Source organism: Dreissena polymorpha, chromosome 2 (assembly GCF_020536995.1).
Source record: "Dreissena polymorpha isolate Duluth1 chromosome 2, UMN_Dpol_1.0, whole genome shotgun sequence".
NCBI lineage: Eukaryota > Metazoa > Mollusca > Bivalvia > Myida > Dreissenidae > Dreissena > Dreissena polymorpha.
In genome coordinates, this window is record NC_068356.1 from 152,051,729 (window position 1) to 152,123,817 (window position 72,089).

At 35.9% G+C, this 72,089-nt stretch overlaps 2 protein-coding genes and 1 long non-coding RNA gene across 3 annotated transcripts; 2 read left to right on the forward strand and 1 right to left on the reverse strand.

Annotated features, from left to right (window-relative positions):
- Positions 1 to 4,784: 4,784 nt before the first annotated feature.
- On the forward strand, positions 4,785 to 23,718 carry LOC127869476 (acidic leucine-rich nuclear phosphoprotein 32 family member A-like). Its single transcript, XM_052412092.1, has 8 exons — positions 4,785 to 4,971; positions 6,897 to 7,040; positions 9,043 to 9,162; positions 10,723 to 10,879; positions 14,695 to 14,745; positions 15,146 to 15,312; positions 16,382 to 16,463; positions 21,173 to 23,718. The coding sequence occupies exons 1-8, from the start codon at positions 4,918 to 4,920 to the stop codon at positions 21,223 to 21,225; spliced, it is 828 nt and encodes a 275-aa protein (XP_052268052.1). The 5' UTR covers positions 4,785 to 4,917; the 3' UTR covers positions 21,226 to 23,718.
- Positions 23,719 to 28,658: 4,940 nt separating this feature from the next.
- Positions 28,659 to 57,964, reverse strand: LOC127869479 (ras-related protein Rab-11B). Its single transcript, XM_052412096.1, has 6 exons — positions 57,701 to 57,964; positions 48,912 to 49,023; positions 41,591 to 41,674; positions 37,115 to 37,308; positions 34,333 to 34,413; positions 28,659 to 31,729 (listed from the first exon to the last, which is right to left on the reverse strand). The coding sequence occupies exons 1-6, from the start codon at positions 57,738 to 57,740 to the stop codon at positions 31,590 to 31,592; spliced, it is 651 nt and encodes a 216-aa protein (XP_052268056.1). The 5' UTR covers positions 57,741 to 57,964; the 3' UTR covers positions 28,659 to 31,589.
- Positions 57,965 to 67,664: 9,700 nt separating this feature from the next.
- Positions 67,665 to 72,074, forward strand: LOC127869490 (uncharacterized). The gene is made up of 5 exons (XR_008044590.1): positions 67,665 to 67,802; positions 68,543 to 68,644; positions 69,699 to 70,344; positions 71,159 to 71,239; positions 71,653 to 72,074. It is a non-coding gene; the product is annotated as an uncharacterized LOC127869490 (long non-coding RNA).
- Positions 72,075 to 72,089: the final 15 nt, after the last annotated feature.

Here is a 72,089-nt window from a genome sequence, read left to right on the forward strand (position 1 = left end):
GAGTCGCGCTTTGGGATAACTGGGCCTATTGCATGTGCGTAAAGTGTCTTCCCAGATTAGCTTGTGCAATGCGTTTTAAGCAACTATATTAAGCCCAGTTTTCCCAAAACACGGCTCAACTAAATGTGTCATTTTGAAGATCTGTGAACAGGTCATTAAAACGAGCTATACTTATTAAAAATACCAACAACAACAACAACACATTATATAACCTTACTAATAAAGTCTGTTATTATCTGTAGCTGTAGGGATATTGTCCGGTTAGCGCAGTGGTTGATACTCGGATTTCTCACCTAGGCGATCCGGGTTCAATCGCCGTTTCCAGAAGCATGTACGTTTGGATAGTGGACACCATATCGGACAGGTGGGGATACCTCCACCCGCTCCCACCCCCCCCCCCCCCCCCCCTACCAATACACACACAATACAGTGCTCCAGCTAGGATTCGAAAAGGGCAGGGGGGGGGGCTTTTTTGTCAAAAGGGCACTTTGGACGCGCAGTATTTTGTCAAACGGGCACTTTTGAGCGCGCGGGCGTTTCTGGAATGCTTCCCCTTGCATGTTTATTTATAAGTTATTTATAATTGTAAGAATATATTATTCCCATTATTATTAAACAATTCAAATACTAGTATCATGTCTTCAGTGAGGAATACACTAATTGCAATGTATTGTAATAAGGTAATAAGGGATTTATTCATCATCATATGTAAAAAAAAAATAAGGGCAGGGGGGTCCTAGGAAGGGCAGGGCGGATGTTCGGGAGGGCAGGGCGGGGCGGGGCGCCCTTCAATTTAGGCCTAGCTGGAGCACTGCAATACAAAACCATATCAAAATTCAAAAATCTATCATCAGCGACAACATAATTGCAGGAAAGTGAAGCTGTACTTCCCTAACTGTCGTTAGTCTAGAAAGCAAATTACGTAAGAGTGCTATAAACCAGTCCGGGTCCTCACATAAAGAAGCCTTAGGCGTGGAAAAACCTCATAAACTTCCAAATAAACACACACAGCTGATTAATTGTGAATGGCGGCGTGTGTGTGAGTACTGGAGAGTATCCCAGCATTCCTAACTTGACTTAAGTGTGTTTTTTCCGAAATATATTCAACTGGGATGAGGTTTTGTGTTGTAGGGGTGGGGGGGGGGGGCGAAGTTCGCTTGAGGATCCGGAGATACTTATATGTTCTGTATGGTGACCACAAACCAAACTCACGTGCACCGAAAACGTTGAGTGAATCCGGGTCGTCGAGTTGAGAACGGAGTGTACCAAACACTTCCATTACTGGACAACCTTTCGCGAATGTTTGTATGCACTATTTCAATATTTCGCTACCACTGCAGCAGCGTAATGGTCTCAGCTGGGACCTGCCCCAGTACTCTTACCATAGAAGAATTTCAATACATAACAGCGAAAATATTGGGAAGGGCATGCTCAGCATTTAGCGGTTTGTGGGCCAAATATATAAGCCGCGCTCTTCGTAACTGTGGCAAAATGCATCCATGACGACATGTTCCTCAGAAACTGGATTTTCGTTCAGCAGAGACTTCCTAAGCAAGAAAATTTCCATAAAGGCTAAAAGTGTTGTCCCTGATTAGCCTGTGTGAACTGCTCAGGCTAATATGGGACGACACTTTATGCACATGCTTCAAGCCCCACAGCGCGGCATATATACAGTAATGTATCACACACTACTGCATATATGTCGCGCTGTGACGCTTACTATGTCGCCAGGTGGTGAAAAGTGTGCCGCCAGTATGGGACGCGAACCCGGGAACTCCCGCTTACAAGGCGATTTCTCCACCGAGTTAGCTTAACGGACGCTTATACAGCTAATCACCAATCGCGCATAAGTTCGGTACCGTGACATTCTCTCAAGCCGAGTAGGAATTCGAGTCACATGGAACAGTGTATAACTGATCACAGTGAAACTCCTGCCGTCCTGGATCGCGATGAACCAACGGTTCTAATGAGAACTGCAAGTGCCACATCATCCGTTAGGCGCCATTGTCGCCGGGTGGTGAAAAGAGTGCAGCCAATCCGAAACTCGAACCTCGTGAGTTAACCTGGCCGCTTACACAGCTATTCACCAATCCCGCTTAAGTTCGGTACCGTGACATGTACCACTATATATTCACGGTGTTGCGTGCCTTATCAGCTGAGATCAATACCTTGCTGCAGAGGTAGCGATCAATAAAAACATTCATTGCCGAATGGACGTGTGTGTGTGTGTATTTCAGAGTTTATTTACAGGTCCTACTGGCCTCTTCACGAGGTTATAGTAGCCCGACCTGCCCCTGTGACCTTTCAGGGGAGAAAGATTAATTTAGAGCCAAAGTAGGTCAAATTTACCCCGGCTTCCCGGGTATTCACCAAAGAAATAATTTAGATCCAAATAGACCAGTGCACGGTGGCCAATGAGACCTTAATGTGCACTGGTAGTAAGACAATCTCAAAAGACAAATTCATGTCTGAACGCAGCACCGCTGCAGCACACAGCTCCGCCTTTATGGCCCACTTGTTGTCATCAGCCGTCGTCTTCATCCCCGAGACAGTTTCCCCAGTGCGTTGAGCGTACTGAGTACCGCTGTCCCGGGGTCCCTCTCTAAAGCCACCCCCTCGATGTTCTGGGTGTATGTCGCCCCAGGTCCGTCCCGTATGTCCCCCACACTGGTGGTCTCGCTGTCCCGCCGTCCCCGGCCCTCTTCAGACGGGACCTCTGGCAGGTCCGGGCCGGCGAACTCTCGACGATAAACAGCGGGTGACAAGTCCGCTGCATCTTGGAGAAGACAGCAATCCCAGCAGTGTGGAAGACGTCCGGCTCGAGGGTGGCGGACTCTGCTGGATTAGCAGAGCCACCCGCAGAAGTTCCCCTCTATAAGGAAATATGTACAGGTGAGAAAATCTTCTGCGGGCGACTCTCGCCTCGGTCGCGACGCGCACGCCGAATGGACATCTCGCCAACTGTCAATCATAGTCTTATCTAAATATCGATCGACCAATCAGCGATCGATAAATCGTGCGCGCCGTTTGCTTACGACATGTGTGCCATTTTATAGACAAGCCGAATGCTTAATTCTCATTTATTCAACGAGTTTCGTGTATTTTCTTCGAAAAAAAAATAAATTGAATTATAAACAAAAGTTGTAAATAAGGTTTATGTCCAGGCGAGATGTACTTACAGGCGTTAGGCCACAGTCTGACATACCTATGGAGAGCCTATACATTCCATAGTGAACAAGATATGTGTTTGTTAGAAACATAATGCCCCCTATTGCGCCGCTTTGAAGCCATATATTTGACCTTTGACCTTGAAGGATGACCTTGACCTTTCACCACTCAAAATGTGCAGCTCCATGAGATACATATGCATGCCAAATATCAAGTTGCTATCTTCAATAATGCAAAAGTTATTGCAAAACTTTAACCAAGGACACACACAATGAATGAATGACAGACAGACAGGCCAAAAACAATATGCCCCCGATATTTCGATCCGGGGGCATACAAATCACGAAATAGTAAGTCTCTCTTCACGCTAGATTGGTCATGTTCCGCTCGGGTACTACTTAAATGTACCCTTGGTACTCTTGAGTATACTTAAGTGTACCCCGGGTACGGAAAATATACTAGAATGTACTCGGGAATTTTAACGCTACATTGGTTGTTTTTTTCCAAATTTAATTATGTTCACATATATGTCAATATTTTGTTAAATGGTCGCTACATTATCGAAACTTATACTCAAACAAATGTTGAGGCAGGTTTGTTCGTATTCCATAGCGCGTTTTACGACATCGGATTTTGGGCGGGAATAAAACTCAGGTACAGTCTAAATTGTTCGGTTACGTTTAAGTATATTTACCTTACCTGGGTAACGTTAAAGTACATGTGTATACTTACGAGTACATGGGTACATTTCAGTACAACCCGAGCCGACAATGACCAATCGAGCCACACTGACAGCGCAGCTTTAAACAAAAACAGACGAATACGCTTGTTCAATAGAATGGTTTACAGTCGTTAACGCTTAAATATTTTGATAAATCATGTGCTCGATCATGAGGATCGGAATGCGCACTATGTTAAATCAGCAAATGTGTTTTATATCAACCTTTAATTTTGCAGTTATAGTCTATTTAATTTAATCTCATATGAAATGTAATTGAATTCTTTAAAATCAACCTGCGCTAATTGGTTGATCCAATAACAGGGTTAACGTTTTATTATATTAATAGAATTATAAATAAAATGTGTGTCCGTTAAACCTTTTATAACAAATGTATTGATTGAAATTCGAAATTAACACATCGTTTACAAAAAAATAATCAACGACGAATTGTGCATGCAACTTTGTTACTCATATCACTTCCTATAATTGATCTAATAACTGAAATCGGTTCCCTTCAATTAATTTTTAAATGTAATACTAATTAAGAACGACATACTTTATTATAATTTATATTGAAATAATTTCAACTTAATGTCAATCAAATCCTTTTATTATATTACACAATATATTTCATCCCGTGTTTGCGTTGCTTTAAAGAAAACCATCGCGTTGATAACTTGTGGTCATAAAGCGTTGTGTCATTTTACGCTGGTTTACTCTACGCGTAAAACCTCAACACGTTTATTCATAACATTACCACGTGCTCTGCAGTGTTTACAATCGAAAATTGGAATGCCCGCGCGCATCGATTCTGTGCGCTGATTGGCTGTTGGCAACCGGTGCTCATGAATATTCAAAATAGCTTTCAAGATCATGCTGCGTTTTGATTGGTCAACTGCTTTACACAGCAATCTGCCCGCGCGGAGAGACGATTTTGCCTTTCGTTAGACTAGATTGTACACACAGGTTCAAAGTGACCTAGGATCAGATTTTTGCCTGGAAAGTTGTTATAATTATAAGTTTCTAAAATGGAAATGGAAAAGAGAATCCAGCTGGAGCGAAGGGGACGCAAGGAGAGCGAGGTAAGCAATGATCTTTGTATCGTTTGTTGTTCGTTTGGCATGGGACTGAAGTAGGCCATCTTGACTTCAGGAGGCATGTGTATGGCCATTGTGATTATCTTAAAAATGTTGTTTGTTCTTTAATTCGACAATGCGAGGTTTATTTTCTTGCTTAAATTACGTACATTTTTGGCAAGTGTACCATTCATTATGATTTCTGAGGATATTGCTGTATAATGAGTTCTAGATCAAATTATTAAAATTTTGAATGTTTAAGTCTTTTCTAATAATTTCACATTTGTAAAATGCTTACTCCCATGTATATCACCTCAGAATCATGATGGTAGTTTATATGGTTACAAAGGTAAATACAATGACACATGAACATGTTTGACTTTTTGACATTGTATTGTTGTCAATCTTAATTGACAAGATTATTATATTATAACATAAAATGTACATTTAAAGGTATCAAACAATACTAAAATGTTGTTAAATTCATATATATTTGTGTATTAACCACAAATCAGTGGTACAGTTCATGTAGAACACTGTAAATCTTGACATCATCGCCGGCTTCTGGAAATTGTACATGAAGATGGTGGCCATTTTCGCCATGTCTGAATTCCTTGTTTTCACGCATTTCCTCTTATGCGATTCAAAATTCACCGATATAAATCCTGATTTGACATTTTCACTCTCCGAAGATGAAATGTTATGCGTTGTAAACGAGTTTATCCCTTTCAATCACTTGTTTTCAGCATGGGCCATTTTCAGTGCTTCATGAAAACAACAGATTCGACGCCATGTTTGTTAGAAATATTTTATGAACGTTTACATTAAAATTGGTTGGTATAATTTGTCAATATGGCTTTTGTATGGTGTCATTATAAATTTCCTTTGGTTATGGTAAGCCAGAAACCGAAAATAAGGTCTTAGATGCGAGGATTTTGTGAATGAGCGTTACACGTTTTTGCGTCATTTGACCTAGTTAGACTCTGTGGGCAGAACGCGCAAGCATGACAACAGATTTTTGTCGCCGGTCAATACAAGTTTACAGTTCAGCAGCTGATTATCGAGCGAAATTGATAAATTATAATATATATAATTGTTTTAAAGGCTTATTGGGTAGGCAATTGATGCGATTTTGCAGAAATTCAAAATTAATTCGAAAACGCGATTTCGAATCTTCCGATCACTGCCATCTTGGATTTCGATGACGAAATCACTCATGCGAAACGCTTAGTAATTTTCTACAAATTCCAAGATTTATTTCAATGTATCATCTTCGAGACCGATTTAAAATGCACGCGAATATTTTTCTTTAGTGCTTACCATAACCAATTACGAAGTTTTTATGCCCGTATAGATGAAATAAGCGAATATTGTGCACTGAAAATGGCGAACAGTCCGTTATGGCGGCCAGATTCGTTCTTTACTGGTGAAAATCATTACGTTGTAACCCATTTGCGTAGAAATACAATCATGTGATAGACCGCCAATTATTTTGCAAAAAATATACTTAAAATATAACATGGCATTTCAAAGGACGTACATTTGGTTGATTTCATGACTTAATATACATTTATCACGTTAAATTCCAGGGACTATTTATTTAGCGGAATAAATTATCGACATGAACACTTTGGTTTAAATATGCAAATGAGTTATTGACGTCAAGGATAAAGAAATGAAAGTAGAAAATAATTGAGGATAATTGCCTTGGATGTCACTGACAGTATTACGTGCTGTATGCAAATGCTTAATTTTTACTTGTGGATGTGAATGACTTCTGAAAAAGGCAAAGACATTTGCATAACTTACAAAAAGCTTGTTACCTACTTATTCTGTAGAAAAGGCTGTTAAAATCTCCCCAAAACACATGCTCAAACAGCTTATTTCAATCACAGTGTGACATGCTTATTTTTGCCAATTATTTTGTTTAGATTGCCGAGTTGAACCTGGACAACTGCCGCTCCCAGCAGATTGAGGGTCTGTCTGAGGCGTACTGCAACCTCGAGTCTCTCAGCATTATCAATGTCGGCCTCACCACACTGAAGGGCTTCCCAAAGCTGCCAAACCTTAGAAAGGTACAGAATCTCTTGCTGTGTAGGCAGGTTACTTATCTTAACAACTTAACAAGTTAACTTACAACGTGACATGTATGGTGAACAAAAAGGTGGGTGTCTGAATTACTGAACTTAGACTTTTGCCATGACTTTGATTTGCCTGTTTTGTAAAGTGGGTATGTTTGTCTCAGTTAGACTACAATCCTGAGTTTGAGAGGATTTTGTTTTTAGTCCAGTGAATAAACACTGATTTTTGAATATAGTAGATTTCTAAAGCGTAAAAAATAAAATAAACATGCCAGAAATAATGCCCTCAATAAATAGAATAAGCCAGTGCTCCAGCTAGCAATAAATAGAGGGGCGCTGCGCCCCTCTAAAATTTGCCCCCTTAAAAAGCGCCCCTCTATTTTTCTGTCAAATGCCCTTTTGGTCTCTAAATTCCTGTTTTCCGGCCATATAAATCGCCGGCAGAAACATCGACATGAATACACAGATAACACCCTTACCGGTACATGACTGCCTGGGCGTAATAAGTCAACATATTGTGAACAAACAAGCCCGAAGGGCATGGTTTGTTATCAGATCATTAATTAGCCTTTTGTTGCAGACGATAGTAACATGCTGTGAAAGATTATCTCTGAGGTCACGCTTGGTTAGGCACAATCACACTCGAATGAAATCAAACTCAGCACTATTGATTTTTTTAAACTTCTGAATTCTTTGGCTATGATTTTTTGTTTGCCAAAATAGTGATTTTTAATTCAAAACACCTATTAAAATTTGAAAATTAATCATCTTTTTTTAATGTTGAATATGCGGTTAATTTTAAGTCCGAAATTACGGCATTGAAAAACATATTTGTGTTTGGATTTTATTTCTGAACTTTAAAACACTGTCTGTCCTCAATCATGATGAATTTTAACATGGATAGGGGCAGACAGTTGTTATTTCAACAAATAAAGAGCTTGTTTGGATGGAGGATTTATCACTCTGCAAGTAAAATGTAATTTTGATAATGTAATATATTTTCGCGACCTAACAAAACTGTCAACGTTGTTGACATTAGTTGAAATAAAGTGTTGTAAAATAAATATATCAATGTTTCATTTTTAATCTCCAGACTGGATGCTACTTCATTGTGACATTGATCATTGTTCAGACTTTAAATTTGTCAATATAGATTATTGTTTTAATTAATATTATTATTGTGGAAAAACATTGGCTCACAGTTATTCAAAGTAACAAATTTAGTGGTGACTGTCACAACATTTATTTGACCCAGTGAAACCCCTGAATTTATTTCATGTTTTCTTCATTTCTTCTACAAGGCCACTGATGCTTAAACTGGAACCTGAAAGATTAGCATGCAGTTCAATGATGATAGATGATAAAAAACATCAAAATCCCTCCCCCCACACACACACCGGAAAGAAATATGATATCTACATATCTCTAATGCGTGTAGTCGGATGCTATCCCAAGTTGGTTATGAAATTGGCTACGAAGTTGTTTTCCTTAGCGCCAATGTAGATAGTAATATATTTATTATAATTTCATTACACAAAATGAGGAACAGCATACAATTGGTGAAAACATCCAATGCACTAATGTTTACAATTCATAAGTATATAGTATAAGCAAAGTATATACTTAAGTATATCTATAACCAAATGCCCTATTTTCCAAAATTACGCGTGAAATTTGCCCCTTTTGGGGAATCTCCCCTCTATTTTGAAAAGCTGGCTGGAGCACTGTAAGCTGTATGCAGATGTTCACAAAAATGATAAATTTTAAGAAGTCTAGAATATTTATTATGTGATGACATTAGAAACATATATTTTCCCATTTTCCTACACTTGTTTATTCAGTATGTAATGTACAGAAAACATGTGCGTTTTATCAGAAAATCCAGGTGCTGATTATAATTTAAATTAGATTAGACAAAACATATAAAAAGGTGATACTCGGGAAAGGGTGTTTTTACAAGACTTTCTCAGTTCAGGTCTTATTTTCTATGTTTTAGTTGGAGCTGAGTGACAACCGTATCTCCAGCGGCCTCAACAACCTGTCTGGCTGCCCCAACCTCACACACCTCAGTCTCAGTGGCAACAAGATCAAGGACTTTGAGCCCCTCGAAGCATTAGTGAGTTACCATTGAATTGTTTCCTTCTTTTTAAAGTGCTCGTAAAAGTTTTTTTCTCAATGTAGGAATTTTTTTATGACTTCTCAACTGCAGTCCGATAAAATTTCAAAAAGGTATGAAAGTTATGTCAATTTCATCCAAAAGGGTATTATCTGCAAGGCAGCAAATAATATGAGTACTGAAACTGAACAATTCAGCAAAAAAGAATGTAAAATAAGTTTTGGATTTTTGTGCAATGAAGTACCCTGCTGTTTAAAAGACCCATAAATACAAATGTGAAGATTTCATGACATGATTGAATTTTCCAGATTTCATGGTTTTGTGGTTTCATCAATTATCCCCATTGGTATGATCGAGATTTGGTTCCATAGATAGTGTGCAATTGAAGTTTATTTTCGGAAATAAGACTGACCTTTGTGGATTATTCTGTTTATTTATTTGATTTATATAACCAACATACATGTATGTATTTAAGTGAAATTATATTGTGATATTTAATGGAAATAAAGCCTTTTTGTCCCCTAACCATTTCACCGGAGAGGACTAATTGTTTGTGCTCTGTGCGTCTATGTGAGTCTGTCTTTCACACTTTTCTGGATCCTGCAATAACATTAAAAGTTCTTCATAATTGTTCATGAAACTTGAAACATGGTCAGATGGCAAAATGGAGATTATGCATGTCTTTTCATTTTGTTCCTACGTCAAGAATTCTGGTTGCTATGGCAACAACAATGGTGGAGTCGGTAGGGGACATATATTGCTTGGCGTTAGTCTTGTTTGTAGCATGATACTTTATGGTAACCAAATGCATGCTCAGTTCGTGTTTAAAACAAGCAGAGGCTAAAGTTACAATTTGTGTGTGTAGGATTATTTAAAAGAAATGAAATGACACTTAAATGCATCCCCCCAGTTAAGTACTATTCCACGTAGGAATCATGACAGGGCTCCATTCCCTTCCCCCTCCTATGAGAACATGCCCTGTGAAACCATATTCTTTTGCACAGGCAATAGCCGGGGCTTACAAATCATGAAATGTATCAATGGCTGTTTTTGTATTTCAAAGTTTATGAGGTCCTACACTTTCTGAGGCAGTATTATGGGAGGACTTGAGTTTGTTTCCGCACTCCAACTAAATTATCTTACCAGACTCATCAAAGTTGGGATACATTTTGAATCAAAGTTGTTATTTCCAGCTATTTAGTTTCTATATTTGAAACTTAATGAATTTTGGTGTGATCTTGTGGGGAGTTCCCGGACAAAACCGCCATCTGTCCTGTATTGTTACCAACAATCTAGACGACATGCACCGGGAGGATTTAACCCTGGTTGCTTTTGTGATCTAGTGTCGGGGCCTTTTTTCTTGATTTGGGTAAAGGGCCTGGCCTTCCATTTTGGGGGAAAAATTGTGGACAAAACTGATAAAGTGCAAGAAATTTCTGAAAGTTGGCTTGAAATTTGGGGAAAATTGCACCATTTTAAATTAATTACCTTAGGGGAACTTGAACGGGCCTTTATAAGGCACTTGCTAAAGCTTCTATAACTTAATTTTCTGTCCAACAGAAGGACCTCCCCAACCTGAAGAGCCTGGACTTGTTCAATTGTGAGGTAACAAATGCGGATGAATACCGAGAGAAAGTGTTTGAGTTGCTTAGCAACCTCAAGTACCTCGATGGCTACGATCAGGACGACCAGGAGGCTGAGGATGACGAGGAGGAAGGTGAGGGATTGTCTACTTTGTAAAACACAAATTACAAACCTTAACCTCTCAAAGTAAAAAAAGTCACAAATTTCAATATACTTAATGATTTCCTTAAAGGGGCCTTTTTACAGACTTTGGCATGTATTGAAATTTTTCATTAAATGCTATATATTGATAGATGTAAACATTCGATATAAAAAGCTCTAGTAAAATACAACGATAACTTTAAAGAAAGAAAAAAAAGTAATCCTCAACTAGGCTTGAACCACTGACCTCTGGAGTAAAAGTCTATCGCGTAGACCACTCGGCAATCCGTGCGCATACTATGATGAATGTATTTTATATATGCAATCCTCATAGTGTAACAAAATTTAACGACAACAACAAAGCTCTCCAAATTATTCAATCGTTTCGCGTTGCAACGCTTTATAATTTTACGTTTCTGAAAGCGAATTGTCAAAAGATGCATATAATGGATATTTTAGCGCATGGTACATGTTCATTAATTCTGTTTCCTCACAAATATCATAATTACAAGGAAAATGTGAGAATCTGAAACATTTTTAGCTCGACTTTTATATATGAAATATATAGTGGATCTATCCTTACCTCGGCGTGAGCGTGCAAATGTTTAAGTTTTCGTACCACCCCAAATATTTCCTATGTCCCTTGACATATTGCTTTAATATTTTGCATACTTCTTTACCAACATGACCCCCAACCTATAAACAAGAGTAGACAACTGTATCAAGCATTTTGTAAGAATTATGGCCCTTTTTCCACTTAGATTTATCAATTCTATGTTGAAGTTTGCGTACCACTTCAAATATTTTCAATGTTCCTTGAAACTGTATCAAGCATTTTGTAAGAATTATGGCCCTTTTTCCATTTACAATATGCATATTACTTTAGTAACATTGCCACAACTTCTTTAATAAAAATAAATTATGATCAGATTTTATTAATACTTTGACAATACAACACTTACCTGAATACCACAATGGATTCCACCCAAACAATACCCCACGCCCCAACTCAGCTGACCTGCCGCCCCTCCCCCCCTCCTTTTTTATTTTTGATGGCTTACGTTATACTGTCTTGAAAAGTGCTTGAAAATGAGTCCTAGGCTTGAAAAGCCCTTGAACAAAGGTTGGCCTTGAAAAAGTGCTTGAAAAGTGCTTATTTCATGTAAAAAAGCCTTGAAAATGTCTATTTCTGCTCAAAATTACTTTTATCATCGCTTTTATCATTAACTCAAATCGTTCTTAAGGGAAATATTATGAAAATTTATCATAAATTCCTTCGCGCAAAAAGTTGAGTACGAAATAAAAGCTTCGTACACTATTGAGTACGAAATGTTATGTGTACACGTCACAGATTATGTGTACCACGTCAGAGGTTATTCGTTGTGATCAATTTTCGCGAGTGAAAACGCAGCGATGGGGAAGTGTTGTTTCAAACCAGGGTGGTTAACTGAATATTCCTGGGTACAGAAAACAAATGACATTCGAAAAGCACATTGTCGAGAATGTATGAAGACTATTGATGTCGGGGGGATGGGGGAAAGCGCTTTGAAAAGCCACAAGAAAACATAAAATTGAAAATCAATGTGTTTGTTTGTAATAACTTAAAAAAGTAAATACATATGTGAGACTCATTGAGTTAAGGATGGATATTAAAACATGTATTTGTATGTAATTAAATAACATGTATGAGTTAATATAGAATAAGTTTAATGAGTTTGAGCAATTAAATGACATTTACTGTGTTAATCTGGTTTGAAAATGCATTTTTTTAAAGGAAACTAACGTACTGTTCTTGGCCTTAAAAATGAAAATTTGGCCTTAAAAAGTCCTTGAAAAGTGCTTGAATTTAGGTTTGCAATTTCTGTTTGAACCATGGTCAAGCACTCGAATAGTCGAGCGCGCTGTCCTCTGACAGCTCATGTTAGTCCCCTACCAGTTTCACCGGAGGGGACTTCTGGTTTTGTATCCGTCCATCCGTCCGTCACACTTTTCTGTATCCTGCAATAACTTTAAAAGTACTAAAAAAATTCATGAAACTTGAAATATGGATAGATGGCAATATGAACATTATGCACGTCATTTCATTTTGTTCCTACGTCAAAAATTCTGGTTGCTATGGCAACAAATAGACTAGAAATACTGCTGAAAATGGTGTTTTTTTCTGGATCCTGCAATAACTTAAACAGTTTTTAATATTTTTTCATGAAACTTGAAACATGGATAGATGGCAATATGGACATTATGCACCCCATTTCATTTTGTTCATACATCAAAAATTCTGGTTGCTATGGCAACAAATAAAAAAAATATTCTGACAATGGTGGAGCCGGTAGGGGACTTTAATTGCTTGGCAATAGTCTTGTTTTTAATTTTGTCAATTTACCAAAACGTGAAAAGGTCCCTTTTACAAATTCAATGTAAAAGAAATAAGTTTAACCACTTCTGGAACAGCATTCCAGGGGGAATTGATTTAAACAATTAAAAAAGTTCACTGTTTTTCATCCATCTTTTTACCGGCTACTCTCGTTGATGAAGGTACAGTACAGCTGTAGAGGTATCATGTAGTCTCCAACCTCCAAGCAAAGCTGGCAGTTATAGTACACAATAATATTTAGTTTCTTACCACATGTACATAGGAATATTCACAAATGAAGTCATGGCAAGTGCCCCTGCAGAAAATGTGTCTTCAAATAAATGGTAATCTTATAATATTGTGGTTATCTCCGCTGTCCGTCATGGCCACTTTTTCCTCCTACACTATTAGCACTTAAACCTTGAAACTTACACTCATGGTAGCTATGAGCATATGTGCGACCCTGCACTATGTGGAATTTTGATCTGACCCCTGGGTCAAAAGTTATGGGGGTTGGGGTGGGGCTGGGTCAGAGGTTTTCACTCATTTCTTTAGGTTATTTTACTTAAACTTCTTTATTTCTGCACCGATTTACTTCAAATTGATACTGAACCTCTCTTATGACAAAGCGTTCAATCTCAACTATGCATGGCCCCATTTCCAACACTGGGGCACCCCGCTCACATAGACCCACTCAAAATTGCCTTTTACTATAATTACTTCATTTTTACACCGATTCACTTCAAATTGATACTGAACCTCTCTTATGACAATACGGTCAATCTTAACTATGCATTGCTCCATTACCAACCCTGGGGCGCCCCGCCCACATAGACCACACCCACCAAAAATTGCCTTTTACTATAGTTTCTTCATTTCTACACCGATTCACTTCAAATTGATACTAAACCTCTCTTATGACAATATGGTCAATCTTACTATGCATGGCCCCATTACCAACCAAAATTGCCTTTTACTATACTTTCTTCATTTCTACACCGATTCGCTTCTAATTGATACTGAACTTCTCTTTTGACAATGCAGTCAATCTCATCTATGAATGGCCCCATTACCAAACCTGGGGCGCCTGCCAACATAGACCACACCCACCCAAAGTTGCCTTTTACTATAACTTCTTCATTTCTCCACCAATTCACTTCTAATTGATACTGAACTTCTCTTATGACAATACGGTCAATCTCAACTATGCATGGCCCCATTACCAACTCTGGGGCGCCCCTGGGTCAACAATGCAGCGTGAGGATACGCGTCGGTCTCTGCTGCGCCATTTCTAGTTTTACTTGCAAGTTAATTGGAATGTTGTGCCAGTGATGGTTACAAGTTAACCATACCTTGTGGCCTGACATTATTTGTAGACTTTCCTACCGACTGCATTTGTTAAATAGTGACATTCTGCTCTGACTGTACTCACAATGTGTGTGTGTTGGTTTCAGACGGTGTTGACGAAGACTTTGATGGGGAAGACGGTGAAGAAAATGAGGAAGGTAAAATAAATTTCCATTAATTTAACTACTGGGTGTATGGAGAGATCTTAGGTAAACTTGCATGGTTCTCAGGACTCGGCCTAAGATCAAATGTGAGAGTGAAGTGACTTCTCGCTCAGCTGAAATTAGGGAGAAGAGAGGCAAATTAAAGGAGAAGTTGTTTCTGTTCAGCATTTAATAATCTCTTCAATAATCAATTATTTCGTTCCCTTCATGACACCACATCCATCATCATTACGATTAATCAGAAACAACTCGCATTTGGCAGCTTAGGGCGAAACCTTAACAAATTTAACCAATCATACTTAATGTAACTGTTGTGTTATGAATTAAGAATTGTTTGGTGAATGCAGGCCCTGTTTGAGGCACATTTTGAACACCTTGAGTTGCTGTTTGTTAGGTGAAGATGATGGCGGAGATGATGATGAAGAAGAGGAGGAAGCAGGAGCTGAAGATGATGATGACGACGACGATGATGATGAAGAAGACGTCGATGATGAGGAGGAGGATGAGGAAGAAGATGAGGGATCAAATCTGCAGTTGTTAAACCAGTCAGGAGACCTCGAGGTATGGGCATCATGTCCCCTCGAGGTATGGGCATCATTTGAGCTCTGTTCTGGGAAACCTTGCTTAGCACAGGCTAATCAGGGACCAGTCTTTATGGATGTTTTTGTTTAAAAGAAGTCCTTTCAAAATAAAAAAAGTGAAGTCAGAAAGTCACAAATTTTATCTCTGAAAAACCGGTATGGACTGCAGTGGCGGTGCAAGAATCAGTTTTTGTTAATGGCCTAAAAATCCTGAAAATTGTTAGATTTGTTATCTTTTAATTGTTATACAGTTCATGTAAACCAGTTGCCTTGTTAGGAAAGCTTCTCCCATTTTTAAAATCGCGAAATTAAATCTGCTTGTCATAGGAATCGTGCAAGTCACTTAAGCAAAGACTGTATATAGCTCTAAATTAAAAAAAAACACTTTCAGGGAACTAAAGACCTTAAAATCATCATCATAAAAAATGTCAAAAATGGTTAAACTCTTTCCTGCTGGAAAGCAAAATAAATGCCTATATTGAACCAGCAAGAACCTTGAAGTCTGTTCAGGTTGTATGCCTTTATTCAACCAGCAAGTACCTTGAAGTCTGTTCAGGTTGTATGCCTATATTGAACCAGCAAGAACCTTGAAGTCTGTTCAGGTTGTATGCCTTTATTCAACCAGCAAGAACCTTGAAGTCCGTTCAGGTTGTATGCCTATATTCAACCAGCAAGTACCTTGAAGTCTGGTCAGGTTGTATGCCTATATTCAACCAGCAAGTACCTTGAAGTCTGGTCAGGTTGTATGCCTATATTCAACCAGCAAAAACCTTAAAGTGTGTTCAGGTTGTATGCCTATATTCAACCAGCAAGTACCTTGAAGTCTGTTCAGGTTGTATGCTGGGCATCAGTATCTCAGTGATGGAAATGAAGCCTTTAACTTTTGAATCTGTAAGAAATGTCTTTAATTGAAAATTGATTTTTGTAAGGAACTACACAGCCATCAAATTTGTAAATGGTTTTATGCAGTATTTTATAGTTCACTGCTGCTATGAATTGTTCCCAGTGCTCAACATGCTGAAGTTTCACACGTTTTGTTTGTGCTGCAGGATGAGGAAGATGATGAAGATTTTAATGCTGATGGTGCAGAGGAGGATGAGGAGGAAGCAGGGGAGGAGGAGGAAGAGGATGGTGAGTCACACAGTGATTTGGGGCTGCTATACAACCCCATTCCCAATATAAAAAAAAGTTAAATATTTTTCCAACATAAAATTCCCAATTGAAGGTTTCAGTAAAAAATTATTTGAATAAATCGCAGCGTTTGGTTTATTTCCGTTCAATTATAAGTATTTGTTAGCAAAAAAACTCACCATTTTCCCAATTCGTCTAAATTAGGATATTTTCGCCTATCTTAAGTGCCCTGTTGACATACCCAAAATGGTAAGGAAAAATAGCTGGGTTGGAACCACTACAGGTTTTTGGAGACTAAGTCAATTGTTCTGGTGCTGCCCAACACCAAATTGGTAACAAGTATGAATATTTGACCAGGTTCGAATCTTGACAAGAATACAAAAACATGAATGTTGGTCAGACCCTTATGAGGTTTTGAAGAGAGTACTATAATGTCATAAAGCCACATTACATTGTGAGCCCTGGAGTCTTATTGCAACCTCTGAAAATACCTGTGACCGTTTGTATTATTGTCAGTTAAGTTGGAATATGAGTAACCAAAGTATATTTTAGTGACCAAAAAAAATAAGAACTAGGATATTTACAGTGTTATTTTTCGTTAAAAATCGGGTCCAGTATTCGGCCCCATTCCCAATTGACAAAAGTGTTTATTTTTTCCAAATGAGAACTAAAAATTCCCTTTTGAAGGTTTCCAAGATTTTTTTTTAAATATATATATCATTATTTTGTTCATCTCCCATCCAGCCATATCAGTTCAATCTTATATAAAATAATACTGAACAACACTTCTTTCATAATTTGAATCGTTTTTTTAGCAAAGAGCAAAAAACACTTATTTCCCAATGTTAGTCAAAGGCCACGAATGTTCCCAAGTCAAAGGCCACGAATGTTCCCAAGTCAAAGGCCACGAATGTTCCAAAGTCAAAGGCCACAAATGTTCCCAAGTCAAAGGCCACGAATGTTCCCAAGTCAAAGGGACTCTGCCCCATTCCTAAAACACTGATTAAAAGTTAACTGTTCACATACCCTGGATACCCCATGTAATCCTATGTAAATGAATAATACAAATTTCCAAAATTAAGTCAAAATGACGCAAATTTTCCCAGTGCAAAGGGACCAGGCCCAATTCCCAAAATGGGGAAAAAACAAAACAAAAACAGTTTCTACACCAATAAAATCACCTTCTCTGAAGAGGTGTGTTTTTTATTAGTAATCAACAGGACAGGACACATTTACCAGATTGGAGAGAATTTCAGTTTTAAAAGAGAAAATTCGCTCCGAGAGTTACAACTGTGGTTATTAGACATAAAATCTCAAATTTGCCACATCTTTATAGGATAGAGGCTACCTTTAGTCAAGACTGTAATTGTTTGATTTGCATGCATGTATTTTATTTTTGTTCTAACTTTAATGTGTATTTATGGGAAATTTGGTGTATTTAACAGGAAAAAACAAAATTCTGATTATGTTATTTAAGTATTACTCTTACACCCATTAATTCAGGGCTCGACATTAAAGGTAGTCCGACTGTCCGGGACAACCAAATTGTTAGTCCGGACAAGTAAATAAAGAATTTGCTAGTCCGACGGGACAAGTGGTCATTATATAGAGGATATTTGTTGGATTCGGTGGATTATCGATTTTAATTCACGAGTGATCATAGAAAACAATATTTTCGCCACGAGTGAAAATATATATTTTCTATGGTCACGAGTGAATTAAAATCGATATTCCACCGAATCCAACACATTTTCTTTTTATTTTATGCTTTTTTTTCACAGTTTATATTCATTGTTAAAGAGTTTAACTTAATAATTTCTAGTGCTGCAACAATATACCGGTATATCGGTATATATCGCAATACGCAATCCGCATATTGTATTGCGATATGATTTTCATCATACCGGTACAAAATTTTTACAAAAATTCATTCACATTTCGTCCAGAAAAGCCATCCGAAATAATGATAAAAAGGTAAACAAAACAAAGCAGGGTAAATTATTTTTTACAAAAAAAGCATTCTAAAAAGTGTATTATACGGAGTAGCGTTGTTACATGGGAGCATTCATTCGATGCTTTTGAACAGATTATCGTTGAATTAATTGCGCACAGCTGTAAATGTTTCGTTCGATTCTGATTTGAGCATTATTTGTAATCCGAATTTCGGAAATACGCTTCCAAATTTGAATGCTAACGCGACAATAAAAAATTCTAGCGTCAAATAAAAAGTGCTTTATCCTTTGTCTCAAAATAGCGCGCGAAAATTATACAGACATGTAGAACGTCGCATGGAAAGTATGGGTGTATTTTGTGTTGTATAAAAACGGGAACATCACGTCAGCTGAATTACGCGTGTTCAGTGGGAAAAACGCCCCGGTTGGACGTTATTTCATCACATCTTTAAATAGTAACAATTGCAAAAATGTATTTGATGCTTAAGAAAATTTGCAAATGTTTGTGTTTCTTATTATTCTTGAGCACATTTATAGTAAATATTTACCAGAATTTGCTTTAAAATTGGAATTTATGGGATTATTGGGTAATTGGCAAGTTATAATTTTGGTACAAGTTAGCAATATATTGCGATATATTGCAATACGGGTTTTTGAACTGACAATATATTGCAATACAGTTTTTGGCGTATTGTTGCAGCACTAATAATTTCGCTAGGATGACGTCATTTCGTCAAAAAATGACGTCATTTCACAGTAAATAATGAAAATTATCGATAATTTTCACTGATAATTTTCACTGTTTGAAACAGTGAAATTATCACTTTTAATTCACTGATATTTTTCTATAAACCACCGGAAAGCATAAAATAAAATTGTATAACTTAGAAAGAATGCCTTTTAAGCCATTATTTCTGTGGAGATATCACTCAACTTTTCGAGTATATTTTGTATACTTTTTATCGTCGAAACCTGAGATATTCCGATAGTTCCATGTGATACATGTACTACACTGTTCTGTTCACAAGGGAAGCAACCCTTAACATTTTTTTCTTTGCCAAGATAACAAGATTATTCTCCCTTGTAAAGAATATGCATTTTACGACACCGGTACACACCGATCTTTCAGACAATTAACGTCGTGATGTCCTCTCTATGTATAGAATGATTTTGTTTTTTTAAATATCAGTTAAGTACTGTACATATACATCACTTTTAACATTTTCTGTTTGATGTTGGCAACACACAAGTTTTTGTCAGGTATTATGGCTTTGTATAATGTTTAAAAATCAATAATCTTGAGTTTTCCTGTTTTTCTAGCCAGTTCTTTTTGTATTGAAATTGCCTTCAATTATGTTAACATGTATTTTGAACGATTCAAGTCTTTATGATTTGAGCATTTTGTATTATTTTATTATTTTGCAAAGCACTGAGCAGAATAAGATATAATGGTCAGGACAAGTTGCTTTTTGGTCAGGACAAGTGAAATTATGGTCTACTTGTCGGACTAGACAAGGGGCTTCAAAAGTTAATGTCGAGCCCTGTAATTACTAAAAAACTATGAATTTGCCTTACCTTATAAATACTAATAATAGTAACAGTAATGAGTTTAACCAAATCATTTGAGCCTTGTACTGGGAAAACTAAGCTTAATGCTTTTATTGAATTCTTGTTTGAAGGGAGTCTTTTCTAAGTGAAAATCCAGTTAATGCAGAAAGTGTCATCCCTTATTAATTTTTGTGGACTGCACTGGCTTATCTGGAATGTCACTTTACCCACACTTTACCCACACTACCCACACTTTACCCACACTTTACCCACACTTTACCCACACGTAACCCACACTACCAACACTTTACCCAAGTGTATAAACCCTTTCCCTCTCAAAAGCAAAGTTTAAATGGCTATGTGCAAACAGCATAAAACCAGAACAGCCTGCGAATGACTCGCAGTCTGATCAGGTTTTATGCTGTTTGCTTCTCATCAGTATCTACAGGTTGGAATTGTAGCCTTTAAAACTTCAATCTAGTAAGAAGGGTCTTTAATTAAATGCAACTTTCTTAGGGACTACAAATATGTACAAATACGTATCTTAGTGGTAAATGGTTAACCCTTTCAGTGCTGGAACCGAATTGTGAAGGCCTTTGCAAACAGTTTGGATCCAGATGAGACGCCACAAAACGTGGCGTCTCATCTGGATCCAAACTGTTTGCTATTCTGATTCTTTGAAAAAAAAATGAAGAAAATGCTTATTTTACAAATTCAGCAGACAACATTTTAGCAGACGACAAATTTCCCAGCATGCAAAGGGTTAAGCCCTGTTTCCTCAGAGCAAGGCTGGTATCACAGTGTGGTGTACAATGCTATTGTGTCTTAAACAGAGACTCGGTGTTCTCCGTAGACACAGGCAGCCTTTGATTTCACCGCTTACTAACAGTCTCAGCGCTGGCTTTTTCCCTCAAAATATCAATTAAAAAAACTCCCTGATTAGTTCTTAGTTGCTGGCTACTTTGAAAATATAACTGGCTAATCAAATTTTTATGGAGAACTGTGCTGAGACTGCTTTCATGACTACTGGATTGTTAACTCCAGGAGCTGTTCTCACTGGATTGTTAACTCCAGGAGCTGTTCTGACTGGATTGTTAACTCCAGGAGATGTTCTCACTTTACTGGATTGTTAACTCCAGAAGCTGTTCTCACTTGACTGGATTCTAAACTCCAGGAGCTGTTCTCAATTCGCTGGTTTTCATTTTTCAGATGATGATCAGAGAGGCACCAAAAGGAAACATGAAGATGAGGAGGATTCATGAACATGTTAGCTCTCATTTCATTGGACAATAACGCAACTATTGACATTTTCTCATCAGAACTATCCAATCATGGATCACCTTTCATTTTCATCCTCATGACTATGAGGTCTATAGTGCACATTACAGTGATGTCATCGACTTACAGAAGGAGTTTTTACATTGGTCGCAAGCCGTTCAAAACCAGGTCTTCGTCTCTGTAGAAAATACAGAGTTACAGCAGATTTCTTGTATATTGTTATTCACTTGTCCAATGGTTTGCTGCTATGTTATATTGATTTTTCAAACTGTTATGTCATTCATGTCATTTGATGTAAAGTTATGAATTGGGTCCCAGTAAAAAAATATACATGCATGTTTTATTTAACTTTAATGGCAGATTATGATTGTAACTTAAAATATTTGATTATGAAAACATAAATGTTGAGAAAAACTAAGTAACACATTCACAAATAAGTCCATTTACATTCCAAAGACAAAAAATAAATAGAAAACAATCTTTTTAAAAAATAAACGTAGTTGCCTTATTTCATATGAAACGAAACATGTTCTTCTCTGCTTTTCGCTTAACAAGTTGTATGTATTATTTCGGTTATTGTACATAAATACATTTTATGAAGTCTATTGCCTTACATTTTTACCGTATGTCGGGTTGATTAAGAAAAACAGATTTCCTACAATTTAAAAAATAGGTGATGTAATTTACATTGGTCCTGTTAAACTAGTGTTAAGACACTCCTTGTAATAAACTTACAACCAGTGCTATGTATTAAAGACGTGACTAGCATATAAGGGTAAATAAAGCTCAATAAGAGATCAGAGGTTTGTATTAGGGGTTAAATTTGTAGCACATTGAACATATTCGTTATGCAAATGTTTGAATGTAAATATTTGTGTTTTGCTGCAGTAACATAAAACAGCAAAATTCGACTGAAAACAATGGACATTATATGTATAGATTTTCCTTTAATATTCCTTCATACACGTATGTATTCACAATTGTGGAGCATGTCATATGGCCTTGGTTTAAACTTCACCAATCTTATACTTTGGCAACTAATTTGTGATAGATTTTCATAAGGTATAGTGTTAAAAAACAGTGGTATTTTTCAGAAAAGTAAGTTTTAATATGCAAACAAGCTACTTGTAAATACTATTATTGAAATGAATTTCACAAGAACTATTTAAGCTGATATGAATAGTATGGCTTATATTTTTAAACATAGAAAATAAACTTATACCATTTGTTTTCCCCCTAGCCATCATAATCAAAAGTATATATTATTAATTGACTTCTTGATTTCCCCATTACTGAAACACTTGTAACATCCAAATTTGCATAGATGCTTATACTGTACTTCTGTTTAACTTTGGCTGTTAGTGACATAAACTTTTTTTGGCATATGATCTCAAATGACTATGTATTTATATCTGCATTTTGAAAAGTTGATAAATGCAATTATTTGAAACGAATGCCATAAGCACATGTACCATTTATCAGAGAACGATATTCACATTTGTTAAGGCCATAGATATTTTGCTAAGTATTTGAGATATTTGCTGCAAATTTCATACTTTCAAAGTATTTGATTAAGTCGAGGGTTTGAAGTTCATAGTAATCAATGTATTTGGGGAGAATAAACGTCAACAAACTTAAATTGGTGGAAAAAAAAGTTTTTATGGGTAAAAAAGGACTGTTACGGGCCATTAGAACCTTGTTTTGAGAACAACTGGGCTTAAAGCGAGTGCAAAATGTCCGGGCAGGCTAATCAGGGACAACAATTTCCGCCTTATCTGGATTTCGTTTAGAAGAGACCTTTTAAACGAAAAATTCCAAAAAAGCGGAATGTGTCTTCTCTGAATCGCTCATCTCTGGGATGACACTTTGCGTACATGCTTTAAGCCCGTTTTACCAAAATTGCGACTTAAATTCATGGGACACTAGACAGTCTGGTGGCAGCATGGTTTTTGTACTGGACAGAATGAACCTTTAGAATCAGATGTTGTTAAGATCCATTTTGTATGTGTTTGCATTTGGAATGAAGAGGGATGTATGACTGGGATTTCTGAAACATTAGCGTGAGTAATACTTTGAAATGAAAACTTGTATGAAATCTTAAAACTTATTTTATATAAGTAGATACGTAAGATTCCCATGCAACGCTCCAGTATTTTTCTTCCACAGTATAAGGTTGCAAAAATAGATTTAGATTATGTGTTATTTATGTGCATCAGTTATGTGTCTAATGGTGATAACTTCACTGGTGACTTGATCAAATTCTGAAATGTTTTTTGTCTGAGTTTGTATTCATATTGGCGTTTTAAAAGTGCTAGAATTTGTTTCAATAGAATACATACTCGTGAACTTAAACATTCATAGATCTTTGACCTCGGCACTGATTAAACTTACTGTAAGAATTGTGTTAACAATATTGAATGACAAGTACTGGGAATTCTAGTTATATATTCCTTTTCATGAATAAAATGTTAAATATATGGAGATTTGTGAATATTTTTATGTCCATGGATCAAATGATCACGGGTATTGTTTTTGGGCGGTCTTTCTGTCTGTCTCTCATTGTATGTGTCTGTCATTGTATGTGTGTGTCTGTCCCAAAACTTGGTCATAACTTTTGCAAGATTGATGATAGCAACTTGATATTTGGCATGCATGTGTCTCATGGAGCTGCACATGTTAAGTGGTGAAAGGTCAAGGTCGTCCTTTAAGGTTAAAGGTCAAATATATGGCTTCACAGCGATGCAGTAGGGGGCATTGTGTTTTACAAACACAGCTCTTGTTTTCCCATTTAACCACAGTATAATGAATCTCCATCTGGTAAAACTGGGTTAAATGCATGTCCATAAATTCATCTTAAGATTAGCCTGTGCAGTCTGCACAGGTAAATCAGGGAAGACACCGCCTAAACTGGATATTGGCTAAGAAAAAATGTAAATGAAAAAAAAAGCATAAATGCAGTTCCTGATAAGACATATGCGGACTTCACAGGCTAATCTTGGTTGACATTTTACCCACTTCAATTAAGATGTGTTCCCAGGACAAGGCTCTTAAAACAACCCTATCCTGGTACATCTATGGATTATATTGAATTGATGCATTTAATATTAACAATTAATCTATTTACCGAAATTCAAGGACACCTCAAAAGTGTTTAATTGTAATGTACATATATAAATGTTCAACTACATTCAGAGATTAAGCAATTATTTCATTCAAGACAACATTACTGTAGAAAGCAAACTAATACAAACTTTCACACAAAAACCCAACAACAACATAATCCTATTCAGGTTTGCTCTGCATTCATATGATCATATTTTTATGCCCCGGGTTGAATGATCGGGGATATATTGTTTTTGGCCTGTCTGTCTGTCATTGTATGTGTGTGTCCCAAAACTTTAACCTTGGTTAAAGTTTTGCAATAACTTGCAATATTGAAGATAGCAACTTGTTATTTGGCATGCATGTGTATCTCATGAAGCTGTGAGTTGTGAAATGTTAAGGTCAAAGGTCATTTTTTTTCCTTAAATAGCTGCCGTGCACAGGTGGTTAACGTATATATATATATATTTGATAGTGAAATATTTTTTTCAGAAAAGTTGATTTTCCGCTATAATATGATTATTTATCATTCAAAATGATGTTTTCACTAGTTAATATCATAGCCACACGCTAACCACCTGTGCTGCTGTGCGGCTTCAAAGCGATGCAAAAGGGGGCATTGTGTTTCACAAACACAGCTCTTGTTTGACAAGTTATTGAAATGGCTGATGAGAGACATTAAGTGGCTGTTCTGTAATTATATCTTTTAACACCACACAAGAAACAAAATGCGTTTGTGAAACACAATGTCCCCCTATATGATGTTTGACCTTGAAGGATGACCTTGTGAAGGATGACCTTGACCTTTCACCACTCAAAATGTGCAGCTCCATGAGATACACATGCATGCCAAATATCAAGTTGCTATCTTCAATATTGCAAAAGAATTCATAAAATAAGCGATTTGGGCCACATATATTTGACCTCTGACCTTGAAGGATGACCTTGACCTTTCACCACTCAAAATGTGCAGCTCCATGAGATACACATGCATGCCAAATATCAAGTTGCTATCTTCAATATTGCAAAAGTATTCATAAAATGAGCGATTTTGGCCACATATATTTGACCTCTGACCTTGAAGGATGACCTTGACCTTTTACCACTCAAAATGTGCAGCTTCATGAGATACATATGCTTGCCAAATATGAAGTTGCTATCTTCAATATAGCAAAAGTTATTGCAAAATGTTAAAGTTGGCGCAAACAGACCAACAGACAGACAGGGCAAAAACAATATGTCCCCCACTACTATAGTGGGGGACATAAAAAGTATTAAGAACACACCTGTCAGTAACAAGCAAATTCATAGAATGTATATCCCCACAAATTTAAATTTATTATGACGGTCAACGCCTCTATATCCTTTTGCAGGGGATTATTAGTGACACTGTTAGTAACTGATGGTGCATGGGATATACAGTCAGTAATTTCATACCATACGAGAGTGCAGCTCATGTATGGTATGAAAGTACTGAGGGTGTAAGTTACTAACGGTGTAAAGATTATATCTCAACTGACTACTTGACTACTCTGGATGTATGGAATTTACTCAGGGGTGTATGGAAAATACACCTTGGGCACGTGACCACTCTAAGCCATTCAGATTAGGTCATTTTTGTAGGAGGTTAGATTGATATAAATAGTATGTTTAATACAAACAACCAATGTTTCACAAAATCAGTGAGCCTCACTCTGTGAGAACAGGGTTGATGCAAGTTCGTTTAGGCATAGGCTAATCAGGGACACTTTCCACCTAAAATGGATTTTAGACTTTAACCCTTTAAGACTTGGATACATATTTTCACGCATTTGTTGTCCCTTTATAGAATGTTGTATTAGTATTTAATTAAAGACCTTTCTTACTAGTTTCAAGTTTTCGAGGATTAATCTCCAACCCTTAAATACTGATGAGCAGCAAACAGCATAAAACCTGAACAGGCTGTGAGTTTCTTGCAGGCTGTGAGTTTCTCGCAGGCTGTTCTTGTTTTATGCTGTTTGCACATAGCCATTTCCACTTTGGCTCTGAGTGGCAAAGGGTTAATCAAGGCACAGGCTTATCAGGGATGACACTTTCAACCTAAAATGGATTTTAGACATAAAACGAAAAAAAGTAACATAAAAGGACGCTTTATGCATTTGTTATGCCCGTTTACATAGGGCACGGCTCAAACATCATGAGTAAAATAAACTTGAATTTAAAATGTGTTGTAATTTTTTAAAAATTAAAACACATGACATTTTTGTCTGTATTTCAAACGTGCAAGGTGCTCCTGCTTCTGAAGCTGCAATATAAGAGCATCTGACATGTGCATAGAGAATCTACCTATCAAACTTACATACTAGTAATACAAGACTTACAAATTGGGATAATTGAAAAATAAAGCCATTATTTACAGGTGATAAGTTTTTTATTGAAATGTATTCAATGTTGAATGTTGTTGAGGCCTTTTACTGTTGGGGGGGGGGGGGGGGGGGAGCTGGAATACTAGATAGTAAATCGTACCAACAAAGCTCATATGTGCCAGGAATGCAAGAAGAACCCTGGTTACCGAGTTGAGAAGGGTTTGTACCATGTTGCAGACCATGACAACTAATGCTGTTTGTTAGTATATGTGCATGGCATTATCAATAATGTACAAAGTCCAGAGCCACTATGGTTCACACAGCTATAGGTATATTATAGGGGATCATTTCTTACACAATATTTTGGTATTTTACTAGAAATGTTTGATCATTTACAGATAACTCTTACACTGCTAATTATGCTTGATATGCTTTTCAATACGTAATTGTCTCCCTTGTTAAGTCTTTCCAACCATTTCAAGCTACAGAAAGACAGTCCATATAGTTAAATGCCAAACAACAAGTACATACACACGATAATCAAGAACTCTTGAGGCATACAAAGGATAACAAGCGGAATGCTCAATTAAATATTTCACACTACATGTCAGTTGTTTCATTATTTAAAGACTGCTGTTTCAGCCTATGCCTTCGCCAGAAGTATGAACTGTAAACACAGGAAATAATGTTCAATTTTTTTTTATGTCCCCCACCACTATAGTGGGGGGACATATTGTTTTTGCCATGTCTGTTGGTTTGCCCCAACTTTAACATTTGCAATAACTTTTGCAATATTGAAGATAGCAACTTGATATTTGGCATGCATGTGTATCTCATGGAGCTGCACATTTTGAGTGGTGAAAGGTCGTCATCCTTCAAGGTCAAAGGTCAATTACATAGCTTCAAAGTGGCACAAAAGGGGACATTGTGTTTCTGACAATCACATATCTTGTTTTAAGTTGCAATTCTTAAGATTTTCTATTTCTTATGAAGTAAAAAGCCTCTTAAAAAGTACAGAAAATGAATGGTTAAGATGTGTTTTAATACAATTTCTTATAATACTGGTTATTAGCATTGTTCGACATTCGCCATTAACTTTATTTAAACCACACACCAGTCGTACCAGGGTCTGGTTTATGTTGTTGAAAGGAAGCCTCTTCAGAACAAAAGTCCATTGTAAGTGACAATTGTGGTCTCTGATTAGACGTGCAGACTGCACATGACCTGTTGGCCCAGATCAAATGATTTAAGGTCGCCGTGGTGTAATGGATATGGTGTCCGCCTTGCGACCGGGAGGTCACGGGTTCGATCCCCACCGTGGGAGCGTTCTTTAGATTACCCCCAAAGACACCAAGTACTGGTTCTAGGCCCAGGAAACGGACTCGAGAGCGTTTATATAAGCCTAAGGCTTTCGACGCAATGGAGCTAAAATAAATAGGTTTAAACTAAATGATTTAAATGACAACTTAAGCACATTAACACAATGCAGATGGTTCAACAGTCTCAGTTCTGAAGAAATGTACCGGTGACCATCTTTCAATAATATATCTAATGTAAATTACATGGGACTTTTGTTGTCAACTCTGAAAAACCAAAGCACAATTGAAGAAGTCTTATTCACACGGACAATAGACCTTATTGTGAGCAATGCACCTCTGTCGCATACATTTTCAAGAAATTGATACAAGAGGTTACTTTAGTTGGCATAACAATACATAAAACCCCATGAATTGAGGACTTTTATTTTGATCCTCATGTACATTAGCAGAAATACCAGTTTTCATAGAGTTTCTGATATGAACTATGAAAAGTTAACTAATGGATGAGAATCAGAATTTCAAATATTTTCTTTACTTGGTATTTACAATTCATACACAATATTAGATAAAATCTCATTGACTCATCAAGTCACAAAGATAAAATCTCATAGACTTATCAAGTCACAAAAAAAAACGCAATTTCTTTTCGTATTTTATTTCTTATAATAAGTGTTCATTACCATTTATAAATATGAACTAGTTTGAATTTCATACACGGCCCATACTGATATGGTTTGAAGCAAACATGTAAAAGAATTGTTCACACAAACACTGTCACTCTATACAGACAAACTAACACCCAACTCTTATTTAACTGTTAAATGAAATGAGTTGCGCTTCGAAAACGGGGCTGAATGCAGGTGCAGAAAGTATTGTCCCATGTTAGCCTGTGCTGACTTCATATTGTCCCATGTTAGCCTGTGCTGACTTCATATTGTCCCATGTTAGCCTGTGCTGACTTCATAGGACAATCTGCAATTTTGGATTTCCTTGTTAACAAGAAGTTTCATGAAAATCTAGTTTAGACAGAAAGAGTCATCCCAGATATGCCTGTGGCAGTGTGTGGACAACAGTTTATAACAGTTAGAAGTCTTCTTTACAAAAATCCTGAGTAAGAGGAAAATGTTGTCCGTGTTTAGCTTATAGGGACTGCTCAGTCTAATCTGGTAAAATACTAAACGCACATGCATTAAACCCTGTTTTTGCCAACAGCACGGCTCAGAATGGTTTCTTACAGACCAATGCACAGAAATAGAAGATAACACAACGTTAGATAGCACAAGTATATGTTTGACAAAAAAGAAACATCAGGTCATTTTAAAACAATTGTTTGGGATAAGCAACATCCAACGGAATTCCCCTCTCCCCGTTTTTTTTAAAAATGGATAAGGATTACTTTGTTTTCCATAGGTCCACACTTTTGATGTGTCTTTTCAGCAACACACTTTTCACAGATAGCTAAGCTTTAAACGCTAATTGGACCACTTTTTCTCTCTCAATGTAAATGATTCTACGATAATAAGCATGATGGGTCTTGTTTTCCCAAACAATTATTATTAAGTTCGGCCAAATCTTGTTCATTAAAAGTCATGCATTGAAAGAATAGAACCACCACAGATTCAAGAACACCAAACAAATAACATTTTATAGTTGTCTGAAGTTAATGTCATATTTTGTTTCAGAAAAAGTCTGCAAATCCCCACAATTGTTTCTGAGCTGTATGCTAATAAATGGTGTAACAATGATATTGAATGCAAAATAAAATAATGGAAGTAAACGAAGAGAAAAATATGCATTTAATACATGTTTACACTTGGATACAGTATAAGACAATAAAAAAGGGCAGATTTTTTGTCCTTGACAAAAAGAGAGAAAAATGTTTACAAGTTTATAATAAAATACATTTCCTTTCAAAGTTCTGTCTTCAATATGTACAAATATATCACAATGGGTTAGCTAACACATGTATTTGTACAGGAACAGTATGCAACAAGCAAAGAGCTCTAGAAGGAGTAAAGATTTCATGACGTTAATACTTTTACACATTACAATTTACATAATGAGATGTGTAATCAGTATTTGTTTAAATACATAATGAAATTTTCAAAGATAATTAACCAATCTCATGACAGTAGATAAAACTTTATGAAAACATATATTATTTCTATAAATTAAAGCGATCAGTTTGAATACATAATTATTTAACAGTATAGAACACAATGATATTGATCTTGAGGTAAATTACCCTTTTAAATCGCTATAACGAGGATATGAAACAGTTTTAAGGAATTTTTATTTGACTTCACTTACAGTTGCATCAATTTTTTACTATCACAAAAGTCGTTAAATAAATGTCTTAGAATTCAGATTAATGCATTACAACACAATGCACAAAGAAAAGCTCACATTAGTATCAACAAAACAATGAAATACCATCTCTGACTGTAATAAAATGGTAAATTGTAAAAACTTCAAAAAGCAACAATATAGATACAGAATTCAGTGTAATATTCGTGTGACATTTTCCATTACATAACATAGTAAAGACACTCAATACAAATGATAATGCAACACATAGTACTTTATGCCTCTTATGCATGACTATTAACATAGCTGTTATCATTTGATTTATCTTGAAATATCAGCTATACGAAATTTAGTTATACATGCATGTGTTCCTTAGAATGTATTTGAAAAACACTAAAAACTCAAAGGTGCAAACTGAAATGCGTACATAAACAGTTACATCATCATATGTATATTTAAGTTTGTTGTGCCTTAACCCATTTATGCCTAGTGGACTCTCCAATACTTTTAAATTGGATCAAATTATTTCCAAAATTAGGGATGTCTAGTATATTTATTTTTATATTTAGAATATTTCTTACAGAAATTCCTTTCAGCAAACAGCGCAGACCACAATGAGACACCAAAGCATGCAGCGTCTCATCTGGGTTTATGCTGTTTGCCAAGGCCTTTTTTCTAGACGCTAGGCATAAATGGGTTAAAACTGTTGCCAAATGGATATACTTTAAATAACGCCAGATTTTCGATATATTTTTCTTTCCTTATCCGTCTTTTGAATGTCATTATCAAATAGTGTTTGTTGTTCATCGCAAATCCTTCCCCGTTGAGGTCAAATAAAAGCTGTCTCCCCTTTCATCACACACACCTGCTGGGCCCAACATTCCACCCACAGTAGAGCCTTGTTTTGAGAAAACTGGGCTCAATGCACATGCGTTAAGTGTCGTCACAGATAAGACTGTTCAGTGATCACAGGCTAATCAGGGAAAACACTTTTTCTCTAAACTGGATTTTAGTTTTAAAGAGACTCTTGTTAAATGCAAAATTCCACAAAGTCAGGAGTGTCGTCCCTGATTAGCCCTTGCAGTTCTCACAGGCATATCAGGAAAGACACTTCCGCCTATACTTTCATTAAGAAAAGACTTCCTTTAAGCTAAAAATTCAATAAAAGTGTAAAGTGTTTAGTCAATGGTTGATTTGTGACAACACTTTACGCACAAGCATTATGCCAGTTTCTCCAGAGCACGGCTCATTGATGCAAGGGATGGGGGCAACAGTTTACGAATTACAACACGACTTTTTATTGCCAGAGCTATTGTCAGTGGGAGCCACCGTGATGGTTTGAACATTGTTTGACGGTGAATTGTCGTCGTCAGGGTTGTCCTTGATCTGCTTCTGTGAAACTATTTTGTATATCTCTGCAAGAGAAACAGATACAAGTTTCAATAAAGTTTTTATCAGAATCAAATAGCATTCTTGTATACCCGTATCTTTGCAGGAAAAACACAGATTTCGAAACCTAAATGCGGACCCTAAGTTCAAGGTCAAGGTGGTCAAAATTTGTGTGCGTATGGAAAGGCCTTGTCCATATACACATGCATACCAAATATGAAGGTTATATCTCAAGGGACATAGAAGTAATGAGCATTTTTCGAAACTTAAACGCAGATTTCTAAACCTAAACGCGGACCCTAAATTCAAGGTCAAGGTCACAGGGGTATAATTTTTTGTGCGTATTGAAAGGCCTTGTCCAAATACACATGCATACCAAATATGAAGGTTATATCTCAAGGGACATACAAGTTATAAGCATTTTTTGAAACCTAAACGCAGATTTCGAAACCTAAACCCGGACCCTTAGTTCAAGGCCAAGGTCACAGGGGTAAAATTTTTGTTCGCATGGAAAGGTCTTGTCCATATAAACATGCATACCAAATATGAAGGTTATATCTCAAGGGACATAGAAGTTATAAGCATTTTTCGAAACCTAAACGCAAAGTGTGACGGAAAAACAGACAGACGGACAGTCGGATCACTATATGCCGCCTTTTCATCGAAAAGGAGGCATAACAAAAAAAATTTGGGAGGAGGAGGAGGGGCAGGGATTCTGGGTTGGGGCGTGGGGTATTGCTTGGGTGGAATCCACTGTGGTATTCAGTTAAGTGTTGTTTTGTCAAAGTATTAATGAAATCTGATCATAAATAAAGAAGTTATGGCAGTGTAACTAAAGTAATATGCATATTATAATGGAACAAGAGCTTTCACCATAGAATGACTTATGCCCCCTATAAATGATTGATAGAAGTTATGAGCTTTTTTCAAAACTTATACGCAGATTTTGAAACCTAAACGCGGACCCTAAGTTCAAGGTCAAGGTCACAGGGGTCAAAATTTGTATGCGTATGGAAAGGCCTTGTCCATATACACATGCATACCAAATTTGAAGGTTACATCTTAAGGGACATAGAAGTTATAAGCATTTATCAAAACCATAACGCAGATTTCGAAACCTAAACGCGGACCCTAACTTCAAGGTCAAGGTCACAGGGGTCAAAATTTGTGTGTGTATGGAAAGGCCTTGTCCATATACACATGTATACCAAATATGAAGGTTATATCTCAAGGGACATATAAGTTATGAGCATTTTTCAAAACCTAAACGCAGATTTCGAAACCAAAACGCGGACCCTAAGTTCAAGGTCAAGGTCACAGGAGTAAAATTGTTTGTGCCTATGAAAAGGCCTTGTCCATATACACATGCATACCAAATATGAAGGTTATATACATGTATCAAGGGACATAGAAGCTATGAGCATTTTTCAAAATCTAAACGCAGATTTCGAAACCTAAACGCGGACCCTTAGTTCAAGGTCAAGGTCACAGGGGTAAATTTTTTTATGCGTATGGAAAGGCCTTGTCCATATACGCATACATACCAAATATGAAGGTTATATCTCAAGGGACATAGAAGTTATGAGCATTTTTCGAAACCTAAACGCAAAGTGTGACAGAAAGACGGACAGTCCGATCACTATATGCCCCCTTTTCTTCGAAAGGGGGCATAAAAAATGCCATAATTCTTACTAAATGCTTGATACAGTTGTCTGCTCTTGTTTATAGATTGGGGTCATGTTGGTAAAGAAGTTTGCAAAATATGTAAGCAATATGTCAAGGGACATTGAAAATATTTGAGGTGGTACGCAAACTTTAACAAAGATTTATCAATAATAGGCTTATTCTAAGTGAAAAAAGGACCATAATTCTTACAAAATGCTTGATACAGTTGTCTGGTCTTGTTCATAGGTTGGGGTCATGTTGGTAAAGAAGCTGACGCCGGAGCGAGTAGGATAGCTCCACTATATATATTTCATATATAATAGTCCAGCTAAAAATGAACACTGATTTGATCCAGTAGGAGTAGTAAGTTCTTATAGGACAATAGCTGTATTGCAACCATAAATATTGCTGTCCTTTCCCACTTAGATACATAATTTTTTGTATTTGCAGTCCCTTAGAAAGTTAAATTTAATAAAAAACCCTTTTTTACTAGATTCAAGTTTTAAAGTCATCATTTATAACCCTTAGAAACTGATGAGCAGCAAACAGCATAACACCTTGTTTATTCAAAGTTTCATATCAGCATACAGGATTTATAGTGTCAAGCAAACTGATAACAAATATAATGGCTTTGTTGAACCCATGAGCTACCCTCTAGGAAAACAGGGCTTAATGCATGGCATAAAATGTTTTCCCAGATCTGTGCAGTTTGCACTGGCTTATAAGAAACTTTCCTGCTTTTATTGAATTTTTCATTTAAAGGACATATATTCTTAGCGAAAAATTCAGTTTACACAGAAAGTGATGTCCCTGATTAGCCTATGCAGACTGCACAGGCTAACCTGGGATGACACTTTACGCTCTTATATTAAGCCCCGTTTTCTTAGAGCGAGGATCATGTAGAAGGATGTCATCTTTTTTCACTTCTTCAGTCGCTTCAGTAACTTTGTTCAACTCTTCTTACCTGTTAATATATTTTGGAAGGCTGTCTCAACATTTGTGGAATCTAGAGCAGAGGTTTCTATGAAGGACAATGTGTTCTTCTCTGCAATCAAGAAAATAACAACATGAAGTCAGGAAATCCGAGCAAAACATAATCAGAAACTAAATGGTACCGTGACAAATATTAAACTGCAAATGAATGATTTGCTATGAAATACCAGTTTCCAGTCCTGAATAATATGGAAAAACTGCAAACAATTCATGTAAGCAATGGATGAAAAAGAATAAGCCATGATTTGCAAACATTAAGCAAACATGGACCTTTATGCATGAACAAATCATGAATTACAACTCAGATTAAAACATTTGTTATGAACTTGAACTGGGATAAATCCTAACTACAATTTCCTGCTAACTTAATGCTTTCTTGTATAACATCTCATGAAAAATGCTCACAAACAAAATGGATACAGGACACAATTCAAGTGTTCTAATGCACAGGCTTATCTGGGACATCACTTTATGCACATGCATTAAACCCCATTTTCACAGAGCACAGCTAAGGCGTAACAAAAATTATTGTTTGTTTACGGTGGCCCGACCCTACCTAATTTTTTGCCGCCGGTCCTAATCTTTTTTGAGCCCGAAATTCGAAAAAAATCGGACCGCGTATTTTTCGGCGACGGTCAATAAACTTGTCAAACTTGTCTACGTTATCCGCATATCATTTTTATTGTTATTGAAGCGCACGTGGTAGCTGGCCAATCAGCAATGAGTTTGCTCACACATGATATTGGGTCATTCATGCGCAGACACTGTACACTTGGAATACACAGTCAGTTGATCTTGTCGTCTGCCAACAATATAGCGGCCGATGGCAAACGTCGTATTTAAAGATTAGCAAATCAAAAGAAGCGTACCAATAAATAAATTATTTCTAAGCTGATTACTTAACACCTTTCTCCCGAATATCGATCTGAATTAAAGGATGATAATTAAATAATTAGTTCTATTTCGACGATGTTACACCTTTTTGCCGATTATCGTTTGAAATTAAAAGGTGATAATTAAGTTGTTTTTTACCCACAAAAATGCTATTGTAAAGCAATATGGCAACCAAATTGTATATTTGCTAGGTTTTGCAATGTCTGCAGTCAAACGATATGCACATTTTAATTAATGTGGCAAACGCGTACAATTTTTCGGACTGTCGTTTTCGGATACAGTAATTATTTTTCGTCGATTATAATTTATTTTCGAAGTTCTTTATAGAAGAAATAGAATGACGAATGCACATGCGGTGATACGGACGGTGTGGTTTATAATATTTTAAATTGTATTCACCTGAAAATACAATTGGAAAGACTATAAAAAAGAACAATTAGTAAAGGCTATGGATGGGTTGGTGGATCTGCCCTTTATTCCTGTTGGATTCCTGCGGCTGCGGTTCCAAGACCCCCGGCCTAATTTTCAGGATTTCAAATTTGGAACAATCGACACCCCTATTAAATGTTCATCTATAAAATAACTTATGTTTGTACTTTGACAAGTACCATACTAATTATTTGTATATTGAAAAATGTATGTTACATTATGATATGTGATATGCCCTTGTTGTCATTAAAAGAATATAAACAAGTTGATAGTAAATGTGTATATAATTATTTCAAAACCAGTTTTCGCGCAGCTCAGCTGGTCGGCTCAAAGAAATTTTGGGACAGCGCTAGCCCTGGTAGATAGACCTCACGACACCAGAACATAATATAATCTGAAAATGTGGTCCTTTGGAAGCATAAACTGCATCCAAGAAATATAATAGCACACCCAGTTTGATTGGGTCTGTTCATGGTGATAATGTTACATGCAACACCACTCGCGTCCCCCAAGCATGGCTTTTGGGCTATTAAATATATTATAAATTATAAATAATATAGTATATACTCCATGATTCCAAAGGAACGGAAAGTATAACAACACTGAATTCCTATAGACACTGAGGGTCAAGCTTACTGCGACTTTAGTAATGCCTTTTATTGGTAATAAAATGGACTATTAAAGCCGCTGCCAGAAGTCAACATTTAACTCGGAAATAAGGAAAGCAACAAATGCAAAATTAATGAACAGCAAGTTTTTATTTCATTAAAGCGTTTAAATAAAGCCATATTGCATTACATACATCATCAAATTTATTGTACATACAGTTATACACAAAAAAATGAGAAGAAGATGCACCATGTACGACATTTTCTATAAAAAAATATTTTTAAAAATAAAATTATTTGCCTACCTACCTACCCTAATTTTTTAGGCCATGTCAGTGGAAACAAACATATTTTTTTGTTAGGCCTAATTTATATTGTACAATCCCCAAAATAGATCTCCCCATGTCAGCTTATTTAACATAAACCACCTGTTTGAAGCTAAACGCCCTCCATACCCAAATCTAATAACCAGGAACTTTGGTAATAACACTTCGACTTTCACTGCATTACCGTTTGTAAAATATTTCGTTTGTAAGCGACATCCTTTAAACAAAGTTTTTCATACAAGTGAAAAATGTCATCCCTGATTAGCCTAGTTGGAGTGCACAGGTTAATCTGGGACAAAGTTTGACACATGCTCAACAACCGACCGACATACATGTGCAAAACAATATACCCCCTCTTGACGCACCCGCAACAAGCCCGGTTTCCCAGTACGCCAGTAGGTAATATCCACAGCAAACACCTATCCCCGTATGTTTTTGCATTAAAAGCTTAATTTATGAGGTCTGTGCAAGGAAAAATCTCCCATCAAACACCTACCAGCGTATGTTTTTGCCTCGTCCGTAGGCACCGCCCTCAGGTGTCGCAGGTCGCTCTTGTTGCCAACCAGCATGATGACGATGTTGTTGTCGGCGTGGTCCCGCAGCTCCTTCAGCCAACGCTCCACGTTCTCATATGTGAGGTGCTTGGCGATGTCGTACACCAGCAGGGCGCCCACTGCCCCTCGGTAATACCTGCAACACACAACATTATACACATGTAATGATAACAGTCTTTCCTTCTTACACATAACACATCCCATAATTGTAACCCCAAAATAATCCAACACAATAAATATATTTTCAGCATTTTTTTCTGCCACCTGTAGTACCTGCAACACAAACAATTATATCAACATAAATATGAGCTATGTGAAAACAGGGCTTAATGCTTGTGGGTAAAGCGCCATCTCAGAAATGCCAGTGCATACTGCACAGGCTAATCAGGGACGACACCTTCTAATTAGACCCGATTTTTGCTAACGAAAGACTTCCTTTAAACAAAAGTAAAATACCATACAAGCGGAAAATGTCTTTCCTGATTTCCCTAATCTGGAACAACACTATGCGAGATCATGGTACCCTATTTTCACAAAGCGCGACTCAAATTTATATAAATTTGTTAATGCTAAAACTGCTCTTGATCGATCATTTACCCATGTACTTCTTCAATCTACTATTTCAAAATTAATTATATTTCCATCTAAAAGGGGGGCTTAAGGCTGCATCCTAGACTGGTTAAAAGAAGCTCCGATATAAAACCGAGAATCTCAGTTAGTCTTATTCAAAATTTATCTGTACATTAGCATTCAAGCTTGTACAAATTTCTATCATTGATCAGAGAATGAGAAAGTTTAAAAGTATGTGTATACAGTGATTTTTTTTGCCTAAAATTACCGCCAATATTCGGCTGCTTCCCATTGAAAAAATCGATGTTTTCCCCCAAAAATCTGACCAAAATTTCCCCAAAAAAGACAAATTTTGCCAATAAACCCAATAAGATTACAATGTCATTTAGCGATAATGTCATAGTAGTAGTAGAACGAGTGCCGATCGAGCTTGTCGAGTCGTCGCCAAACGACAACTGATTTACGTATTGGTTCGCAAATGTAGCTGAATATATACGATTTTACATTGCTATCCAGTATTCACACATCTTTTTCTATATAGTGGAGGATACCGACGATAGTCGATGTTTCTGGAGTGAGCACGACTGTTTTTGCATACATCCAAGATGGCGGCAAGCAGACGAGAAATTGCGATGAAAGGCGAAAATAATAAATAACATTCAAATTAACAACGGATATCATATGGTTATTAGGGAATAATTTAATAGGTGTGTCAATTAATGCAAAATACTACGTTTTGAGATAAAAACCACAAATATTTATTAGAAATCTGCACAGTGAATGTGAGTCACGGAACCCAGTGTTGGAAAATTGGAGTTCAGTCTACTCACAAACTTAAAGCATTTAAGATGAGTATCGTTCGAAAATGGAAAGAGACAAACATGATTTGATTTTTATGTTAGTCGATCTGTGTATACTCAGATTCATATGCATATTCTGCTTTATTATATACCTGTTTAATGCTTTTAACAAAATACAGGTTGTATCAATCGTTGAAATAAAAAATCCCGTATTACGCTACTCGCTGTTTCCAATTCCGTATTACCATACTAGCCGGACTACTTCAACCCATTTAATGACGTCACATTACACGCACCGAAAATAGAAATATTTTATATTACGAAATATATTACGTAGTACATCGTGTGACGTCATTTCTGTGACAAAACACAATAGTTTTATCTTAACTCTGTAAGGACATGTCGGACGTGGTGTTTTTTAACAGTAAACTATGTGTTAAAAACGTATTTTGGAGTGTGTGTTTATCATGCATAAATGTATATTTCGATAGGAATACAATAAAATAGTGTGGTTTAAACTAAGTTTCGATAAAGACATGGAAGATAGAAGTGGAAGTGCATATCGTTTAAACGTTTTTGTTATAAGCATCGGATTAAAGTTGTCAACTTAATATGTTATGAAAATTGGATTAACGATGGCATTAAGGTAAGCGTGTCGGAAACCTGTGTTTTCCCGGTTCGAATGTTTACACGTTAATTTACATAAACTGTATTCATACGCGTCTTAAATAAACTATGGCGTACCGTTTTAGTCATTGTTTTGTCAGTTTTGTTAAAGTAAAAAATACATTTGTTAACTGTTTTCGTTAGTTGTTGTATATAATAAAAGGAATATTACACTAGTCAATTGTTCCAAGTGTTTGTATCACTCTCGTGGCTTGTGCTATTTCGCATCACACTCAAGGCTCCGCCTCTCGTGTGATACATCATCACATAAGCAACTCGAGTGATACAAACTCTTGGAACAATTGACTAGCGTAATATTCCGTATTAATTATGTTTGTCACGCTGTACAGTTTACTGATAAAGCATTGAACTGAGGTTGTCAAGCGCAAGATATTGAAAGGTAAACAAATTAAATATATTATTTTAACTCCATTTAATACATCATTAACACAACAAGAACACTTAAGCATGTTTGTTAATATTTGTTAATGTTTTCCCCATATGATATTAATTTAAAACAAGATATGTGTTTGTCTTGTTAGAAACACTATGTCCTCTTCTGCGCCGCTTTGAAGCTATATATTGGACCTTTGGCCTTGAAGGATGACCTTGACCTTTCACCACTCAAAATGTGCAGCTCTATGAGATACACATGCATGCCAAATATGAAGTTGCTATCTTCAATATTGCAAAAGTTATGGCAAAATGTTAAAGTTTGGGCAAACACACAAACCAACCAACCAACAGACAGGGCAAAAACAATATATCCCCCACTATAGTGGTGGGGGACATAAAAATACTGAATTAAATTAATACTCTTAAAGAGATTATGATCATATGGTGTATTTAAGAATCTATAGATTATTGCAAGTTTAATATGCATGTGAAAGGATATTAACTAAAATTATATTGTCTTCATGTTAAATGCTATTAAACATGCACTTAAAATCAATTTTAATTCTGTTACGTATAATCATATTTATGATGCTTAATGTTTCCCATTTTCATGGTTTATCGCGCTATTTTTCCCAATTTCATGGTTTATCCTGCTAATTTTCCCAATCCAAATGGCACAGGCTATAACAAATAAAAGCAAAAAAAATCACTGGTACACTACTTTTAAATACGAGGGGCGTGTATTTCATGATATAGCTAGGTCTGCATGTGAGCTCGCTATATTTTAAGTTTCATCAAGATTGGTGAAATATTGGTTATCAGTGTTTTTTTCCATTCAAAATCGGATCCGGTAATCAGTCCCATTCCCAACGGAAACAAGAGATGTGTTTGTCACAAACACAATGCCCCCTAATGCACCACTTTGAAGCCATATATTTGACATAAGTCTTTGACCTTGAAGGATGACCTTGACCTTTCACCACTCAAAATGTGCAGCTCCGTGAGATACACAAGCATGCCAAATATCAAGTTGCTATCTTCAATAATGCAAAAGTTATGACCAACCTTATTAAAGTTTTGGGACAGAATGACAGAGTGACAGGCCAAAAACAATATACCCCAGATCATTCGATTCGGGGGCATAAAGAGTATATCTTTTTCCCAAATATGAGCTAAACATTCCTAATGGAAGGTTTCCAAAAAAAATTGTTTTTTTTTTAGATCTCAATATGTTGTTCACCTCCATCCATATACGTTCAACTTTTATGGTAGTAAATATAATACTGAAAACATTTCTATACTCAATTTTGGAGCATTTTTTAGCAAAACAACAACAATTTCACTATTTAAGTCAAAACGCCGCAAATTTTCCCAATCCAGAGGGACCCAGCCCATTCCCTAAATGATGAAAACACCCACTGGTTATTGCCTGGAAAACATCTGCTTGACATTCTTCTATTTTTAGTTACAGGGACCTTGACCAAACTGACCACAAATGCAATCTCAAGCAACGTCTGTATGTAAACTTAGATACTTACACACAAAGTTTCTGACAATACCTCCATTCATACTCAACTAATAGAGAGGAAACAGTTTTTCTTTTCTTAGTAAAACTGACCTTTACCCTGACCGACCTTGTCTAAAATGCAATTCCAAGTTAGATCCACATGCAAGCTTGCTATATCCAAAGTTACCTTAACAATTTGTCAATGCAAACTAGTTATTGACCAGAGATCAACTCTTTGAAGCTGCCTGCCCCCCTGCCGTACCCAAATGTACCCAGTAATTATCAGGTTTTTCAAATTCTTCGAAAATTACACAGCATATGACACTTTTCAATTGAACAAAAACAATCAAAAGCAAATTGTAACATGGGACTGATAGTTTGGTCAAAGGCCTATGCAAATAAATTAACTTGCGAAGAAATATGCAGGCCCATATTTTATTAGTCCTTGAGTCTTCACTACAATGACAACAGATACGTACGCGCTGGTGATGGCTCTGTATCTCTCTTGACCGGCTGTGTCCCAAATCTGAGCTTTGATAGTCTTCCCATCTACCTGTATACTCCTGCAATACAAGATATGCATATTTAAATCAAGGAAAGGAATCGTTTGCCGATACTGTAAAATAATTTATATTCATAGGTACAGTTGAATCCCTCTAAACGCACACTCCCCGGACCGAGAAGAAATTCCGGTTTAGAGAGGATCCCGGTTAAGAGGGGACATTGACTTTTTTTTTACTTTCAGAAGGTCAATTGCATAGCCGTATGTGGAAAAAACACTTTCAGCAAATTATCATAATTTATTTAAAGATACCATTTATTCATATTGCATCACATAAGAAAAACATGTCGCTTAATCTGTTGATTCGAAAGCAATATCAGTCACAACATAGATCAAACAGTGCACCCTGAAAAACAAACAATTTTATACATGCATGCATGTGTTATGTGAATTTAGTTCCTTTTCACACTGAAAAACATGTACGCCGACTTTTTTCGCACGATATCCCTGATTGTCGACTTTCCTACCCGATATTTCTCTGACAGCATCTTGAGTGTAGGTTTTGAAGACGGTTCGGACATTTTTAGTCTTTAGTTATCTTAATTACCAATTTGAAAATCTAGATTAATATATAAATGCAACTGCGTAAAGAACTCTGCAAATCACCATTGTTTATGACATTAAATTAGCAATTGTAATAAACAACATACAATTAAATGGAAAAAGATTATTAAAATTGAGCATGGCTTCCTATATAAAAAACAAAACACACTAAAGAACTTTGATTTTTTGTTATGAGCAATCATAATCAGTATTATCACGTCTATTGAGCGATATGTACATCAGAGGACAAGTATCTGTAAATTGTTTTGCGATTATTACAGTTTGCTTATTTTTCGACCACCGTTGTTAACTTCACGCGTCTTTAATCCGCTATTCACAACTTTTTGAAACTAGGTCTGAGGTGCAATAAACCGGCCCTGGGCGGTTTACACTCGTTCTCACGGCAATTTGGATTTTAGTTTTCAATGGCTTCAGCTTGAAATAATTCTTTTAACAGGCCAACTTTCTTGTCAAATATTTTGTATCTTTTATATCAATAAGAAAAACTACAAAAGAAGTTGTCGGTGATAATTACATTGCCTTAAATAAGTAAAAATGATACAAAAATGAAATGTTCGAGACTGTCGTCGGAGGAAAGCTCTCTTTTTACATGCTTACTCTGACATTAAGGCTGTAAAAAAATAACGAGTTTCCAATATTTTTCGTAAGAGTCGGGTCTTTGGAGCCTGCCAATCGCAAAACCAGTAACAAGTTAGTAAATATTTAGTTGAACACACACACTGTTTAATGTCCTTAAAAATAGAAAACATATGAAATGTCCGAGACCACATATTCCAGAGCTACTTGAAAGAACGTTTATACCCACATGAAAGATATCCGATTTTGTTTGGCAGCTCTAAGAAATGCATCATATGACACTTTAAGTTTCACTTTGCATTTTACCATTAAAATTAGAATTATACACGAGAGAGTGAGTTCAGGTGTCTTAATTACCTAAATCTGAAATGTCCGATACGACAATTCTATTTGTTGTCAATAAGTGTATGCTTAATGTTTTATCTCTTTTAAAATGGCTTGACATAACAAGCATTTATAACCAGAAAAGACATAGATGTCCGGAAAAGTATTCAGTTTAAGAAAAGAAATAAGTGTGCAAGAAATGTCCGAGACTGAAATGTCCGATACGAAAACTTGTAATTCAAGTAGCTGATGTCATAATTAAGAATTACGTGAAATGATATGACGTCATCGCTATTCCACATGTTCCTGGAATAACAAGGTTGTTTATCTCCGCTATATTTGTATGAAGACGCCCGGGAAGGTGTATTGAAAATAAGTGGTAAGTTGATTAACATTTTTATCTGATATATGAAATTGATTGTTTGAAGTTTGATCATGTTTTGCAATTTGAATTATTGATATTAAATCAATATGATATAAATGTTTTTTGGACATAAATACTTTCATTGTCCATAAAAGAGACATTTGGTATCGAACATTTCATTTAACTTTGTGCCTCCATGTTCAACAAAGTTCAGATAGTAATAATATAAACCGTACACATTGTGATTTCTATTTAATTTTTAAGTATTCGCATCAGGAAGATTGAAAAAATGATTTAGTTTTAAACAAAACTATGCTAGTTTAAACTTGTACCAAATACCACTGTTATAAACAATGTTATATCTCTATATAGCTTTCTGGCAGTTTTTAATGAATCTGTACATTTTTCAGTTTTCCTTGCATAGAAATTGTAAGTATATGGTAAAACGGTTTAAATGTCGGAAATATATTTACAATTCAAATTATATTATACACAGAAAAACATTGATACAACGGTCTCGTACATGTCAAAAATGTATCGCACATTTCCTTTGCATCTAATAGCGATTATTCAAGACCCCATAGTACTATCATCATAAATTATGCATCAAGTCAACAGGAAGACTTTGCCTTCATTATTGTGCCTTGTTTTATACGCAAGTTAAAATGGGTCATACCATTGGAACACACTTGGTGTTCAGGTGCCTGCGGCGGTCGACGGGCTTTTTCCACCACAGTGTTTTGTACTGTTTTCTCTTTAAATCAAATAGTTTTCATCCGATCTTCATCAAATTTGAACAAAAGTAGTGTATCGATGATATCTAGGTCAACATAGAATGTGGGTCATGTTGGGTCGAAAACTAGGTCACGGTGCTGATTAGCCATTCACCATGGTTTCAAACAATTTCGAATATTATTCATTCAAACTTAGTCAGAAGTTGTATCTTTATGCTTTTTGGGTCAAGGTCGAACATGGGTCATGCAAGGTTAAAAACTAGGTGACAGGGTCACTTATTGCATTGCCGGTGTCTAATTCTTTTGACTAATTACCACATCTTAGCTTAGCTTATTTTGCGTCAATTTGGTTTTCTTGCAAGCATGTTTGTCATGATTAAATCATTGAAAAAGTATAAGCGGAACAGTTGATATATTTTCAACGTTTGCCGATTTTCTGAAAATGATTGTCTGGTTTATTTTTTTCAGTTGACCATGGTGAAGTCTGGGATTGACATTTGCCAGGACAATACTTGGAAGAGATTAAAAGAAAAGGACTATGCGGGGTACTTAAAAAAGAGAGAGAAAGAAGAAGAAGAAAAAGTTACATACCGTCTTCGGAAATGTCCGAAACAGAGCGAAAAAGAGAGAAACAAAAGAAGCCTATTAACATTACAAATACACAGACATAAGTAGAGGCAGTGCCTTGTTTAATACCCAAGTTAAAACGGGTCATACCATTCGAACACATGCTGTGCGCAGGTGAGCAACGGGCTTTGTCCACAACAGTATTTACTCTCTCTAAATCAAATAGTTTTCATCCGATCTTCATCAAATTTGTACAAGCCGATTGCAGTTGATTTTTGCACTACCTTGGTGTTTGAAGGTATTTATATGGCATGCAGTTTATTAACTGTTGTTTGAATATTGGGTGTTCATGTATTTCATTGAGGATAATGTTTAGTGAGTATTTATAATGCATAAAACAGCATCGGGTATCGAACATTTCGAAAGTAGACTTCAAGGTTTTGTGTTTAGTTTTAAAACTACATCTTTATATTTATCAAAACATATCATTGGGGCTTTATAGATATGATGTCGCGTACAACTTCAAAACTGTTTTGCAAACGTATACATTAAATTCAAAGATCCATATGATTTTTTTTGTTTTGCACATAATCATGTGTATTAGTCGGCGTCTGTATGTTATGTCGAATGTTGTTGTTTTTTCACTAAGTTTTAAACTTACAATATGCAATGACATTTTAAACACAAAAACAAACACAGAATACATGTGACGATTTGTTGCCGATGGTGTAAATGCTGAAATCTAGTTTTGAAATGTTCGACACATTTGTATGAAATATTCGATTCAGTTTAAAAAAAAATATCACTAGTAAGATATTATCAGAAACTGTTTAAAAGTGTTCAGTTGTTTCATTGTGGTTGTTGTTGTTGAAGTGCCCATATAAACTATGTAATGTGAATGCTTACTTTGTAAACGCACAACTATAATTACTTCTGTATTATGGTTTCGTTTAAGCATAAGGAAATAGGCGAAAATTTCTGTTCTAAGCCATCAGACTTGTTCAAATGTTTTACAATATTGATTTGTATTATTAACAAGATGTGTTTGTGAAACACAATGTCCCCCTATATGATGTTTGACATTGTAGGATGACCTTGACCTTGTGAAGGATGACCTTGACCTTTCACCACTCAAAATGTGCAGCTCCATGAGATACACATGCATGCCAAATATCAAGTTGCTATCTTCAATATTGCAAAAGTATTCATAAAATAAGCGATTTGGGCCACATATATTTGACCTCTGACCTTGAAGGATGACCTTGACCTTGACCTTTCACCACTCAAAATGAGCAGCTTCATGAGATGCACATGCATGCCAAATATCAAGTTGCTATCTTCAATATTGCAAAAGTATTCATAAAATGAGCGATTTTGGTCACATATAATTGACCTCTGACCTTGAAGGATGACCTTGACCTTGACCTTTCACCACTCAAAATGTGCAGCTCCATGAGATACACATGCATGCCAAATATCAAGTTGCTATCTTCAATATTGCAAAAGTATTCATAAAATGAGCGATTTTGGCCACATATATTTGACCTCTGACCTTGAAGGATGACCTTGACCTTGACCTTTCACCACTCAAAATGTGCAGCTTCATGAGATACACATGCATGCCAAATATGAAGTTGCTATCTTCAATATAGCAAAAGTTATTGCAAAATGTTAAAGTTGGCGCAAACAGACAGACCAACAGACAGACAGGGCAAAAACAATATGTCCCCCACTACTATAGTGGGGGACATAAAAAGTTCAGCAAAATATATTATTGTTATGTTTATGCACGATTTAATGCCCTTATATTGAAATATTCTGCGAGTGATTATCCGTGAAATGTTCGAGACATTTTACCTGCAAGATTGAACTTTACCTCAACTTAAGTATATGTAGATATCGTCCTTAAGTGGATTCGTTTCTGTTTATACATACATGAAAGGTGAAAATTGAAAGGAATACCTTAAAGGGAAACCGTTGTGTGCAACAGTGCACAATTTGAAGTTCGACCTATCGGCATAACAGACAGAAAGTCGATTTCAATCTGTTTCAATGATCATCTTAAAATTTTATTTCTGAAAGTTTTATGAAATATTTGAAGATTGTGTCTTCGATTTACGTTAGTTCAATATGTTAATTTTTGAAAAAGAGTTACTAAATACTTGTATTTCTATACAAAACAAACAACTCAATGCATTGTATTTGATGGCTAGAATGTCTCGGGCATTTCATTAGAGTAGAATAATACTTTTACCGGTTCTACTTGGCAAGCTACTTCAAGAAAAGTAATTGCATGATGATACCAGCGTCTTTCCCTAATGTTCTTAGGTGGTCAAAGTAACAAAATAACAGGAAAAAATAGAAATTGCAGTACTTTTATTTTTTTTTTCATTTTCTCTTTCTAAAATCCCAATTGTCGTGAAAACGAGTGTTAGAGAGGTACCAGAGCTCCAGATAAGGTTTTGTGAAATTCTTAAATTACTACCAGATTTTCAAAAAGAATTCTTAACTCTTAAATTTTATTCTCAATGTTACTACTAAGTTTTGGAAAATAATTCTTATTTTTTCTAAATGACCTAAAAATAAATAATAATGGTTATTTTCATGCAAAAAAACTCAAAATAAACATACTGGCAACTTTATTTATACGAGTTCAACAGTGTCTTTTCAGTATTATACAATTTTATTTTTCAAATACCTTCATATGCCCAAACTGTGCTTAGATTGCATGCCTTAGATGAATTTTTACATATTTCACAATTAAAACGGGTCTTCCCTTCAATATTTTCAACGATTAGCCACGGGACTTGTCCCTTCCACTCGTTCAATGTTTTTGTGTGTTTACGTTTGGACCCGTCGTGTCGCGTTTTTGTTTAGCTTTTTCGACTGTGTCGGAAACTGAACAGACAACATCGTATAAGATCTTTTCTATAATGTCTTTCTAAACATTTAACTTCGGCTCACTTTGCGTACAATATGCAGGGGTGTCAATTGGTCAAAATCTAAAATCCTGAAAATAGGCCTATCGTTTTGGGGCCAGAGCAAAAAAGGGTTAATAATTCATGTAACTTTGTTTCTATTGTATATAACTTTGTAAACAATATGTCAAAGTAAAATAATTTGTGTTTAAGATGACATTTTGTGACAATAATCTTAAAATTCCAGAAAAAAAACCTCTGTTTTATATCAAAATCAAAATTGGTCCTTAAGGGCCGAATCCTGATTTCAGGAATAATCCTGAACTTTGACGCCTCTGAATATGTTAAAAGGGTGTTTTTGGACGCTTTGCAGTTTTTTAGGACGCTCTCATTGTTTTTTGACAGATAGACTGTATACGCCGCTATTTTTGGAAAAAATGCGCTTTGTTAAACAAACCCGATAACCATTCTATATAAGCACCGCAAAGATCTTTAATACGCGTAAAGAACTCAATAAAAATCGATACGAACCGATGTAAAAGTCGATATGAACCGATGTAAAAATAATATTCGTAACTTGATTTTGTAATTCTTAATGGTACGACAAGATTTTAAAATAAATACGTAACGGACTTGAAAATAATTCGTAATTACGAAAATACGACCCTTATCTGGAGCTCTGGGTACAATTACCTATGGAATTACCCAATTTTGATCCAAAGAATGACCGGTTTTCGGAATTGAGGGGATTCCGGTCTTGAGGAGATATTTTAACCATGGTTTTATAGGGAAAAAAATGGGACCGGACAATTTGTCCGGTTTAGAGGGGATTCCGGAATAGAGAGGATCCGGTTAAGAGGGTTTCCACTGTAGTGAAATTTAGTGGTGAAAACTAGTAATTAAATGTCAAGCCTTAGAATTGTGTCCACAAACAAACTCTGCAGCAAGGAAAGATCACAATTTTGAGTCCAAGGATAGTAACCTCTGTGGCTATGGATGTAACAGTCACTCTGATGATAGATGTTTGTTGACTGAAGGTGTCTTTTTTATGTTTTAATTATTAATTGAGAATTATTACTGAAGTTCATTCAGCATCATTTACTACATGAAGACAAAGGCCAGCAAATCTAAAAGCATCACAAACTTGATACGAAATAGTTGTGTTTTGTCCTTCAAAGTTCTCTAGCTTACCTAGTAGCAAACTCGACTCCTATGGTGCTCTTGCTCTCTAAGTTGAACTCATTTCTTGTGAACCTCGACAAAAGGTTAGACTTGCCTACACCACTGTCTCCTATAAGAACAACTGAAAACACAAGAAGTAAAATTTTCAGGGATTTTTTTTATTGATCTTACTAAATGCGTATAAATAACATTCTTATAAAATGTTAAGTTAGAAATAGTTTTAAATAAATGTGTGTGACCACATCCCTTATAAGATATTTTCATAAGAATATAATTAACTAGAAATGGCTTGGCAGAGGCCGACAGGATCCCCACGCCACATGTTTGACCCAGGGGCGCCCCAGGGTTGGTAATGGGGCCATGCATAGTTGAGATTGACCGTATTGCCATAAGAGAAGTTCAGTATCAATTAGAAGTGAATTGGTGTAGAAATGAAGAAGTTAAATTAAAAGCAATTTTGGGTGGGTGTGGCCTATGTGGGCGGGGCGCCCCAGAGTTGGTAATGGGACTATGCAAAGTTGAGATTGACCGTATTGTCATAGGAATAGTTCAGTATCAATTAGAAGTGAATTGGTGTAGAAATGAAGAAATAATAGTAAAAGGCAATTTTGTGTGGGTGTGGCCTATTTGGCGGAGCCCCAGGGTTGGTAATTGGGCCATGCATAGTTGAGATTGACCATATTGTCATAAGAGAAGTTCGGTATCAATTAGAAGTGAATTGGTGTAGAAATGAAGAAGTTATAGTAAAGGGCACAGGGCCCTCACACTACTTTGGGGGAAGGGGTCCGCAGCCGTTAGGAGGGGGAATTTTCGCGGCGTTTCCCTTTTTGGGGGATTTTTTTACTTACTCTCTCATTATTTCATTTGTACATGTTTGCACTATATTCATTGCATTTTTCATAATTTAGTTTGTTTGAAAAGATTAATTTGAAATAGACTTGAGATATAATAATCATGAGACACATCTTTCTATAAAGAAAAAAAAAAAAATTTTTTTTTTTTTTTTTTAGGGGGAATTTTTCCACCAAAAAGGGGAATGAAGTAGACTTTTCAGGTGGGGGACTGCCGCCGAAATTCGGCGGCAGATTTGATAGATTGAGGGCCCTGGCTATTAATATAATGCATATACATTTACAACTCTGGAATGTGTTGTGTCATTTAAACTTCTCATTTTATGTTAAATGCCAGTGTGTGTACACTAAATCGCTGCTATAACTTCCTTCAACCTGACAGCTTCCTTGTTGCTATCAAGGTGCCACATTCCTGTTGTATATGAATATGAGTCTTGCTATGGGAAAACTGGGCTTAATGAAACATAAAGTGTTGCCCCAGTGGCTTAGGATTAGGCAGTTTGCACAAGCTAAGCCGGGACGACACTTTCGCATTGACTTGATTTTTGTTTATAAGAGACATCATTTAAATCAAAAATTCCACAAATAGCAATATCATAAAATATCAGCTGTAATGTTATTTTGATGTCATCCTTTACAAACAAGGAAGGAATATGCTACATGTATAAAACTTCCCAGCAGGGAAGATTTAAGAGAAACATCATTAAACATCATGCAAACTGCTGATATGTCAAAATACAACTTTTAAGCTCACATGACATGTAAATGTCAAGTCAATCTGAAAAATGTGTAGGAAATACTGTACAAACAGTTCGACTCATGATATATAAATTAATAATAACCAGAGGTTGAGAATACGTACATATAAACTCAATTTTCCCACAAAAAACACAACTTTAGAATAAACTCAGGGCCCTCTCTTGTCGCCAGGGGAAGCCACCCACATCCCTCATAAGGGGGAATTTCGCGTAGTTTTGGGTGAAAAGGGGGAATTTTTGAAGATCTTTCACCAACCATTCAACACCTAAAAATGCTATATTTTAATGTGATTTACATAACTATACATTTAATCAAAAGTTAGTAGCATTATACCAGCTGGCAACATAGGTATAAAAGTATAAAAAAAATAAAAAAAATTTGAGGGGGAATTTTTAGCTGAAAAAGGGGAAAAAGGTATACTTTTTTCATGGGGGAAGCCGCCGATATTGGGAGGTAAAAAGTGCAAAACGAGGGCCCTGAAACTATAAACTGGAATTCAGCCTAACCAATTGTACATTCCTTTTACAATGGTAGGGCTTAACTGTAAGGCCACAATTAAAATATTGTTGGTTTGCCCTTTACCGACCCTAAATTTTACAGGTGGGTAGGTAGGTAGGAAAATTATTTTATTTTATTTGAGAAATTATGCTTTTAATACACTTATAGTCTATGAATATTTAAAACACTTTTATTAAAGCACTGTTGCAGTGTACGAAGCCCTATGTAGCTTAACATTATCTTGTTTGCTGTTTCTTGCATATATTAATATCAAATGCATGCTTGTGTGTTATTACATCAAATATTTGTTCATTATATGATTTTAATTGCTCAAATGCATTTGTAATTATTTAACAGCCAGACAGCTTTTATTTTTAACTTAAACCTTTCCCTTAAATTGGGCTTAATTAGCATGCAACAAGCATTGAAGGAGTGTAGAAAGACAGCCCAAAGCCTTTAATGGAAAAATTCAGACGTGGCGAAAGACCATCACATTTTACAGGCCAGACTTGCCTACCAGGAGAAACAATTCACAGGCCTGTTGAAGTTTTTACAGGCCTCAATTTTAAGTGTTTGACCGGTTAGTGCATAGTCTCAGCATGGAAAAGTAAATTCATAAAAGTGCAAACTGAACATTATTATAAAGCATTATTTCTTCTTGAATGCTCTGAGCTTTTATGAGTACATACGTACAGCTCAGAGGGTCAATAGCTGGGAGTTGTATTATTGCAACTAACATAAGCATGAAAACTTGATTTGGGGAAATAAATTCTGGATCTGGATAGGTACGTTGCAGGACCTTTCGGTGTAGGCGCAACGGGGGAGAGGGTGGTTAGTCCCACTGTAGGACAGTGGGTGTTAGTTTCAGTTTGTGGATATACTAACGCTTTAAACATATATACTTGAGTGTTGTCGATGTATTTAGCTAAGAGACATTAATAATAAATTAAATAAGTTTACCTTTACATATCCATTTCACTAACATGCCATTACAGTAAACTGTTCAGTGTGGCAAACATAATAAAGCAGAATATGCACATGAATCTGATTAAACACAGATCCACTTGCATATAAATCAAATCATGTTTGTCTTTTATTTTGCATTTTCGACAAAAAAAATCCTGTAACTGTAAGATGTATTTTTCTTTGCGAGTAGACTGCATTCCAATTTTCAAACACTTTATCACTTGTTCTGTGACATTCAGTTCATACATTTGCAAAAAAAAGAGAGTTTTATTTGTATCTAAAACCTATGCTCAATCGTAGAATGACACGCTCTTTTCATTAATCGATACTAATTATATGATGTCCGTCGTAAATTCGATAGTTATTTGTTCTCGCTGAGCATCGTTATTTCTTTTAATTGTCGGCCATCTTGGATCACGTTAACAACATGTGTACAACGAACGTAAACTCGTATATGTCCGACTACTTTCGCGAACCAATGGTTAAGTATGATGTCGTTCGGCCATTTTCACGGAACAGGTCATAATACACTAAATAGTTTCCCTATATAATTCAATGTAAAAGCGACAACTTTGGGCGAAAATAAATGCAACATTTTGCACATAGAGACCCCCATAACCATACCTTTTCTTAAAGGCCATTCTAAGCGGAATCGATTTATGCAATAAAAAAGATATGTCATGTACAAAGCAAGAAAGAACTTGACACAAATCAAAGTCGACTGTTTTTGCAACTTTTTTTTCGGCCGATTCTTAGTGGAATGTAACCTTTTCTAGTGCAACGGTTTACTATAGTCTTCAAGTGTATCATATTTCAGGGATTCAGTAGTGAACACCTATTCATGCCCTACCATTATCTCCGCAAGATAACACCCGAATAATGGTAAAAAGTGTAAAACATGCCTTCCTGTCAACTATGATATTTTTTTAGAGAGTACAGCCCTACATGAAGCGATCATTTAGTGTATTGTAACCAACACCGCCGATCGCGATGCTGGTTATAGACGCTTGCATTACTGTCTATTCTGGGGCGTATGAAATTCCAACCATCGGAGCGACCTAGATCGGTCAGGGGCGATAATAATAGACAGGGATATAAATACGCGCATGAATAAATATTGCTTTCGGCTCTTTTGTCATTGTCGAAAAAAACGAAAATAAAAAAATAAGTTTTCAGAAATCGCAATAAAATTGTTTGGGTCGGGGGGTAAAAAGTGGGTCGGTCGGTAAAGGGCAAACAAACTCAATTTTAATTTAGGCCTAAACAACACATTTTCTGTTGTCAAATAACCTTAAAGAGAAACAAGATGTGTTTGTGAAACACAATGTCCCCCTATATGACGTTTGACCTTGTAATATGACCTTGACCCTTCACCACTCAAAATGTGCAGCTCCATGAGATACACATGCATTTCAAATATAAAATTGCTAGCTTCAATATTGCACAAGTGACATTACATGAGCAATTTTGACCCATATATTTGACCTTGAAGGATGACCTTGACCTTTCACCACTAAAAATGTGCAGCTCCATGAGATACACATGCATGCCAAATATCAAGTTTCTATCTTCAATATTGCAAAAGTATTCATAAAATTAGCGATTTGGGCCACATATATTTGATCTCTGACCTTGAAAGATGACCTTGACCTTTCACGACTCAAAATGTGCAGCTCCATGAGATACACATGCATGCCAAATATCAAGTTGCTATCTTAAATATTGCAAAAGTACTCATAAAATGAGTGATTTTGGCCACATCAGGGGTGTGATTGAGGCAAAGTCAGAGGGGAGGAAAATACTGTTGACTGATTTTGACTACGCGAATGGCGCGCATAACGCAATGACAAACATAAAAACAGACATTAAAATAAACAACTTTTTAAACTTCATAACAATATTTCTTTATAAAAACCTGTTAAACTTCACATTTAACATACTGAGAATGCAAAGTAAACAGTTAAGTAAGTATTTATTGTGATCAATAGCAGCAGTTTTTCAATGTATCGAATGACAGTTAATAGACTAAATATAAACAAACACACTTGAGTGTTCTTCTGGTGTTAATGATGTATTAACTGAGTTAAATTAATATATTTAATTTGTTTACCTTTCGATATCTTGCATTTCACATCTTCACTCTGTTCAAAGCTATTTCAGTTAACTGAACAGCGTGACAAACATAATAAAGCAGAATATGCATATGAATCTGATTATTCACAGACCCACAGACATATAAAAATCAAATCATGTTTGTCTATTTCCATGTTCGAACGATACTCTCTAAATTGTTTTACTTCGCGAGTATACTACACTCCAATTTGCAAACACTGGTCTCCGTGACACAAATTCAGTGGGCACATTTCTTAACAAAGTATGTGTTGCTTGTATCTAAAACGTGGTCTTTTTTTTGACAAACACATTTCATTATTCCAATCAGACTAGGTGATGTCAGTCGTTTATTCGATTGCTATTTGTTATTTCAATAATCTTAATTTTCTCTTCACAACGGCGCCATTTGCAAACAAATCACAGAGCGCATTTTAAGAACACGATTTTAATTGGAAGATTGGGAAACGACAGCCAATTATATGGCTCGTTTTAAAAATGCTTAAGCAGAATCTACCAATGTAAAATGCGGAGAGATTTCGCGGGCCGCGGATATTTCGGGCCGCTTATGAAATACGTCCGCGGAATCGGTGGTAGCCCCTCTCCCCCACATTTTTTAAAACGAATTCACGCAAATCTCAGAAGTGACATCCGGGACGACCCGATCCGCGGAAATCCGCGAATCCGCGGAAAAATCACACCCCTGCACATATATTTGACATCTGACCTTGAAGGATGACCTTGACCTTTCACCACTCAAATTGTGCAGCTCCATGAGATACACGTGCATGCCAAATATCAAGTTGCTATCTTGAATATTGAAATACTGCAAAAGTGTTCATTAAATGAGCGATTTTGACCAATATATTTGACCTTTGACCTTGAAGGATGACCTTGACCTTTCACCACTCAAAATGTGCAGCTCCATGAGATACATATGCATGCCAAATATCAAATTCCTATCTTCAATATTGCAAAAGTTATTGCAAATGTTAAAGTTGGCGCAAACCAACCAACCAACAGACCAACAGACAGGGCAAAAACAATATGTCCCCAACTACTATAGTGGGGGACATAAAAACGGATACATCAACATGTCCCGTAATCGTTCATAGTTCATAGACAGGGGTTTTTTTTACTAAGAAAGTGACACCGATATTCGGCGTCTTCCCCTACCAGAATTTTTCCCCAAAAAATACAATTTCCCCTCCAAAAATGTAATTTTTCACCAATATATAATATTTTACCCTCAAAGAAATGTTTTTTTCTTTTGGGAAGTCGACACTTATCCAATTTGTACCGTGTACAACGATCTCGCTCGCTCTCTCTCTCTCCCGACGAACACTCAAATCTGGGAATACCAGTGATTCTAAATATAGCTCTTAAATTACGTAATGGAAACCGGGCAACTAATCGTATTAATCATGGGACTATTTTACTGGATTCCGGTCTTGCGCGAGAATGGCGTTTCGTCAATTAATTACCGAAAACCAGTCGAATTTTCATCCGGGTTATGTGAAAGCCAAGATATAAACTTTAAAACAGAAAAAAGTCTCACAATTGGCGTTCATACACGAACGAAATAAAACGTTCGGACTCGGAAAATATTAATTGCGTCGACGCATTTTCTAAGAATGAATCATCAAAAACCGTTGAAACCCAGTAGAACTCGGAGGTACATGTTATAAACATCGAACATTGTGAAAGTGAAAGTACATAATCGGCAGCTGCCGCACCTTATCCTTCCAATACTGTAGCAGATCTAAATCATCTACCCATTCATCATGAAATTGAAATCACAATATTAACATCGTCCCCCGGCCCCAGTTGAAAACATTTCCCATTATTAGATCTACCCCTGCAACTTTATTTAGGACTTTGACTTTAATATCATACTTGTTCATGTGTTTAAGAACAAAAAGGTCAGAGACATGCCTCTTTTTCTAAAAATAAACATTTAGTCTGTAGGCGAGTTATAGACATTGAAATGAACAGTTTTTATTTTTTCCCCAAATATGTCTCTTTCGCGCTCTATTTTCCCCTTTTACACAGCGTCCAGCGTCTTCCCCTTTTTCTAAAAAAAACCCCTGATAGACGACACATAGTTACTAACAATGTTCATTACTCTTAAATTACCGGTATGTAGCCTATCATTCGATATCTCGTCATGCGCGAATTGCCAAGATGACGAGTTTTGCATTAACTCCCATTTTCTCGTGCCGTGCATGGGACAAGTCGGTCTATCTCTATTTATGTTAATTTCTCTGCATAATACAGGATAAAATATTCAACAACACCATGTATCAGTTTCTAGTCCAATTTAATGTCTAACATACTTAATATTTTCGGTTATACAAATACAGTCTGATAGCTACATGATCGTATCTTTCTCGATCCGTACACCTCCAAGTCTAAACGCTAACTGTCTTGTTTCCCTCTAACATCTGGCCCGTGAAACTCAGTTATGAATCCCATTGGTCAGTGTTCTATACGTGCTTGTTCCTGATTGGCTGAATTTCAATGTTCCTGATTGGCTGAATTTCAACCTACAGGAGGAGTCACTATTCAAGTATGCACACGTTAATGAGCGTTGTGGTACAAATAATAAATAATGCAAATACAGCCTAAGGCTTGTGTCAACAGCATTGTAACCCCTTTGTTGTTAATGCATACTCGCTACTGATATACTTGTCAATATTTCGTACATAAAGAAAACCCAAATATTTCACCCAATTTCTCATCATTATTTGACAAACAGTAGTGCAACTGTCACAAAGATAAGCCTGTCAAACAAGTTTTGTTCAAGTAACAAATTGACAAAGTCTCAATTGATTCATTTTATTTTACCTTCCATCTTTAATTAATACATTCACCTAGAGAACTACTCATTGCATGAAAAACTTGGTCTCATCATATAGAAAATTATTTAATTTGATCGTTGGCGTTGAACTTGAATTATTTAATTGACCTCAGTTCAAGGAACCTGGTTCTTACGCGCAACACTGTGGTCCTTCATCACAATATATTTTAGCCAAGTAATTTGAACATCTATTTAAAAAAATTAAAGATATATAGATTTGCAAATCAGTCACAGCGGAAAGGTATTTGATTAATATTGTTTTATTGTTGAAAGCTGACTCTGAAACGTTTCGCAGGTCTTATTAAGATTAGGTTTCATGAATCCAAAAGCATTTGGATTATTAATGAGACACACATGCTTTTAACTTCTGAACAAATTTACTGTCAACCTCCGTGTCTGACACTTAGATCTAATGACAGTACATCGTTTTATGTTGTCTGATATATGTCAACATGCAAAATACTAATTTTGCCCAACCTGATCATCTTAAAATAACGCATTACTTCTGTATATGAACCTTAGTGTATGCGAGAGTACTTGTTTCGGTGTTTCAAGTGGTACATAAGTGATCGATGAGTAATCGCGAAATATGTTTAATACGCAAAACACCGTCCGCCCTCCCAGCAAATTTTGACAGTTGCCGAAAGATTAAAAACGTCAAAAAACAAGTTACATGAAAAGGTTTTCCAAAAAGAAAATTCACAGGACATGGTGGTATATGTTGATCTACATAAAAATTGCGATTCTTAACATACCTTTAAATAAATAATCGTATTCGTCGTCTTTTGTGCCCATTTTCTTTGCTTCCGGGGAAGTACGTCACCAAACAGTCGCCAAAAGCAACGTAGCTCACGCCTATCGTTATAAATAATAGTCCTTTTATAACAAAAACATGAGAATTAGCTAGTTGTGAAAACAATATGTAAGGTAATGTTAATGATGACTGAGATATTTTATCGATACAAACACAAAATATCAACAAACTAAATGCCTAGGTAAACAAGATGGCGGCACTCAACGCCCCAATCTGAACGCATCGGACAGTGGGCTACACCACACCGTCTCTCTGATGTACGTAGGCGGCCGTCATATTGGATTTGGAACTACTTTAGAAAACAAGATGGAGGCCCCCTCGTAAAGAGAAAAAATTGAAATGTGTGTTTTAGCTCGTCTTTTTCAAGATTACATTCTTTAAGTACTAATTTAATGTAGATCTGTGAATTCCCACAACGTACTTAAAAACTTGTTAAAATTTAAAGATGCCATTACTGACATACTGATAGGAGTACTTATAATATTGACATCGAGTAAATTTAAAAATTAAATCGACTGTTTTTGTTATATTTTGTGAGATACGAGGATTGCTTACACAAACTTGATAAAGTATGAAACACATCACTCATTGTATGAGCATGGATGGCCGATTGATCCAAACGGTAGACTTTTACTCCATGGGGTCAATGGTTCGAGCCCATTTGAGGGTTACTTTTATATTTTTATTCAATTTTATTCTTTTTTTCTTGCAGCATTTTAGATTCAATGTTTGCATTTATCAATATAGCATAGAGTCTATAATGACAAAAATAATTTGGGGAGTTCTTATGGTATAGTTAGATTTTGTGACATTACAAGGATTGCTTATATATTAATAAAGTATAAAATAAACCACTGACTATATGGGAGCACTGATGGCCCATTTGTTTAAGCTTTTACTCCAAGGGTCAGTGGATCGAGCCCAGTTAAGGGAGATTTCCTTTCTTTTTTTTCTTTTTTTTATTGAGTTATTTTGCTAAAATGTTTACTTATCAATTTAAAGTATTTAATAACAAACTTCAATACATGTCTAATTTGTGAAAATGTCCCTTTGAAATTGCTAGTTTTCCTCTTACATGCCCTTGTATTTTAAGATAGAATACTTTCCTCTCCAGAGGAAAGAGGTATGGGTTTGAATCCCATCGGGGGCTTCAGAGGATGATTCATTTTGAGACAAATGTTAATATTTGCTTTAGTGTATCCCAAAATTAACCTAATATTAAATATATAACTGTGAAAGATAATTCAAAATAATGTTTGTTACAATATACATTGTGATCCATGGACATGAACATTCAATTATGCAAGAAACATGTATGATTTGAGGGAAGAATAAGACAGCAAACTTAGAATGGACATTCATTTTAGATTGTTTAGTAACTAAAACTATAAATGTTGTAAAGCTTGTGTATGACGTCCTTGCTTCTGGACAGCAGAACAGTTTAGGCATAAATGATTACTCTTTTTCTTTAGAATCAACATTGATGCATTATTACCTAAGCAAAGTTGAACTTTTTAAAAACTCGAATTGGGAACTGAATTTTTCATGTTCGTTGCTTGCAATTTACCAGTACTGAACATAATGTTACTGGTGAATAAATGCCTTCTCGCTTTACACTTTACAGGGAGATGGTGTTTTTCATAAATATCCAGGTTAATTTGTATAAGACCTCGTATCATATTTATATACATGTAAGCTACCCGGTATACATTTATGATGATGACATTTTGTGTTTGGCTGTAAATTTACAGAGAAAATATACTACAGTCGCATGTCACCAGAATTGTTAAAAGGGCATTTAGACAGTATTGTCCCTGACTTTTGCCCATTTTGACATATTCTTATAAACAAGAGGGCCACGATGGCCCTGTATCACTCCACTGCTGAAAAAAGGCTGAAATAAATATTCTCGGCATGTGCAAATACTTAAATATAGGCCCTATTTAAGCACATGTACACTTTTGTGACCCCTGGGCTGGGCCAAATTTAACCCCAGACGCATAATTTGAGCATACTTTGTAGAGGACTACTATACCTCACTACATACAAAATGTGGTAGCCCTAGGTCCTAGAGTTAAGGATAAGAATATGTTAACAGTTTTCACAAAATAAGCAAGATATAAGCGTATATAATGTTCAATTTTGTGACCGCGGGTCAGGGTCAAATTTGACCCAAAGGGCATAATTTGAACCATCTGGGTAGAGGATTATAAGATGTTACTGCATACCAAATTTGTTAGCCGTAGTCCGAATGGTTTTCGACAAGAAGATTTTTTAAGATTTCACAAAATAGGCGCTTTATAAGCGTTTATTAAATTTTGTGACCCCCGGGGCAGGGTCAAAGTTGACCCCAGAGATATTATTTGAAAAAGTTTGGTAGAGGTATATTAGATGCCACTACATACCAAATTTGGTAGCCCTAGGCCCAATGGTTATGAACAAAAAGATTTTTAAAGTTTTCACAAAATAGGCCCCATATAAGCGTATGTTCAGTTTTGTGACCCCCGGGCAGGGTTAAATTTGACCCAAGGGGCAAAATTTGAACAAACTAGGTAGAAAACTATAAGATGTCACTACATACCAAATTTGGTAGCCCTATGCCTTATAGTTAAGGACAAGAAGATATTTAAAGTTTTCACAAAATAGGCACTATATTAGCATATAATCGATTTTGTGGCCCCCAGGGCAGGGTCAAATTTGACCGCTGGGGCATAATTTGAAAATACTAAGTAGAGGACTATACAATGTCACTACATACCAAATTGTGTAGCCCTAGGCCTAATGGTTATGGACAAGAATTTTCTTTTAAGTTTTCACAAAAAAGGCATTATATAAGCATATGTTCAATTTTGTGACCCCTGGGGCATGGTCAGATTTGACCCCAGGGATAAAATTCAAACAAATTTGGTAGAGGACTATAAGATGTCACTACATACCAAATTTGATAGCCCTAGGCCGGATGGTTATATGGACAAGAATATATTTGAAGTTTTCACAAAATAAGCACTTTATAAGCATTCAATTTTGTGACCCCCGGAGCAGTTTCAAATTTGACCCCAGGGGCATTATTTGAACAAACTAAGAAGAGAACTATTACATGTCACTACATACCAAATTTGGTAGCCCTATACCATACAGTTATGGACAATAAGTTTTTAAAGTTTTCACAAAACTTTTTGTTTTGTGACCCCCGGGGAAGTTTCAAATTTGACCCAGGGGGCGTTATTTGAACAAACTAAGAAGAGAACTATTACATGTCACTTCATACTAAATTTTATAGCCCTATGTCATACAGTTATGGACAAGAAGTTTTTAAAGTTTTCACAAAATAGGCCGTATATAAGCATATGTTCTATTTTGTGACCCTCGGGGCAGGGTCAAACTTGACCCCAGGGGCATAATTTGAACAAACTTGGTAGAGGACTATAAGATGCCACTACGTACCAAATTTGGTAGCCCTATGCCCAATGGTTATGGACGAGATTTGTAAAGTTTTCACATAATAGACCCTATATACGCATATGTTAATTTTGTGACCCCCGGGGCAGTGTCAAATTTGACCCCAGGGGCATAATTTGAACAAACTTGGTAGAGGACTATAAGATGTCACTACATACCAAATTTGGTAGCCCTAGGCCCAATAGATATGGACAAAAGATTTTTAAAGTTTTCACAAAATAAGCACTTTATAAGCATATATTAAATTTTGTGACCCTCGGGACAGGGTGAAACTTGACCCCAGGGGCATAATTTGAACAAACTTGGTAGAGGACTATAAGATGCCACTACGTACCAAATTTGGTAGCCCTATGCCCAATGGTTATGGACGAGATTTGTAAAGTTTTCACATAATAGACCCTATATACGCATATGTTAATTTTGTGACCCCCGGGGCAGTGTCAAATTTGACCCCAGGGGCATAATTTGAACAAATTTGGTAGAAGACTATTAGATGTCTCTACATACCAACTTTGATAGCCCTAGGCCCAATGGTTATGGACGAGAAGATTTTGAAAGTTTTCACAAAATAGGCCTTTAATAAGCAATTTTCAATTTTGTAACCCCCGGGGCAGGGTCAAATTTGACCCAGGGGCATAATTTGAACAAATTTAGCCAGTGGAGCTAAAAATTGATTCTTTGTTTAGCATGCAAAGGGGATGGAGGAACATTTGTTGGTGCCTTTTTAAAAAGTTGTTTCATTGTGTGGAAAATTGAGTTTAAAAATGTATACACAATGCCTTATTTGTAGCAAATTCCAACAATGTCTGTGGTTTTCCATGTAAAAACAAGAGATATGTTTGTCAGAAACATATTGCGCCGCTTTGAAGCCGTATATTTGACCTTTAAGGATAATCTTGACCTTTCAGTACTCAAAATGTGCAGCTCCATGAGATACACATGTATGCCAAGTTGCGATATTCAATATTGCAAAAGTTATAGGAAATGTTTAAGTTTTCGGACAAACAGTTAGCACATATAAGTTGGTTTTACAAATTCACTGAGTGTAAACATTGGGCACTTATATAGCTCAAAGTGACCGGGAAACAAATTCTTGTGTTCTGATTTACATACATGTATTTACACTTGCAAATTTCAAAGTTAAGAATGGTAATTGTTCTCTTATTGCCAACAACTGCATAAATCTTAACATTGTAAACTGTTTTGTCTTTATTACTACTTTTGTACATTCTTTTGTATTGCCCTCTTTATATTAACTTTCAACATATATATTATATCCAGTAATTGTAGATATCATATGTTTTGTGATGTAAATGTGTAGGGTTCTTGTTACTTGTCACACCCATTACCATTTCATAATGCCTTAACACTGATATAGGATATTAGTGATTTTTTATTATTGTATTTATGTAAACTTATTCTCTATGCTGATGAAAGTGTCATCCTTTATTTTCACAAAGATCCTAGTATCATCAGTAGTGTTTTTTGTAAAGAACTTGAAAATTGTATTAAATGGTTAGTGGATAACAAACTGTCTTTACACCTTGGAAAAACTGAATGTATAGTGTTTGGTTCCAAAAGGAAATCTAAACTTCATAATTTTAATGTATAATGTAATGATCACACTATTGTTTCTCAATCATCTGTTGAACACCTTGGTTCAATATTCGACACTGATCTTTCTGCTACATCTATTGTTAATAAAATTATTAAAAAGGTGAACTCAAGAATAAGATTCTTCAGGGGCGTAGCTAGCATTTTTTGAGCTGTAGGCCCAAATATGTTACATAAAAACAGGGTGTGTGTCCGGGGTACCCCCCTGGAAATTGTTTAAATCGCATAACGCCTGTGGTGAGATTTAAAGCATATCTAGACAAATAATAAGGTAAAAAAATATAAGACTTTGGCCTGTATTTTTTTTTATATTTTACTTTTTTATCTCAATGTCAGAGAACTAAATTTTACTGTATTATCTTTATACCTAAGAACTAAATTTTAAAACAATATGGAACAGAGAAACATTTAAAATTGTAACACTCACTAATTCACAAGTCAAACCATGGGAATTCTTTCCAATAATACTGTTTGCATGTCTATATAGAAAGAAGTAAAGTTGATAATTGGATGATATGTCCTTTGGAATCCATTGCCTGAGGATCATGTCAATATGATATGCAGATTTCTTACACCTCACCACCTTCAGGGTCAACATTTTAATGCATTTTTCGAAGTTGAAGCAATTTTAATTTTTTCATGTTTCAAAAAAAATGTAGGCCCGGGCCTGCTGTGCCTAATAGCAGCTACACCCTGTTCTTGTATAGACAAAACCACTGTTCAAATATGGAATTAAGAAAATTGTTATGTAACTCATTGGTTCAATGCCATTTTGACTATGCTAGCTCTTCATAGTACAATGGTATAAGTAAACAGTTAAAAAATAGACTACAAGTTGTACAGAATAAAGTTGTTAAATTTATTCATGGATATGATTCTAGAACATCTTTGAAGATTTTAGTAGTATTGGTTGGTTAAATGTTCAAAACAGAGTTAAGCAAATAACACTCAACCATGTTTATAAAATTGTTAACAAGAAATGTCCTTCTAACATGACCTTTTTTGTATAATAATATTAGTTTAGTGTCTGATATACATAGTGATAACAGTAGACATAGTAAAGATAACTTTTATTTACCTCAATGTCCTCAAGTGAATGGTTTTACCAGCAATACTTTTAATTATAAACTATCAAAGACTGGAACTGTTTACCTGCTGATGTAAAAATCATTATAAAAGAATAAATATGAATTTGAAAACAGAGTGAAAACTTCTCTCACAGACAATATGATTGAAATTGAAAGAAGATTCTGATTTTATTTGTTACTAGTAGTCTTATTGTTTAGATTAATGTTTATGTGATTGGTTTGTTTTATATATATATAAATATATATTACTGTTGTTCAAATAAGTCATCAATAAAGTATGTGTATGTAAATTTAAATGTGATGACAAGATAGTAGTATACATTGTGTAACTAATGCTCCCTAATAATACATACTAATTACTATTTGATCTCAAGACTATAGTCTCAAGTTTAAATTAATGATATTTTTATGCGTATTAATGCCACCATTTTTGTACATTTTCCACCCATCTATAGGGCCCCATTGGAAATAAGTTGCAAACCTTTCATGGGACATCCTGTGGTATATATATCATGTCTTGATTTCAACATCTTGTAACTACTTGTTATTTCAGATCTCTGCTAAATACACTTACTATTTACTTGTAACTGAATTTAAATGATAAACTTTGACTGTGATATTCAAAATGTGATATATCAATGCATTGTGATCCAAAACCTGTAATAATTGTTTTCCAATTATTAAATGTTGTAAATTGACTGTATTGTATGATCTGTACTTGTATGACATATATATACATATGCATGAATAAATCAATATTTAGAAAAGTGTGATAGACACTGTTTCCAGACATATTACAGTTAAATTACTTCATGTCAGTAATGGCAGTCAGGGATGGAAAATATCTTTTTACAATTGTTGCCGGCACTGTCAACCATATTTAGTGTTTTTGTTTCCCATCTAAATAGTACTGACCCAAAACCATGGGCATGCCTGTGATATGTATCTTAAAGATTCTTAAAAGATAAATAATATAATTTTTTACAACACCACTGCTCAGTTTTAACATTTCCAATACAGTATGTCTTATTTTGAGAGGCCACTCTGAATTGAGTTCATTTCCAAGGGCAAAGTTATGTCTTAATTTAATAATATTACCAAACTGAACATTGTAACACGCTATCCCTAATTTTAATGGCACTGGATTGTTTAAGGCTTTGAAAAGCTAGTTGCCTGACCGGGATTATAACAACATCTGGAATTAAAATGCCTAGGATAAAATATAAACAATATCTGCCAGAAGTACTGTATGGTTGCAATCATCAAATGTACAGAAATAATCGTTTTTCAAATTCAATCAAGCCCCACTCATTCCATTCCATGAAACCTTTCAGGTGTCTCAATACTGATTATAGCCCCACTGAGGGCTGTATGGCTATAGTCCATATACAGTTTGTGACTGCCTGGCTGGTCACTATAATGCCATTGGGACCAATGTGGAGTTTACTATTTCTTATATTACATCCAAGAGTTTTCTCTGTACGATTGTTTATGGTATAGAACATAAACATATTGATTAAATCTCAAAGTTTGTCGCCTGGAGCCGAACATCAGCAATGTTGCAATGAATATAATTTAAGAAATACTGATTCTCTTAAGTTTGAATAATGTTAGTTTAAACCTATTTATTTTAGCTCGATTGCGTCGAAAGCCTTAGGCTTATTTAAACGCTCTCGAGTCCGTTTCCTGGGCCTAGAACCAGTACTTGGTGTCTTTGGGGGAGATCTAAAGAACGTTCCCACGGTGGGGATCGAACCCGTGACCTCCCGGTCGCAAGGCGGACACCATATCCATTACACCACGGCGACCTTGAATAATGTTGATGTTTTCAATTCAATAAACAACTATTTTGCTTTCTTAACATTTTATTAAAATTTGAATATTTTGCATGCAATAATATCTTATTTTAAACAATATCATTAATAAATATTCTATTATATTACTCTTTACAGATATTGGTCATTATATATCTATATTATCGGTTGATTTAGTGCAAATTTGTTGGTGTGTAACCCGAACTATATTTTCGGTGTAATATCTTCCGCCTAGAGGCGTTAGACATATTCTTCCACCAAATACACCCGAGAGACGATCGCCGATATGGCGGAATTGTCCGAGGTGTCCCGATTGTCAACGCCCCTCAGAATTATAAGTGACGTCACAGGTTAAGACGATCTCCGGTTACTCACCACTATATTTACTCATAAAAAGCGTACACGTAGTCTCTTTTATCCCATTTTCGAGGAATTTCATTTTCAACGCGACATTGACGGTATAACACCATATGGAATATACTAGCCATCATAGTGGCTCCCGGCGTTCTAAGCCTCGCAACATAAACTTCTCTGTATTCAACGCTAACCTAGCATTCTCTATGTGACATACCATATACATGTAATTTAATATCGCTGCTGATATCATTTATGCTTATAGGATAATAGGCGCTACCTTCTTTACGAACTAAAGCTTATTTGATAGCCATGTATTGTTATAAAACTAAACATGTCCGGATATTTATGTTAAAGATATATTGCTTTCTCTAAAATATGTATTTTAGGAAATCAAGTAAATTCTTAATGAATCACAATACATTTATATATTTCAATCTAAAGATCTAATATAAGGTCATTTGTATACGTTTAAAATAAACCCGTACAAAAACTGTATTTGTTGGCTTAATTAAAATGGACTTGTAACTTTAAATGTGTGCCTCGTTGTTTTTGCACTATAATGATCTCTGATATTAAACTCGCTTATCGTGTGTTATTTTGAGGTTTATGAGGTCTGTCCGGGCATAAGGCTGTATTATGTGATGACCCTGAGTGTTTTCCACAACTAATACCTAATAAATTTACTTGACTCACGAGAATAATTACGAATTTCGAAAAACAGTGGCACTTTCTATCTACTGAGTTTTAAATGAAAGCTGTTAGGTATTATGCCGTGGATGGATACCGGGGTACCGCAGGAATTATTACCTTTGCGGTATGGTGACTACCAACCAATGGCATATCCGCCGGGATTAAACCCAGCTATCATTGGCCCACTGCGCTAACCGGACAGTCTTATTATTGGAACAGATATTTACTGTCTACCAATGTTGACACTTACAATTTGAATCATCAACAACCGTGAGAATGTTTGGTCGATACAATCGGGATTACTGTTGTATTATTAAGTAATTAAGCAAAATTTAATCGATAGAATGTCCGCACCTTCGGAAACATACATGGCACGGAACGATGTGTACTCGCAAACAGTCACCTAAGGCAGAAGTCACAATTCCCGACCAAGTCCAGATCATATTCCCAGTATTCAACTTCAAGTGTGTCATAGCACTCTAATTTGACTCAAGAAACTCAGTTGGGAAGAATTGTGAAATTTGAATAAAGTTCCCATCTATCAACAAAACTGTTTTTACTTCATATATATTTTTTCTTCAAGATAATATTAATATCAACTTATTACGATATAAATATCTGCCTGAAAAAAGCAATATGCATACCTGTAGTTTTAGTACATATTCCATCGATATGACCATTTAAATAAATATACATTTATTTTCACATCTTTATACCAAACAGCTTTGTTTTTATATCTCACTTAATTTGAAATTCGATTTTTTGTTCTAAAAACATTTTAAACTGCATTCACCAACACTTTTGATTGGCACGCCCTTGTAAACCGGTATATTGTTGTCGTCACGATAAGCAGTTTTACACGCAGGTGCAGTTTTACAAGATAGCGTAGAACTGTTAATAAGAGCACATTTTGCATGAGTTGTTTCATCTGGTTATATATTTTGTGGATACAAATCAGGCATAATGTTGACGTTAGGAACGAGTGTTGCTTCCTGTATTTTATTTTATTATGTTTCATCGGGTGAGTATTTGAATAGTTTAGTTCATGTTTTGCTTCTTAAACGATAAAATGTATTTCAAGAGCAAAAAATACAATCAATTCATTTAAATGTCCTCACGTGCAATTTTACAGTTGATCTTTAAAATTGTAATAAACTCTGAAAAGAAACACTTGGAAATACGTTTTATGGATTGCATTTTTGTGTTTAATTGTTTAGTTCATGTACCTAAGTCGATTTGAGTTGTTTCTATATTTGCATGTGACACATCAACATAACCATGCAGACTGTAATTATATTTTTCTTAACCCACCAAAAAAGAAAAAAAAGAAACACAATTTATAGTTACAAAACTGGCTGGACGTTGCTACCTTTTAGCACTTGTGTTCACTATACACCATATTAACTTGGCATCAGTTCTTCAAGTATTCCAGTACGATATCCAGCGACCGATATCATGATAAATCACAAATATTTACGGATGGACATATATTAAGCGACGTTTGGCTTTGAAGAGTCTAATACGACGTCTCTTATAGCTTCTTTTGCTCTCGTTTGTGAAACGGTTGTCATCGAGTAACGGTGATGTTATGTCAAAATGTTCTTAAATTGAATTAAAGCGTCAGAATCATTACTTATTTCTTCAACGATACAGATTTTTCATTTGCATAACTTTCATAATGGTGAAATTTGTAACTCGTGTTCACGACTTACTGGTTTTATTCTGGTGTGTACAAATATATCATAGGTTCTTCTTTTTCAGTTTCTGCGTTTTGCGACCAAACGGATTTCACAGCATGTTCATGTGCATTTCAATTGGATAAACAAACTTTCTGCTGGATTTGCCCATGCCCAAAGACAGCTAGTAAGGACTAACGTTTTGTTATTGTAGTGTTTAGAACTGTTCAATACAATCTTAACCTAATTAATAGTTTAAAGGGACTTGATTGGTTTAAAATGATGTGATCAACCATACATCAAACGGAATTACATTACCACAACAACAGAACCTGAGAAATGTTCTAATTAAAATAATTGGATTTAAACAATTGTTTTACTGTCAGTGTTGTTCGTTTCATATAATATATATGTTGATTGACGGTTTCTTTTTACTTATCCGATTCTCTTCGCTGGACATATGCTTTATTATGTGTTGTGTTTTCCCTTAAATATCAACTTGATCATGTGGCGAGAAGTGACTTCATATAAACAATATGAATTTTTACCTTTTTCATTTTAGTTTCTTAACGAATGCAATCTCGGAGAAATATCACACATTTAATTCAGTAAGAGCAGCAATTAATATAATAGAAATAACGTACATACAAAACAACTTACTGGCATAATGTCGTATTATAAAATATTTATGCACGTCTGAATTAAAATAGACTTCTAATGAATGTATTGTATTTGAGGGTGCACGTTTTGCCAACATTCAATGACAGACATATTTCACTATCTTAAATTCGAGCAAGGTTTCAAGAAAGTATCGTTTGAATCAAAATTCAAATTATCAGAACTGCAATGAAAGTTTGGACAGATTGTTCATTGAACCACAAGAGCGACGTTACTGGATCTGTAGGCATCATGCCACAAAACCAGATATTGGACATATCAAGCATGTTTTGTAAATTTTATGTCATATTTCATATGGACTCCGCAGCCCGAAATGCAAGTAAACCGTTCAACCCAAGGCGGAGTGAGAGGGGATTGGGTAACACAACAGCAAGTTTGACATGAATGACCGCCACATCGGGAGCGCGAAAAGCACGCAAAATGTACCTCCGCATAACTGTGATTACACAGAATAAAGCACAGTTAGATTTGTTCGCTATGCAAAAATGTCTATGCATGGACCAATTATCACTGTAAGAAGACTGTATAACATATTCAGAAATGTTCTGTTTTATTTGATTCAGCTACTTCAAAACCAGCTAATATACCAACGACTCCTACACCAATAACTACTAAACCAACCACTCAGCCAACTACTAGACAAACGAGTTCTACACAACCAGCTACGACGCCAACGACAACCACACACAAGACGACACAATCAACGACAACCACACAAAAGACGACACAACCAATGACAACCACACAAATGAAGACACAGCTAACGATAGCCACACAAATGATCACACAACCAACGACAGCCAAACAAATGATGACAAAGCCAACAACAATCACGCAAATTACAACACAACCAACGACAGCCACACAAATGGCGTCACAACCAACGACTACCACACACAAGATGACACAACCAACGACACAGACACAAAAGACGACACAACAAACGGCAACCACACAAAAGACGACACAACCAACGAAAACCACACAAATGACGACACAACCAACGACAACCACACGAGAGACTGCACAACCAACGACAACGACACAAACTACAAAAGCACATTCAAAATCAACCTCAAAACCAACTTTTCCGACACAACCAAGTCCAACTTCACAGCAAACTACACAAAACAAATCAAGACCATCAACGCACCCCCCCACCATATTCAACATCCAGCTCGATTCCTACCACCACCTTAGATGAATATGGTAATGTATATATCTATGAAGCGGTATTAGGTTCAAAAGTGTTGTAATGATTCAACTGATTTAATATTTTGTAATTTCTATTTGATTATCTTTCTTTAAATATTAAATCCATGTTAATACTTTGAAACTGTGATTAACATACTGTATATTTATATTGGTATGTTTATTATTCATCGCATTCCGGTTAACAACTTGTCATCTGAAATTCGTCAAATGGAAATTGATTATGAAACAAATATTGAAATATTAAATCTGAGTCAGTTTCAATCCATGATTTATTTTTATGGTAATGGTCTAGGAGTTAAATCTGCAGTAAAAATAACTTTCTAAATTATCATTTTGGGCTTTTTTCTTGGGAAAGCAATTATCAATATTAACGTTTCAACGTAAATGCTTAATTAAACGACGTGTACACGTGCACAGCTGGCACACTCGCATTGAACTCGCCTATCGGCTCGAGTCAAAACATGATGTCAGCTGTGAACTCGTTCTAATGGTACACGGTGCTGTTACTTACTTCTTATGTTACTGCACTTACGACATTTTCATGATCAAGATGGACGATCACAAATCTATCTTTATGATGATAAAACAAATTTAAATGACATGGATTTATCCGAAATGTGAAAACAGTGTTATCCAGATTGTGAAATCTTATATATTAATCCAACATGCGTTCATTTTAAACTTTCCCTCGTTTGACTAGCACGCACATATGGCAAATATGGTGGCGTGAAAGTCATCATTACTGCCCGGTAACTAATTCTTTACAGTGTTTTGATGTTAAAAGAGTATCAATTTGGACATTACGCAGGTTGTCCTGCCTATCCTTCCGACTGCCCGGCTTCATGCAGTGATCTTGACGCTAACTTCTGTCGCATCTGTACATGCACCGGTAGGTAGAACATTTTATTTTGCTCCCTAGCTATTACATAAAAACAATTTGCACATTCTCTTACAAAACATTTATTTGAAATGAATCATATACTCGACTACCGTATTTAGACTTAGTTTGATATCAGTCCAAACAACTGGAACTATGTCAAACAGTATCAAACTCATGTTACTCTTCCTATACATATATGTTCATGGCCGTATTCTGAACCGCTTGTTTCAATTTGGCTGTAGCTGCACATGAATATAATTCTATAATATTACCTAACAATTGCTCATCAGCTTCGATAGCCAAGTAACAATGGTCCCATTATGTTTAAATATTACATTGTATAACAACTGGTAAACCAGTAAGCACTCTCTGTTTGTCATAAGTTATTGGTCAATTTTAAGATAACAAGTTTCTTTTTTCAGCGGGTTCGGTGACTACCACACCCAAGCCTACGGGATGTCCTCAGGTACAGTGTTTGCTGGACTGCGGCGAACCGCCAAAGTTCGTCAAGGATTCCCAGGGGTGCGACCTCTGTCAGTGCGACTTTGGACGATAGGGGAATTCGAGATCGGTTTAACCTTCATACATACACATTTCATTTCCTTTGTTTGACTATTGCAGAAACTTTTGCGATATATTATTTTATATCCGTGTTTTCTGTAACTGTTAAAGAAACATTTGCGATTAACAATATGCATGGAATGACATTTCGTGAGCTTTGTGAAAAAAGGACTATGGTCAATATATCCAATCGGTGTTCTGTTTGAATACGTAGCAAGATATCTGAAATAGAATGATAAATAAGAATGTGAAACGTATTGATCCAATACAACTCAACTGCCTTGGTTATATTTACTTA

What these genes read in the sequence shown, in the direction of transcription:
- LOC127869476 (XM_052412092.1), top strand. Translation starts at nt 4,918, where the DNA reads ATGGAAATGGAAAAGAGAATCCAGCTGGAGCGAAGGGGACGCAAGGAG. An exon ending in TTGAGCCCCTCGAAGCATTA is followed by an intron (nt 9,163 to 10,722) that starts GTGAGTTACCAT and finishes TCTGTCCAACAG; the next exon opens with AAGGACCTCCCCAACCTGAA. An exon ending in ACCAGTCAGGAGACCTCGAG is followed by an intron (nt 15,313 to 16,381) that starts GTATGGGCATCA and finishes TTTGTGCTGCAG; the next exon opens with GATGAGGAAGATGATGAAGA.
- LOC127869479 (XM_052412096.1), bottom strand. Translation starts at nt 57,740, where the DNA reads ATGGGCACAAAAGACGACGAATACGATTATTTATTTAAAG. An exon ending in ATACGATTATTTATTTAAAG is followed by an intron (nt 49,024 to 57,700) that starts GTATGTTAAGAA and finishes TTGTGTTTTCAG; the next exon opens with TTGTTCTTATAGGAGACAGT. An exon ending in CTTCCAAAATATATTAACAG is followed by an intron (nt 31,730 to 34,332) that starts GTAAGAAGAGTT and finishes TTTCTCTTGCAG; the next exon opens with AGATATACAAAATAGTTTCA.